This window comes from Cryptomeria japonica, chromosome 5, assembly GCF_030272615.1.
Source record: "Cryptomeria japonica chromosome 5, Sugi_1.0, whole genome shotgun sequence".
NCBI lineage: Eukaryota > Viridiplantae > Streptophyta > Pinopsida > Cupressales > Cupressaceae > Cryptomeria > Cryptomeria japonica.
The window spans coordinates 428,742,817-428,814,905 of record NC_081409.1 but is presented as its reverse complement, the minus strand read 5'-3'; positions in this window follow the sequence as shown (position 1 = coordinate 428,814,905).

Below are 72,089 nucleotides of genomic sequence, written 5' to 3'. Positions count from 1 at the left end.
TCAAGAAGAACAGTGCTTTAAAGTCCACATACAAAAAGACTGGCCAAAAGACCAACAACCAGAAAGAACAACTTAACAACAAAAAATAGAAAAGAAACAGAGAAGGCCCTACACAGTAATTTTCTTCAGCAAATCCTCCACCTTAATCACCAGCTCGTCATAGGTGGCCCCAACAACTTTCAGGTCTTCCAGATCCTTGTTCGGTTTCTTTCCTTCCTCTTGCCTCTTGTGCGGGTTCTGGGACCCTAAGCTTCCCCTGTTCCTTCAACTTCCAGGTTTATGTCCCGGATTTCCTTTTCATCATCCAGTTTTCTGATGAGGGTGTGGGTGTTGTTCGCTAAGATCTTTAGGATACTTAGGCTCTGTTCAGCAATGTTCTTCAGACACTCCTCAATTTTGCCAATTTTGGTAATGGTGTCTGAGAGGGTTTCATCGCTAGTGTTAGCAAGGCTTTTCCTTTCCAGCAAATCCTTCTCAATCTTCTCAAACTTGGGGTTAAAAGCATCTCTGATGTCTTCAGCTTTGGCAATGGTCTTTTTCGGGTCCTCAATATAGTCGGCCATAGTGTTCCCTTCCCGAGTATTAATGGTTTCCAGGATCAAGACTCTGTTGTAGAGTTTTTTGTCTTCATCCTCAGCTTTCTTGTAGCCATTAATGAGCCACTCCATAGTTTCCATGAAACCATGCAACCCCTCAAGAGGACGGCTAGATGGGGGGGCAGCTTTTCCAGGGGTAACCTATTCCTCTTTAGGGATGTGGAGGGTGGAAATTATGTTGGGAGCCCTAAGAGTCTCTTCCATGATCTCCTTTTCTAGACTCTGATCAGCTTCTAGGGCATTTGCTTTCTTGTCGGCTGCCGGATCCTTACTAGTCTCCTCTTTCTTCTTGTGCTTTTTCCTAGTCTGGGTATGGTCTTTTGTTTTCTTCTTCGGTAGCCCTTTAGGGTTCTCCTTTTCAGAGTCATCTGAGTCCTCCTCTTCTAAAGAGATGTTGATCAGGGGTCTACTTTTTGGCTTTTTGCCCTTAGAGGAAGAGGGTCTTGTTTTACTGTATTTCCTCTTCTTCCCACTTTCATACTCCAAGACATCAGTACTATCCTCTATGTCAGTTCAAGAATCACTGTCAGATTCCTCTTCCTCAGAAAAGGTAGAATCAAACATCTCTTCCTTAGAATCCACAAAGGGCTGTATCCGAGCAATTTGGTTGGCTTTTAAATGGTCATAAATTAGAACCATTAGGCCTTGGTGCATAGCAGAATCACCCAGAGGGTTTTCTTTATAGGCCTTGAGGGATGCATTCATCGAGAAAAGCAGGAAATAAGGGAAATTAACCTTATCATTGTGCCTAAAGTGGTTTAACAGAACACAGTGATAACCATAAACTTTTGTAAACCTACCATCTAGAGTGATGTAACGCATTAAAACAAAGAGAATTTCCCACCAGGGTTTGGCAAAAGCCCTAGGCGGGTAGTAGATTTTGCTCAACTTTACCAGTCATTTTTTCTCTTTCTTAGTTTCTAGGTACCTTTCAATAGCTTCCCTGCTGACCTTCCTATCTCTATAGAAGTTGCAGGCTTCCCTTGTGAGGCCCGTAGCTTGAGCAGTTAAGTCTTCATCGATTTCAACCATTTGATCGCCCATTTTTAACATGCCCTTCTTCTAGTTCTTGCAGAAAAGACTGGTAACCATACCATCTCGACCATGGAGTCTCTCCATGAAGTTCGAGAGACCACCCTTCTGCAGAATACCCCAAACCTCTTCCTTCTATTTCCACTATTTGTAGCTACTTGGTTCATATTGCCTCCTATTTCCACCCATGTTGTTGCTACCCACAGCCAAATTTTGAAGCTTGCAGAGCAGATAAACTAGAGAGATTTTTGGAACTATAATAGTTACCCAGAAAGTGTGAGAGTTAATGGCATTGATGTTAGAATGAGTGATATTCTCATTATTATAATAACTTGAAGTACTCACATTAGTACTTTCCATAATTATCCTGTCCATCAAGAATCTTTGAAGTGCTTCTATATCACTCATTACTAATGATTTGTCTGATGACTTTAGGGAGTCCGCGTTCACCCATCCACGTGGAAATTTCCTCACTTTTAATCGCCACATTAGTAGCCCAGTCAGCAGAGCCGTTGGCCTCCCTGTAGATGTGTGATATATGGCATTTTTTAAAGGTTCTAATAAGGTCAATAGCAGAGGTGATTATGTTGTGAATTGACCATGAAGGTTTTGAAGTCCCCTTAAGACACTTTATAATATTATCTGAATCCCCTTCAATCCATAGATAGGGGAAATTCCACTTTTTAGCTAGGAGGATGCCTTGAAGAGATGCCATAGCTTCAGCTTTGTGGTTGGTTTGGGTTCCAATAGGGATAGCAACCATTTCCTTGCAAATCCCATTGTCATCTCTAAGTATAGCTCCACAACCTGAAGGACTAGGGTTACCTTTGGCAACACCATCAAAATTAACTTTGAACCAACCTTGAGGAGGGGTTTGCCATTTAGCTTCAAGCCTTTTATTGTGGTTGTTAGGACCATCAGTAATCTTCATATTCCATACCCTCAAGATATTTGATTCTAATGAGTTGTTCGAGTAACAAGGACCCTCAATGATCCTTATATTTTCCTAAATCAACCATTGAATTTTTTGGAACACAATATCCTAATTAAGGGATACATCCCTAAAGATTCAGTTATTTCTTTCTTTCCATAGTCCCCAAAATATGTGAGGAAGAGAGAGTTGCCACAAACATCTCAAAAAAGAGTTAGTCCATTTAATATTATAGGAGGAGAATAGGTCACTGATGTTATTCAGAAACACCCAGGCCATACTAAAGCTCTTGAGAAAACTTTCCCAAATAGAGACTGAAAAGGAATAGTGGAGAGCAAGGTGGTCCACAGACTCTTCCTCTTGAAGGCACATCACACATCTATTAGGAATGGAATTGCCTCTATCTTTGAGGTTGTCAAGGGTCAGAATCTTATTTTTGAGTATGGTCCAAAAGAAAATATTGATTTGGGGGTTAGGCCCTTAATCCAAGCTTTTGACCAGTAAGGGTTGATAGAGAGGGGGGGGGGGAAAGGACATAATACATACAGGAAACAGATGAAGTACCTTTAGGATCATGTTTCCAAATCAGGGAGTCTTCTTTATTCAGCCGTACCGCAAACAGATGGGTCTTGAGCTTAGAAAGGCTAGGGTGGATGCTTTCAATGTTCTGCCATTCATTACCAACCCAGTACTCAGCAACTAAGGAGCCAAAAGTTCTAATACAAGAGGGAGCATGGGGGACCCATTCATTGATATTAGTCAAGGGTTTATCAAAAAGCCAAGGATCCTCCCAGAATTTAATTTTCCTTCCATTTCCTAGTTTCCAGATCACTCCTTTGGCTATACCTTCTTTACATTTAGAGGCATGATTCCATATGTGGGATCCATTAATAATAAGGTCCGAATGGATAAAAGAGGAGAGAGAAGATGACAAAAGAGAGTACTTACTTCACCAAATTTTACACTATTCAGAGTCTGAATGAAACATTCTCCAGACTTGTTTGGATAGGAGAGGTTCATTTAGGGTTCGAATCCTCCTGATGGCCAGACCACCTTTACTTTTTGGCCTATAGACCTGGTCCCAAGCCACCAAATAAATTCTTTGCTTATACTCAACCCCAGACCATAGGAATCTTCTTTGAATTTTCTCAATTGCATTAGCATACTTAACTAGAATTCTAAAAAGACTTAGAGCATAAATCAGAATACTTTGAAGAGTTGCCTTAAGGAGTTGGAGCTTGCCAGCTTGACTTAAGAGGGCTCCTTTCCAACCTACGATGTTTTTATGGAATTTGTCCACTAGTGAACTCTAGAAGGGATCAGGAGGTACAATGCCCATACAGAGACTGAGGTAGGTAGCAGGAAGATCAACAATCCTACACGCTAGGATTCTATTGATCCTTTGTTGTCTTCTCTTAGGAGTATTAATGAAAAAAACTTCACTTTTAGCCCAATTGATAAGCTGACCAGAAGTAGAGGCAAATTTACATAGGATGCTCTTCAAAACTTTAGCTTCAGAAATACTTGATTCCCCCATAATAATAGTATCATCAACAAACTGCTGGTGGGAATAGATAAGGTCAGCAAAGGATGGTTGGAGGCCCTTAAAGGAGCCTTGCAACACCATTTTTTCCATAGTCCTTCCAAAGCATTCTACCATAATAATGAAGAGGATGGGGGAGATAGGATCCCCTTGCCTTAACCTCTAGAAGCTTGGAAAAAGGATGAGGGAGAACCATTGACAAGAACAATGAAAGTAGCAGAGGTGGTAAGTTGAGAGAGGAGGTCAACAACTCTAGAGGAAAAACCAAAATAAGTGAGGACTTTCTGAAGTAAAGACCAGTTAACCCTGTCATAGGCTTTGGAGAGATCAAGCTTTAGGATGAAACCCTATTTCTTTGCTCTAATAAGAGAATGAATGTTCTCAAGGACCATAATAATGGAATCAAGAGTTTGTCTTCTAGGAACAAAACCATTTTGTTGGTGTTTAATTAAGGCACAAAGGATAGACAAAATTATAGAGGTAAGAACCTTGGAAATAATCTTGTAAAAAGAGTTGTAGAGGCTAATAGGTCTAAATTTGTCCAAAGAATCAGCACCTTGAATTCTAGGGATGAGAGCAATAAAAGTTCCATTGATTTATTTCAAGAGTTTTCTAGCCCCAAAAAATTCCTTAACCACATTGGATACATCTTTTCCAACAATCTCCCAAAATTCTTGGAAAAAGAACATTGGGAAGTCATCTGGGCCAAGTGCTTTGTTACCATCAAAGGAAAAAACAACATTTTTAATTTCCAAGTTAGAGAGAATGGAAGAGAGAGAGGCATTCTTTTGATCATCAATGAGATAAGGAATGTTCTGAAGAAAGGAGGATTGGTCTTCAACATCCAGACTTTGATCCCTCTTGAGGAGGTCTGAGAAATACCTTTTAGCTTCATTCCTTATTTCATCCTCCTTGACCAGCTCCCCGTTATCCACCACTAGCTTATTAACCCTATTAACTGCTTTATGCTTAATCGTTGACATATGGAATAATCTTGTATTCCTATCTCCTTCCTTAAGCCAAATGCATCTCGATCTCTGCTTCCAGAAAATTTCCTCTTTGGAAATGATATCATGGTATTTTTTGAGAGTCTCATTTTCATTAGCAATAGACTGTACTGAAACCATCCTTCTGGATTTGATCCTGTATTTCTTTAAGGTCTTCCTGAACTTTTCTCTTAGCCTCAAAAATATTCCCAAAGCTGGTTTTGTTCCAAAGTCTTATGTTGTCCTTCACACTTTTGAGCTTTTTGACAACTTTAAACATAGTCGTTCCCTCAACTTGAATGCTCCACCATTTCTTAATATTTCTTTTGATTTTGGGGTGGAGGGTCCACATTTTTTCAAATCTGAAGGGAAAGCTTCTCCTTCTATTGATTGAGTTGGCAATGAAGGTGATAGGGAAATGATTAGATCCAACCTAAATGTGGGCCATTACAGAATAGAATTAATGACTATACTAGTCATTAGAGATGAGAGTTCTATCAAGATGCACTTGGATGAGATCATTACTAGTTCTTCTATTAGTCCAAGTGTAAGTGCATCCCTGTATCTCCAAGTCATTGAGAGCTTGATAATTAATTAAATCCATGAGGGCCATCCTACTTTCTAGTGGAGGGGGACTTCCACCAAATTTTTCCTCCTCTCTCAAAGGAGTATTGAAGTCTCCCATAACCATCCAACTAATATTTTTGAAGCTATCCCTAGCCTATATAATTTTTTTCCAAAAAGTGTTTCTAGCCTTCAAAGTATTAGGAGCATAAATATTAGTGAGAACCCATGAAGTACCATCTTTTAAATGCTCAAATTTGATACAAGAGAAAATATTGTCCTGAATAATAACATGACCTTTAACAGTATTGAGGTTCCAGATGGTAGCAATACCTCCAAAAGCACCTTCGGAGTTGCCACCACTAACATTACCATTTTTAAAGAACTTCAATGATTCAACTTTTTCTCTACTCATTTTGGTTTCTTGAATTAGAAAAATATTAAGATTACTATCTCTTATCATATTCCTAATGATATCATGTTTATGGGGATTATTGAGTCCCCTAATATTCCAGGAGATAATCTTCATAGCTACTTACCGATTCCCAACTCCTTAAGAGTCTTTTGGGTTCCATCTGCAATGTTCTTGCTAGCCTCCTTATCTCTGACTTTATGGTTAGAGGGTCACCCTGGGGAAGAGGAGATGTACCCCACATCAACTTGAGCTATTTTGCTAGATTTCCTTAGTAGGGAAGTCACGGGAGTAGATCCTTTCTTATTCCTATATTTTGGTTGCTTCCATTCAGCTTCTATCATAGGAACCTCTTCCGGGTTGCTGAGGATTTTGGAGATTTCTTCTTCATTACCCCAGTTAGGAGTTTTGGATTTAGTTGAAACATTGTTCACTATTTTTGAACTCTATTCTAAGTCTAATAGGTTCATACCATAAATTGCACATTTTTGGTCTTCTTGAATTTCAAAACTTGGCGTGGCTAGTGAAGAGTCAATCCTTTCTTCTTGGGGGTTAGGGATCTCCCCTTCCTTAGGTTGGTAATCTTTTGCTTCTAGTTCCTTGCCTTCATAAGTGTCAGCAACCACTTCAGCTAACTCATTTGAGTATTTAGTCTGATCTTTCATTTCCTCTTATTGAGTAGTACCCAAGGGGCTTGCTTTGGTTGGTTCGTTTCTCACCGCTTCCTGGGTTGAGGGGCTAGAGATAGAATTTGAGGTCACTTCCTTCTTTTCCCCCAAAGGATTAAAGCGATTGGATTTGTCTTTCTTATTCTCTGGGTTTTGACTTGCCACACCATTTTCTCTGGCAGCTTTTGGTTTTCAATATGGGGTTTAGGCTGCTTAGGTTCTACCTTCAGCTTGTATGGGTAGGATTTTGCCCAGTGACCTACTTTTTTACAATGGAAGCAAGCAAAAGGGATAGATTCATATTCAATATGTTGTTTCCAAGTTCCCAACTTTGAAACTAGGTCTATTTGTTTCGGCATATCTGCATCAGGGGCTACTCCTACACAGAACCTACCATGAGCCAGTCTCCTTTTTGAAGCAGTGACTGGATCTATAGAGAGCAGCTCACCAAAGGAGCTTGTAATTCTAGAGAAGATACTTTCTACCCAATATTCAAGAGGCAAGCCTAGAAGCTTTATCCAGGCTAGAACTTGCGCCAAGAGAGAATCATTCATATTTAGGTTCAGATGCCATTTTTGAAGGACCAATGTTGTCTTTCCTACCATCTAGGGGCTCCCGCACAAAATCTTAACCTTATCTTCTTCACATGAAAAAGTAAAAGATAGAAGGCCTTTAGGTAAATCCAAGACTTCAACATTTCCCTTAAGGACCCATTTTCATTTGACAATAGCCCTAACAACTTCAATATTAGGACACGAACCCATAAATTTCCCTACCAAGGAGTTCGACATACTGTTAATATTATGGTCAAGAACCTGGTCAAGGATAGAGATAGTGAACTTACCACTAGAAGGGTCAAAAATATTCCTGACAGGAGGTAGGGAGGATTTACCAGTTGGTCTAGTTCCAAAAAGGGAAGACCAATTCTTTTTTTCCTTTCCGTTGTCAACAGAGTCATGATGTGGAATGGGCCCCCCATTGGACCCTTCCCCCAGAAGCCCAGGTGAACCTGTTGTCTCCTCTGGCAGAGTACCATCATATTGCAAGTCAACAACAACCTCCAGGATGTCCGGAGGCTTATCCTTATTGCCTATGGGACCAGTTACATTGATCTGGCTGCTCCCACCATTGGAACCAGAGTTCCCGCCTTGCAGAGAATTTGAAATTTGAGTTCACCCATTGCCGCCACCTTCTCCCGCTCCCATTTTCTACATGTTTGTTAAGGGAGAGATTGTTGGCCATTTGGTAGAATTGATTATTTGTTGCATTGATGTTTTGTCATTGACTCTAGCACTAGCTATTTGGATGCTTTACCGACACCCTTGGTCCCGATAGGTTGAGTGGTTTCTAGTTAACTTGGATCTGACATGATCCGATATGCTCCAGCATAGTCTGGTGATGGAATCAGCTTGTTCATGATACTTATACTCATATTTGGTCAGTTGGTTTTGGTATGGAGATCAGTTGATATCCTTCTTGCTTAGAAGATTAGTTTTCTGGTTCTGACAAGGGTTTCACCAACAAAGCTATTGGTGGAGATCTATGGTAAATTACATAAGTGGTGTTATTGTAGCTTATAGTGGAGTTTTAGGATGTTGTTGGTGATCATGTTCAAGACTTTGCAGATGGAGATCATTGTTGTGGCATATGGACCTATACTTGGTCCTGGTTGATCCAGGTTATGGACTGGCTTTAATGTAACATGTGGATAGGACCTATTAATGTATTTTTGGGATGTCTTATCTGTTTATATTATTTGTTTGGTCTAAGGCTGACATGGTTTGTAATTATGCAATTGGTTTATTATCTGGTGGTCGACCTAATTGTTTATGGTCGAGGGTTTGTATATATAGATGTAAGATCTCATTGTAGATCATCATGGTTATTGTCAGAGGTCATGGCCAAGGAATTTAATATATGAATAATGTAATATCATTCAGGTAGAGGAGTTGGTTGATCATTGGAGATTGAATTGGGTTTATGTAAGAGGATTTAGTCCTCTGGTATTGAGCTTAACCAAAACTGTACTCAAGGATAGGAGATTCTATCTTTTGCACTTCAACACCTCTCCAGATTGTATTCTAGATTTCTATGTAGTTAGTGAGGCTCCTTTTGTGATGAGCATTGCACTCTAGGTTGTCGGCCTTCCTACAAGTGCAGTCCCCTCAATTCTAATTCACATACTTACTACAGAAGTGTTACCTAACTATGGGTAGGCCTCTCACCATGGTTTTTCCCTTTACTGGGTTTTCCACGTACAATTCTTGGTGTCATGTGGATGGTATTTATTTTATGATTATTGTTTATTCTTAATTGGTTTATCTTCTATTCCAGTATTAATGTTGTGGGTTCCGGTATTAAAGTTTAAATTGCTTATGGTTTTTGTAATCTGTGACAACTGATTCACCCCCCCCCCCTCTCAGTTGTCTTCCAATTATTTGAACTATCTAACATCCTCTAACCAAGTGATCCATTAGTTTTGGGTTTGAAATCCTCTACCGAGGTTACTCCTAATAGGGTACTACCTTTAATCGGGTATAGCTCCTAATAGGGCTTTGGGATCTTTAATAGGATTCACTCCCAGCAGAGAACTTTGTAGACCTTAACTGGTCAGTTACCTATTTGTGTAGATAGTTAACTTGTGAGTCCCATCTCACTGTGGTTTTTCCCAATTGGGTTTTCCATTTATAAACACTTGTGCTATGGTGAATGTTTTACTTGTTGTGAATGCAATTATAACACTTTGGATTGCATACAAAGACTTAAGTAAACTGGTTAATTATTTTTACCGGTCTTGCTTTAAAGTGTTATTGTTTTTGCTATCACTGTTTGCCCCCCCTCTTAGTGCTTTATAAGTCTATCAATATTTGTTTTGTGCTTAATCAGAACTATACTTAGGTATTTGTTGATGATATCTCATAGTTCAAACCTCATTAGGATCTTCAATAATCATTTTGTAAGGCAGTGAGACTTCCAGGGTTGTAGCCCTTCTGTGGTTTTTCTCTTAACCGGGTTTCCACATTAAAATCTTGGTGTTATGGTGTTGTTAATCTTTTCTTTGTGTTTTTGCACTTTAATTTTTTTCATAAGCATTAAGTGGTTAAAGGATCTGGTTAATCAATTTAAAAATAGCTAAAAACATTGATTCACCCCCCTGTTAGTGTTTCTTGATTCCAACAATTGGTATCAAATACTAGTTCCTCAGAAGAAGCCTAACAAATTGAGGAGGATCTTGGAAAGTGAATCAATGGATTCTGGTAGTCTTAGACAACAGTTAGTTGTTGTTCTTGAAGATATTGATCATGCACATGATGTGAACTAGAAAGTGAGATAAAATCTTAAAGATGCTAAGGAATACATTAAACAATTGAAAGACCAGCTGAACAAGTCAAGGGAGAAGAGAAAGGAGCTTGTTGATAAGATGGAGAAAGAAAGTCAAAGAATTGATGAAGAATCCCTAAAGCAAAAAAAATGAAGAATGTGAGAGACTTACCAAAGCTAATACAGTATACAATATTGAGATGGAAGATATTGTGATGAAATTGACAAAAGAGATTGAAGAAAGGAAGAAAAAAGAAGAAAATCTTGCTTAGTCCCTAAAAGGCAAATATAAAGAATGTTGCAGACTTGAGAGTGAGAATGGAAAACTAAAGCTTGACCTGCAAGATGCCAAACAACATGAGGAAGATCTTGAAAGGGAGATCATTCTTATTAGACATGATCTTGATGTTGCAAATAAGTACAAGGATAAGTTTTGGGTTAGCTCAGCAAAACTTGATGAAATGCGTGTAAGTCAGAAGAACCCTAATGATACTCAAGGTATTGGATTTGAGAGAGGTGAAAGCTCCAAATTAGCAGAGGAGAAGAACAACTCAAGAAGGCCTCTGGTAAGGTAATATAATAATACTCATAAATTTAATTGAAAATATTTTGTTTGCAATAAATTTGGTCATATTGCTAGTCAATGCTGAAATAGGATGATCAATAATGGTCCATATTTTACTGGTCAATGTTTCAAATGCAATAAATATGGTCATAAGGCAAATGTATGCAGAATTGTGATGAATTAATATTAGAATAGGAGAAACATCAGATGTTATGCATGTGGTATGTTTGGACATGTTTCTAATCAATGTAGAACAAGAAGAAATTAGATGAATTTCAGGCCTATGCAAGGAAATGTTGTTTGATATGCTTGCAACAAATCTGGTCACATTGCTAAGTATTGTAGAAGCAAAAATGTGAATAGAACATATATGGAAGACAAGAACAAGAATGTGATGCCTAATGAGAAGGGTTAAGAAAAATTTGTGGAAATAAGAGATCAGATGAAAAAGACATGGGTTAAGAAGAATGATTCAGAGGTAGGAAGTGGGTCCACACCTAATTCTAGTGTTGGAACTACATTCGGTAACTGAACCTAGGCATCCAACCTTGGGAGAGTTATAATGCAAATATTTCAAACCTCATGTTTGAGATATGTGCCTATTTCTAGTAGGTTGTAGAAGTGTTTATGCTAATTGAATATGTTTGTGGTGGATCTCTAGAAGAATTGAGTCGATTTGAAGATCAAGAGAAGAATTCCTAACAGATACAAAGCATCTGGAAGAATTAGAGAAGAGTGCATTTATTGCAGTGAAAAGTTAGGTCTGTGGTGAATAAAAGGTGACTTTTCCTCTTCATTTCTTGTAGTACCCCTACCCTAGTCAGCTTTGTAAAACTGGTTTGACCTTGGTTGACTTTTTATGTGGCATTCTTGAATGGTTGATTTACCGTGATGTAATGTTGTAGTCAGATATTGTGATTACTATGCGTACATGTTAATGTACTTTCACATTGATTCTTATGTAAGTTTAATTGCTCTCTTGATTCTTGTTATTAATCTTGAGCTAACACTTTCATTAAATATATATATGTATGCTTGTGTGACTCATGGTTGCAGGAGATTCTAGGAACAGTACCACCTAGGTGCGAGGTTCGTGTTCATCGGGATTCACAGGGTTGAGTATACCTCTTTCGTCCTTAGAATTTGGGTTAGGTGGTCATAAAACCCTCATTTTAACCTAGTCATGCTCAAGTGAGCGTCACCTGTGGTCTCTCAGTTTCCCTTTTCATTTGGGTTTACGGGTCGTGTATTTGGTTGGCTTTCTTGGGTTGTGTGCTTTGCGTGTGGTAAAAATTGAGTGTTTTATCCTAAGTATTTAATTTGATTTAACGTGTTCATTTACGAATTAGTAATTGAGGAATTTAAAATAAATAGGTTTCTTTTATGTGATTAATCATTAATTAAAAAGATTGCTCTATTTATGTTTGTAGCAAGTTTAAGTATTTAATTCGATTTAAGGAGTTCATTTACGCATTAGTAATTGAGGAATTAAAATAAATAGGTTCTTTTATGTGATTAATCATTAATTAAAAAGATCGCTCTATTTATGTTGTAGCAAGTTTAATTTAATGGTTAATTTAAAATCGAGAATTTATTTAGTTTATGCATTTTGAAAAGGGAAGATTTAAAGTTATTCGAAATAGAAATAATTTAATCCCTTTTTGCTTTTTGAAATAGAAAGGTTAATTTTAATTATTTAAGAAAATCAATTTTAATTTATATATATATATTTGATATAGTGTGAAAGATTGATTTTGGGACTTTAATTTAACTAAAATATTTTACCCTCATCAATATTGCGAAATATAAATGTTAGCTTTGTTAATATTGAGAAAATTAAAATTAAATGAGAGAGAAGCATTCTAATTTTAATTAGAAAAGCAAGTTAGATTATTTGAATAGTTAAAAGGAATGATTTTTTTCATTCTTTATTAAAAAGTGTTTAAATTCGAAATTAGGGGATTAGGTCAAATTTAATTTCCATTTAACATAGGTTGGAAAATATTTTTGGGGTTGTTGATTTTTTTGGGGGAGAAATATTTTTGGATGGAGAAAATTGGGGATTTTGGAGGAGAAGGAAGGATTTCTACTGCTGCAGGTTGGGCTCTCCATCGGATCTTGCCAGGAATGCGAAGTGTGGTAGGATTCTTAATTGTTTCCTTTGCTGCAAAGAAATTTATTGTTTGGGTTTTGCAATGTATGTTTTTGTTGTTGAAAAATCTCCCAGATTGATTTCCTGATTGAATTTAGATTTGGGTTTTTAAAGTTATGTATAATAACTTGTGTTCTTACAAAGATGGTTAAATCATTGTGTGAAAAATGGTTCTTTTTGCGCAAATACGGGTTTTGGTTGAAGAAATTTATTTGTGGTTTTGGTCATTCATCAAATTTATGAGTATTTGATAACCTGTGATTTAAAAAAAAGTATATTATAGTCTCTATGTGAGACTGTGTTTTTTATTCATCTCTGGGGTTTATGTTTTTTTTTTAAATTTGTTCTATTTTATTAAAATGTAAAGTCAAAATTTTGAGTTTGATAGAGGCAGAAATTTTGGGTTTTGGAGGGGTGGGGGAGCCAAAGCTCAACCCTCGCCCCTCCCTTTCCCTCCTCTATGCAGATCCGTAGTGGATATCTCTGCACCCACCATAGTGGCCACAAAGCCCCTTCATCCACCATGTGGAAGCAGAGATACTGCGTCCACGTAAGTGGCCGCATAGACACCTGCTCCACAAGGTGGAGGCCAAAAGGTCTGCGTCCACCATGGTGGCCGCAAAGACCCCAGCTCCATTGTGTGGAGGCTGAGGGTCTGCATCCACCATGGTGGTCGTAGGCTTGGCGGCTAGGGCACGACCACCCCACTCCCATGAATGGGAGGTAGGCCCACAACTGCCCTTCGATGGGTTTCTTTTTTTTTTAGTTAAAAAAAAATATAAGACATGACATTAAAATTTTGTTTTTTTAGAATGTTTTTAAATAATTAAACTCTAATTGATGTATTTGATTAATTATATATTAATTATTAATTATTAATTAATGTATATTTTAAATATATGTTAATTTAGATCATTTATATATTAATTATATATTAATTGTCAGTTCCTTTTAGCGTATATTTTCAATGAATAACAATTATTGATTCAGTCGTTAATTTTATTAAGTTAGGTATATATATATATATATATGCTAATTAATATTTTCAGATGGTGTATTTTTTTTAAATATATGCAAGGGAATAATATTTCATTGGGAAATGTTTATCTATTTCGATATTTTCTTTTAATGTATATTTCCATTTCTAGAAAGTGTAAATTTGTGTTGCTAGAGATGAGACTAGGTTATGGGTCCAAACCAGTATGACAATGATGTATTTGAAGACTAAATATCATATTTTAACAGTTAATGTTTATTTAATTATAATCATGTGATCTTGGTCTAAAAACTCGTGATGCTATATTTATGTCATGTTTTGATGAAAACGAACTTAGTGAGTTGAAAACCAAGAACAAGTTGTAGCTAGATAAGGTAGACAGACTGCAATCAAACTTAGATCAATTAGAAGACTTGATTGACTTTTATATTTAAATCAATTTGGGAAAAGATTGTCTCTACCGGTTATTGCCTATGCAAGTTAAATTTTTGTATTCGCTTTTGTTTAAAGTAATGGCAAGGCCTTGATATGTTTGTTTGGACCTTGTCGTCTGGTTGATTTGGGGTACCTGTTTATGCCATCGGTCTCTAGTTTGGTTGTTGCCTTGTGATGGTGTTATAACTGGTCTTGTCCTTTACGCGGGTGTCGAGTGTTGATTTGTGGTTGAGCATAGTTGGTCAGGTCTCTAGTTAGAGTACGGTCAAGCAATGTACCTTTGTATTTTCTTTTAATATGATCAATTGGATCCTTTTCTATGTAGGGATAGTTTATGTATTTATTGACCGATGTGGTCGTTTGTATATTGGTTATGTTCACCTTGATGGTAGGATTGTAAATAATGTGAACCTTATGTATCCTTAACTTATTTAAATGATCAGAGGGGTCTTGTAGTTGAGCGGACCCGGAGATGTAGCCTTTTAGGGGTGAACTCCGATATCAATTTGGTGTTATGTGATTCTTTTGTTCTTATGTTTCATGTTTAGTGTTAGCATGAATGGATGGCATTTTGATAGAATGTATAAGTGGATTAGATGAAATTAATCATAAATGCATGTATGCAATTGTCTTAATTAAATGCAGGAATATGGATCATGAAAGGATGTAGATTTGAATAATAGAATGTACTCAATTTCAGGTATTGATAATACAATTAAGTATGCATGGAAAGAACTCACTAGGTTATGATGAAATTAAAGAATGTAATGAAATTAGATGCATGGTATATGGATAAGGAAAAGTTTGAATGAAATGATTGGATAATCATTGTTGGATGAACTTGTCATATTACCTAAATCGTAATTCAAATGGATGAACTCATTTAGTTATTTACATTTTAACCTTGATAAATGAACTCCATCATATTAGCTATATTTTAACTATAATGGATGAACTCATCCTATTATCTAATTTTAACTCTAATGGATAAACTTCATTAAGCTACCTATATTTTAACTCTAATGGATGAACCTCCACATGTTATCTATGTTTTAACTTTAACGGGTAAATTTCCTCATGTTAGCCTCATCTTCAACCTTAATGGATGAATGCGCCCTATTTTCTAAATAATTTTAATTTACTGAATAAATTATATCCATGTTTTAAGTAATAACATGTAATTAAGATACCCTACTTAATTGGATCAAATATCGCGAGTTGAGTTAGGTGTTAAGTTACATAATCATGTTGGGAAACTCCTTAGGTTGTTTAGTCTTCCACTATGTCATCAAAGCTTTAGATAACTCAATGTATCTTAATGTTGTGTCTTAAAAAATATATATATATTTGCACCCCATTATGGGTTTTAGCTTTATCCCTTCAGGGTTTCCTGGTGGGGCATTACATTTGGTATCAGAGCCCATGTTGCAACACTGGGATCTCTGGTTTCGCTTGTGCCCTTAGTTGGTGTGAGGTGTATTGACCTTATGTTGTATGCTTTTCCTCCTTGTTGTGTGAGTGTGATTGAGCAGACCTTAACTGGCGTGAAACACATGTGTTCACACCTTGTTTTCACCTTCTTGATGTGGGTTCTTTGGAATGATTATATGTGATTTGTCTGCTTATTGAGGTCTTGGTCTATGATTTCTCTTATTCTGAAAGAGAGTCGTATGTAGCTTCCTTTTGATTCATTGTACTCTTTTGACTAATCCATCTGAGTTGGTTAGTGTTGTCTTGAATCTAAAAGTATGAAATGTGCTTGTTTATGGTTATGATCTAGCTTAGTGTTGTTCGCTTGAAGGACTAGTGTGGTAGATATTGAATGATTATGACCCTTCCTCTCTCTCTCTCTCTAGAAATTAAAATGATTTTGATATGTGTAATTATCTCTTATTTGAGTTTTCTTATTGCAAGAGAAAGGTTGTGATTTCTTGAGCCCTTGTGTGAGCCTTATAACGCTTATGTGTTTTTTGATTATAAAAGGGCTTTGGTTTGAAAGTTAATATTGGTTATTGAGAAAAAATGTATGTTTACATTAAAGAATTCTCCATGTGTCTCGTAGGAGTAACATAATTAAATTCTATCTTAAGTAATGTGCATTAATATGTGAATTGTTGTTATGTGAAATTACCTTGTTTGTAAAAGAAGTATCAAAAGGGAACATGTTATAGTATCTTTGAGAGTGTATTAATGTATTCCACAAAAGATTCTTTTATTTGCTTCTTTAAACCAGTTTGATTGAGGAACTATTTTAGCAATGCTCCATTGAACTTGCTTTTGGACATATGTAGTTTCCTTGTTATGTTTAGAAAGTACGAATGAAAAGATTGTTTGATGTGTATGCATAAATGTGTATTATTTTGTTGATAGCTCCTCACTTATCTTCTTACCGTACCTTGAATTTTCAATGATAGGTTGCAGATTTTTGACATGTTTTGTTTGAACTAAGAATAGTGAGTGTTCTCAAGAGGTCTTGCATTATCAATAAGATTACCTGTTTTGATATCTGTTGTTTGGAAAACTAGAACATTCTGTGCAACCATAATAATTGGAAATGTCATGTTAGGTTGTTTGGCACCCTCCTAAAATGGTAGCGAAATGAAAACCATGCAATTAAAATGATAGACATAGTGATAAATTTTAGTATATAGTCTGATCTTGTTAATCTTGTGCCTTTGTAGGAAATAGTTTGATTATCAAACTCTCTTTCCCTTTTCTTTGCCTAAATCATAAGATTTTTAGAAATGCTACTAAGAATGCATTGATTTAAGAGGAATTTTTTTTATATAACGCATGGGAAATTGTATGTTTGCTTTTGGGATTCTTATGGAAAATTGAAAGTCTTAAGCTTCAGAAAGGAAATTGAATAGTTAGTAATGAGAATTCGAATGCTTAGTGGAATTAGAAAAAGATATAGGAATGATGTTATTTCCTTATGTAATGGTGAATTGTTAAGAATTTTAGTACTTGTACCTAGAATGAAATTTATTTAGTGATTCATGTGGAAAGCATAGGTAAAACCTTTCTTGAGTAGATGATAGAATATTGAAAAGTACCCCCGCCCCCCCTCCCATAAATGTGACTAAACCAGTAATGGTGCTATTGTTGGCATTACAGTAAGAAAGATTGTTGATATTCAATAAGGATATTGAGAAGGTTGTTGATGATTATTGATATAACTGAAGAAGGATGATAACTATCTTTATAACATTATTTTGTCATTGATGTCAAGAAATTGATTATCTGAATCAGTATGATGTTGCCATATCTTGAGAAGATTGATTAGAAGAGAATTAAGATGTCGGTAAAAGACACAGAAAGAATGTGATGAATAAAGAGGAGGAATAAGTTATTCAATGGGCAACTATTACCGAGTTAGACAATGATGAGATCATGATGTTTAGATTGTTTTGATATCCTACATATGTTGTTGATTGTAAGGTTAATACTATACTATGTCACCGAGCAAAGAACCTAGTTAGTAAACCCTAAGGTTATCGATATCGGTTAATGAAGGTGAAATGTCTACCGAGTAAAGTTTAGTATTTACAGAGTTGCAATCGAGTTATGACAGTGCGCATTGGATGGATAAAAGCATTATTTAACGAAGGACAATGATTAGTTGGAGATGTATAAATGATTGGTATGTCATGCATGAATTTTGTTAAAGATCTATGGCAAAGGAAAATTGGCAAGAAGATCTACAGTGCAGATTGAACCGCAATAACCTTATGAAAGTTCCAAGATAGGAATGCAAGTCCCAAGGCAAGGTAAAACATTTTTAGATCAGAAGGATACATTGAACCTAGTCTATTTTGAAGATCTGATGGCTAAGATTGATCATGGGAACTATGATCAAGGAGATTTAGCGGTTAGCAATTGTTTATAAATAAGGAATTGTTGATAAACAATGTATGCAGGAAAGTGTATGCACAGGGATGCTACATAGTGATTACCGAGCACAGAAGCTTGAAGACCTATTTGAATAACAGAGTAGAGAGCCCAGTAGAGGGACAACATAAGTCCTATGACTAGATTGTTTTAAGCAAATAAGAATCTTCTTTAGCATTTTAGATGTGAAGTTACAGATAGATTTTTATTACTGTTATTTTGTAAGTAATAGAACTTCTCTTAACCGAGTGGACTTAATAGTCTTATTTGTAAACCCTCTAGCAAGGTAACATTCTAAGTGAGTGTTTGAAATCCTTTGACAAGGTCACTTCTAACAAAGTGAAGATCCTAACAGATCTGAGGGAAATCCGTTAACAGGGTTACATCTAGCAATGTGTTTGTAATCTTTAACAGGATTTGCTTTTAACCGAGCATACTCTAGAAGAGTATATTTCTTAGTGGGTCCAAAATCCCACAGTGGTTTTTCCCTATTTGGGTTTCCATGTTAAATCTGGTGTTATGAGTGTTATTATGATTATGTGTTTATAAGTTTGCATGTTTAGCAGTTTTGGGTTAAGTTGCTGAAGAATAAGTTACCGAGGTTGAATCTATTGATTTTATGGAAGTTTAAGTTTGTATGATTCACCCCCCCCCTCTCATCTTGTTAGCTATTGGCATCTGTACTTTACATTTTGTATTAGAACTAACAATTGGTATCAGATCTTTGGACTCCAGAAGAAAAAAGTTTAAAGGTACTTGAGGCAAAGATCCGAAGATGTATAAAAGGGATGCACTAAAGCTGAACAAGTCAAGTTTCTCCACATGACAGAAAAGGATGAAGCTGCATTTATCAGGAATTGGAGAATATGCAACATACTAAATGGATAATGATTACATAGCACCGAGCACCAACCCTATGACCTTGGAAGAGATTAAGGCAAAGCAAGAACATATTCAAGCTATGATTGAAATAACATCAACATTGACTGACTTAGAGTTTAATGATCTAGAAGGTTGTAATGATGCAAAAGCAATGTGGACTAAGCTCATATCAATGTATGGAGGTGATGAACATGTAGATAGTCTAAGAGGACAACTTGAATCCATGAGGATGAATGAAGGTGAGAACATAACCCAATACAGTACTATTGGCATTTTTGATATTTATGTTGTGATTGTCATTGATGGACACACACTTGCATTGAGATCTCCTTTATATGTATGAGTTAGAGCACAACTGGTATCTATTCCAACTAGTATGTTGTATTATAGTCTTTAGACTATTGGTGTTTTGCAGAATGTGTTTCTTGGTCTGAAGCGGCATGTTGACCCCAAGCAGTTTGTGGATCCCAAGCGGTACGAGGGATTAAAGCGGCATAACACATTTTTACTAGTCTTCATTTTTCTCAAACTAGCAATTGGAATTTTATATGAACCTGTAATACTCTGTGATGAGTTACCAACTGGAATTTTGTGATGAGTTACCATCCATCGATTGTTTGACGGTGCCAACACCTAAACGGTGCTTTTTTGTGTCGTGGTACCAAGTATGTCCAGGTTCATTGAACCTAGAAAATTGTTATGTAATCCTATTGGACCGACATGAAATCAAATTCTTTTATAAGGACATCATGTCTAGGTTTTAGGTTGTTGATGTGGTTTTAGAAAAAGTTTATGTTGTTGCTAGGGTTTAAGGTGGTTGAGGATTTGGAGAGAATATGAATGTGTAGAAGATTGAAGTAATGCTGGAGTGCATTAGGAACGAGCTATCAAGGATCTAACCGAGCAGTCAGTGCTACTAGCTAGATCAAACACTTGTTGATTAGGCCCAAAAGCCTTTTGTAAATGCTCTAACAAGGTGGTTCACATCTGTGGATCTAAAATCCTCTAGCAAAGTAGTCTTTAATATGAATTATCTCCTAACAGAGATTGAGATTCCTAACAAGATCTGTTCTGGTAAAGAACAATGTAAGATCTTAACCGGTCTAACCTTAACTGGTCTAGGTCCTATTCTGGAGATAGTTACTTGTGAGTTCCATCTCACCGTGGTTTTTCCCATTTGGGTTTCCATGTCAAAATCTCATGTTATGGTGTTTTTGCTTCTGTGGGTGAATGCATTATTAGCTATTTGGTTTGCATGTGCTAAACTATTATATTGGTTTACTATTAGCCTTGCAAAGTGTTTAAGTGCAGAGATTTTTGGCATACTAATTCACCCCCCCTCTTAGTATTCATCAATTGGTATCATAGCCAACCTTTCTATAAGTTCAACCACTTGGAAAGAGATATGGGGGAATACTCTATAAGGGAACTTACACATCGGCTCACATAATCTGAGCAAGCCTATGATGATCTTATGGTCAAATATAAGGCATCTCAAGCAAAAAGGAGAGAACATGCTAAAAAGCTAATGGAGCTATCTGAAAATAGTTCTTCAGATGAAGCAGACATGGAAGCCCTAATTACAGAAGTAAATAATTTGAATGAATCAAACTCCAACCTGAGAAAGGAGTTGGAAGGACTGACTATTCGGATGTGTCAAGAGCTTGAGAACTAGAGGAAAGATGAAGATCTGGTGAAAGAAAGAGATCATGAGATCTCCAAGCTGAAACAATAGATCAGTACCCTAACTGCTTAACTCCATGCAAGCAAAGTGGAAAAGGAAGACATGCAAGGAGAACTAAACATTGCCATCTCTAAGAATGAAAACTTATTGGAAACAAATGCTACTATTTCCAAAGAACTCTCTGAGTCAAAGGAAATACTTGCTAAGTTCAACAAGAGTATTGTCAAGCTAGAGCAAAAGCTTGAATTTTCCAAACTGGTCAAGAATACCAATGGACTTGGTTATTCTGGTCATGAGGAAGGTGAGACCTATGGTACAAATTCTAGAACTAATAGTTCTGATACTTAAAGTTAAGTACAGATTCCAAGCTAATAAGATGACAGGGGGGCTCAATCATACAACCTTCATCTTCCATAAAAACAACAGATTCAACCTCGGTAACATATACTTCAGTAATATAACCAAAACTGCTAAATAGGCAAACTCAAAAGCATATAAACATCATAAAACTCATAACACCATATTTAACATGGAAACCCAAATAGGAAAAAACCACTGTGGGATTTCTGACCCACTAAGAAATATACTCTTTTAGAGTATGCTTGGTTAAAAGCAAATCCTATTAAAGATTACAAACACATTGCTAGATGTAACCCGGTTAAGGGATTTCCCTCAGATCTGTTAGGATCTTCACCTTGTTAGAAGTCACCTTGTTAAAGGATTTCAAACACTCAATCAAAATGTCACCTTGCTAGAAGGTTTTACAAATAAGACTGTTAAGTCCACTTGGTTAAGAGATTTTCTGTTACTTCACAAAATAATAGTAATAAAAATCTATCTACAACTTCACATCAAAAATGCTAAAGTAGATTCTTATTTGCTCATTACAATCTAGACATAGAACTTTGTCTTGTCTTTTTGCTGGGCTCTATACTCTGTTATTCAAATAAGTCTTCAAGCTTCAGTACTCGGTAATCACTATTTACCATCCCTATGCATACACTTGCCCGCATACATTGTTTATCAATAGTTCCTTATTTATAAACAATTTGCCAGCCGCTTAATCTCCTTGATCACATTTCCCATGATCAATCATAGCCATCAGATCTTCAATCTTGACTAGGTTCAATGTATCCTTCGATCTGAAAATGTTTTACCCCATCTTGGAACTTGCATACATTTCTTGGAACTTGTGCTAGGGTATTACGATTCAATCTGAGCTATAGATCTTCCTGCCAATTTTCCTTTGCTATAGATTCTTTAACAAACTTCATGCAAGACATACCAATCATTTAATCATAACCAACTCATCAGCTTCCTTCATTAAATAATGCTTATATCCATTTAATGCATTCTGTTACTACTCGGTTGCAACTCAGTAAATACTAAACTTCACTCAGTAGACATTCTAGCTTCATTAACCGATAGCGATAACCTTAGGGTTTACCAACTAGGTTCCTTAGGGTTTACCGACTAGGTTCTTTGCTTGGTAACATAGTATAGTATTAACCTTACAATCAATAACATATGTAGGATATCAAAACAATATAAACATCATGATCTCATCATTGTCTAACTCGATAATAGTTACCCATTGAATAACTTATTCCTCCCCTTATTCATCATATTCTTTCTGTGTCTTTTACCAACATCTTTATACTCATCAAATCATACTTCTTAAGATATGGCAACATCATACTGAATTAGAAAATCAATTTCTTGACATCAATGACAAAATAATAATATTAAGACAGTAAACCTCCTTGATCAGTTATATCCATAATCATCAACAACCTTCTCAATATCCTAATTGAAATGCCAACAATCTCTCTTGTCTGTTATAATGCCAACAATCTCCCCCTTTGGCATTGATGGCAAAACCAATTGATTTGACCTAATCGATGTAGATTGTTGTGAGATTCAGAAATGCTGAAATGCTCTCCCCCTATCATTAGACTTCTCCCCCATACATTAGTCTTCTCATCTTTTCTTCAGTCTTCTCCCCCTTTGACAACAATGCCAAAAAGTAAAGAACTAAAACATAATTTCTTCCTGTATGAAGTGATTTCCTGCTGTTATGTGTCAACTTAGTCTTGGTCACAGCATTTTGTCTTCAATTCCTATTCCCTATATTTGTTTCATGTACACCTTTAGAAAACATCCTAAAGTGTGTAAATCAACATCAACTTCTAAAAGATATTTTGTAGAGTCATCGAATTGATGCTTTCACCGAACTCGATCAGTGAATGGAAGATAGGGGTAGGACCCCTAACTTACTTCTGAGATACTCAAAAGTGTCCCTTGGCAGTGGCTTGGTGAAGATATCTGCTATTTGTTCCTTTGTGCTAACATACTCCAATACCACTTTCTTCTCCTGAGCTTCTTCTCTAAGATAATGATATTTGATAGAGATGTGCTTAGTCTTAGAGTGCATAACAGGGTTCTTTGAAATGTTAATGGCACTAGCATTGTCACAGAATATAGTTACTGGCTCAGTAACTTTCTCATTTATACCTTCCAACAATTGTTTGATCCATGCTATGTTGGTACAATTCAATGTTGCAGCAACATATTCAGCTTCTGCTATTGACTGTGAAACACATCCTTATTTCTTGCTAAGCCAACTCACTAGTCTTTCTCCTAAAAAGAAAGCTCCTCCACTTGTGCTTTTTTTGTCATCAATGTTGCCTACCCAATCAGCATCAGTATAAACTTTTAAATCAAAGTCATTTCCTTTCCGATATACTAAGCCATAATCCTCAATGCCTTTCAAGTATCTAAAAATTCTCTTTATTGTTGTCATGTGTGTTTCCTTAGGATCTGTAGAAAATCTTGCAACTATACCTATTGCATGTGCTATATCTGGTCTACTATGAATGACATATTGTAGCTTTCCAATCATGGATTGGTAAAGTGTCTCATCAACAGATACAGATTCATCATTCTTTGATAATTTACAGTTGGTAGTCATAGGAGTACTTACTGGTTTTGAATCCTCCATTCCAAATTTCTTCAAGATTTCCTTTATGTACTTGGATTGAGTAATGAAAATCTCATTTTTCATTTGCAGTATCTGTAAACCTATAAAATACTTTATCTCACCGATTAATGACATCTCAAATTCTTTGCTCATTTCATATCCAAAGTTCTTGCATAGAGAGTCATTTCCACAAAAGATAATATCATCAACAAATATGGCTGAGATCAGTATTTCATTTTCATCATTCTTCATGTACATATTGTTGTTTTTACTTGTTCTTATAAAACCAATCTTGATTAAATAAGAGTGCAATCTTTCATACCATGCTCTAGGTGCTTGTTTCAGACCATATAAAGCTTTGTTCAATTTGCATACCTGATCTTTATTCTTGTCTTCAACAAATCCTTCAAGTTGTTCAATAAAAACTTCTTCTTCTAATATACCATTCAGAAATGCAGATTTGACATCCATTTGATATACCTTGAAATTCTTGTAAGCAGCATATGCCAACAATGTTCTTACTCCTTCAAGTCTAGCCACAGGTGAAAAAGTCTCACCATAATCAATTCCTTCTTCTTGGGAATAACCTTTGCAAACTAGTCTTGCTTTATTTTGAATGACCTCACCTTTTTCATTCAGCTTGTTTTTGAAAATCCACTTTGTACTGATTACATTTTTGTCCTTCGGTCTTGGGACCAGTGTCCATGTGTCATTCTTCTTGATTTGATCAATCTCTTCTATCATAGCATTTATCCAATCTTCACTGTTAAATGCCTCTTTCACTATTCTCAGTTCAAATTCAAATATCAGACATGTGTTCTGTCTTAGTTTGTTCCTTGTCATCACTGGATCATCTTTATCTCCTATAATCTAACTTGATGCATGATGTCTTCTAACATACTTGGCTAATACAGGCTCGGTAGGCTCTGTATGATCTTTTTCATTACTCGGTAACTGGATATTCTCTTCATTTTCTTCAACAGTTCTCTCAGTAAGACTTGTCGGTTGAACATAGACAAATCCTTCATAATCTTCTGGTTCTTTGCAATTTCCTTCATCATTTCTTTCTACAAATTCATTAATTTTCCCATTTGCACTTTCTACTATTTTGTTAGATGATTTAATCAGACATTTAAATGCTTTGCTTCTAGAAGAATAACCAAGAAATGTTCCTTCTTCACTTTTTTGATCAAACTTGCCATTTCTATCATCTTTATGTACATAGCATCTACTTCCAAATATTTTAAAATAACTTACATTAGGTTTCTTGTCATACCAGATCTCATATGGTGTCTTCAAAGCTCCTTTTTTCAGTTGTACTCAGTTTAGGGTGTAAACTATTGTGCTTATTGCTTCTCTCCAAAATGTTTGTGGCACTTTCTTTTCAATCATCAGGGTTCTAGCACAGTCCACAATAGATCTGTTTCTTCTCTCAACTATTCCATTTTGTTGTGGAGTTCTCAGTGCAGAGACTTGTCTTTTTATACCATGATCATTGCAGTATAATTTGAACTCATCAGATGTGAACTCTCCTCCTCTATCTGATCTAAGACATTTCAGTTGTCTTCCTGTTTCATTTTCAACTCTTTCCTTGTACCATTTAAACATTTGAAAAGCTTCTGATTTTTCTTTTTAAAACAAAACTGACATCATCCTTGAATATTCATCCACAAATAATATGAAATATTTATCACCATAATAACTTTGAACTTTCATAGGACCACAAAGATCAATGTGCACAATATCTAAAATTCCCTTAGAAGTGTAGGACTTACTTGTAAAGCTTGATCTTGTCATCTTACCCATCTGGCATCCTTGGCACATAGCATTCTCAGGTTTTTCAAGACTCAGTAGACCTCTTACTTGGTGCTTCTTGCTTATCTTGATCAAATTATCAAAATTTACATGACAAAACCTTTTATGCCATAACTAGGTATCATCTATCTTTGCATACAGACACTTATTCTGAATTGAGTCAAGGTGAAATGTGTTACCTTTTGTTTATGTCCTAGTAGTAGCTAACTTTCCATGCTTGTCATGAACTTTGACAATTCCTTTCTGAAATTCTATTTGGTAACCTGTGTTGTTTAGCTATGCTACACTCAACAAATTGTATTTCAAACCTTCAACCCAATAAACATCATTACATTTAGCATTGTCAAGAAGTGTTATAGATTATTTACCTTTTATCGGACATGGTACATCATTACAAAATCTTACATAGCCTCCATCATAATCTTCTGACATAACAAACTTGTGTTTATCACCTATCATATGATGTGAGCATCCACTATCTATGATCCAAGAATCATTAGTATTTATGTGAGATATTAGGGATTTTTCTTCATACCTTTCTTCATCTAATCCATCTTTGATAGCCACATAAACTACTTCCTATGTATCAGTTTCATCTGATTTATCATCATTGGATTCCTCATCAGCTATTAAGCATGACTTTCTATCTCTTCTTCTGAAGTCTCGGTGTCCTCTATAATGATTATCTTTCTGTCTATCATCTCGGTAATCTCTCTTTTCAGTAGAATCTTTGTCAGGACAATTAGAAGCCATATTTCCTATCTTATCACAATTGAAACATTTCAAAGGTAGTTTTCCTTTATGCTTATCTTTGCCTCTCGGTAGTCTTCTTACTAATAGTGTTTCAAACTCTTCTTGCTTTCTGATTTCCTCATACAGTTTGTGTACTTCTTCCATGTTTTTGTGAAATCTTTCTCTTGCTCCACTATGAGCCCCTTTAGTGTACTTACTCATTCTATCATTGTAATCATCAGATTCACCAATATGAAAAGAACTAAATGCAGATTCAACTTTATTTATCGATGACCCACTGTTATCAAAGTTACTTAAGTCAAATGCATGTAGCTTACCAATAGTAGCATCTAATGAAACTGGCATATTGGGTATAGACCTCAATTCATTGATTGCAAAGACTCAGATTGCATAAGCTGGTAGAAGGGTTCTTAACAACTTACTTGTTATATCCTTTTCTTCAATAGTTCCACCTACTCCTTTGATTTTATTGACAATCTCCTTTAGTCTTGTACTGTACCCGGTTATGTTCTCACCTTCATTCATCCTCATAGATTCAAGTTGTCCTCTTAGACTATCCACTTTTTCTCTTTGAAAATGTTCATCACTGCCATACATAGATATGAGCTTGTCCCACATTGCCTTTGCATCATTGTAGCCTTCTAGATCATTAAACTCTGAGTTGGTCAATGCAGATGTTATTTCAATCATTGCTTGGATATGTTCTTGCTTTGCTTTGATCTCTTCCACTGTCAATGGATAGGTGCTCGGTGTAATGAAATCATTCTCCAGATAGTATACAACATATTCTCCAACTCCTCATAGGTGCAGCTTCATCCTTTTCTACCATGTAGAGAAACTTGACTTGTTCAGCTTTGGTGCATCCCTCTTATACATCTTTGGATCTTTTCTCAAGTACCTTTAAACTTTTCTTCCAGAGTCCAAAGTTCTGATACCAATTGATAGTTCTAATACTTAAAGTTAAGTACAGATGCCAAGCTAATAAGATGAGAGGGGGGGGGTGAATCATACAACCTTAATCTTCCATAAAAACAACAGATTCAACCTTGGTAACATATACTTCAGTAGTATAACCAAAACTGTTAAACATGCAAACTCAAAAGCATATAAACATCATAAAACTCATAACACCAGATTTAACGTGGAAACCCAAATAGGGAAAAACCACTGTGGGGTTTCAGACCCACTAAGAAATATACTCTTCTAGAGTATGCTCGGTTAAAAGCAAATCCTGTTAAAGATTACAAACACATTGCTAGATGTGACCCGATTAAGGGATTTCCCTCAGATCTATTAGGATCTTCACCTTGTTAGAAGTGACCTTGTTAAAGGATTTCAAACGCTCAATCAGAATGTCACCTTGCTAGAGGGTTTTACAAATAAGACTATTAAGTCCACTCGGTTAAGAGATTTTCTGTTACTTCACCAAATAATAGTAATAAAAATCTATCTGTAACTTCACATCAAAAATGCTAAAGAAGATTCTTATTTGCTTATTACAATCTAGACATAGAAATTTGTCTTGTCCATCTGTTGGGCTCAATACTCTGTTATTCAAACAGGTCTTCAAGCTTCAATGCTTGGTAATCACTATGTAGCATCCCTATGCATACACTTTCCCACATACATTGTTTATCAACAATTCCTTATTTATAAACAATTTGTGAACCACTTAATCTCCTTGATCACATTTCCCATGATCAATTATAGCCATCAGATCTTCAATCTTGACTAGGTTCAATGTATCCTTCAATCTGAAAACATTTTACCCCTCCTTGGAACTTGCATACATTTCTTGGAACTTGTGCTAGGGTATTGCAGTTCAATCCGAGTTGTAGTTCTTCCTGCCGATTTTCCTTTGCCATAGATTCTTTAACAAACTTCATGCATGGCATACCAATCATTTAATCATAAGCAGCTCATCAGCTTCCTTCATTAAATAATTCTTATATTCATTTAATGCATTCTATTACTACTCGGTTGCAACTCGGTAAATACTAAACTTCACTCGGTAGACATTCTGCCTTCATTAACTGATAGCGATAACCTTAGGGTTTACCGACTAGGTTCTTTGCTCAGTAGCATAGTATAGTATTAACCTTACAATCAATAACATATGTAGGATATCAAAACAATCTAAACATCATGATCTCATCATTGTCTAACTCGGTAATAGTTGCCCATTGAATAACTTATTCCTCCCCTTATTCATCACATTCTTTCTGTGTCTTTTACCGACATCTTTATATTCATCAAATCATACTTCTTATGATATGGCAACATCATACTGAATTAGAAAATCAATTTCTTGACATCAATGACAAAATAATAATATTAAGACAGTAAACATCCTTGATCAATTATATCCATAATCATCAACAACCTTCTCAATATCCTAATTGAAATGCCAACAATCTCTCTTATCTGTTATAATGCCAATAGGAACATCAAAGAAACAACCGGAATCAAAGGATAAAGGTAAGCAAAAGTTTAAATCTATTTGCTTCAACTATCTTAAAGAAGGACATACTGCAAATGTGTGTAGAAGTAAGGCTTACAACAATTTTCCTTATTTTCTAAATGATATGGCTAGATCCTATAGATTCAATGGTAACTGTTATGCATGCAACAAGTATGGACATAGAGCATCTGAATGCATGTCAGTTATGAACAACATTGATAGATATCCTTAGAGGACCCAAGGAGCTGGTCCTGAACCTTTTGTGAACTAGAATCACAATTGGTTTAATGCCTTCAATCATCAGCAAAGAAGCAGTGGCTATCAAGCGGCCACCAGATGGAGAGAAAACTGTATGGTCTATCATGGTCATGGTCACACTACTGCAACATGCAGAAGGAGGAATGGAAACATAAACAATGGACCTTAGAGAGCACCTAGATTGGTCTGCTATCATTGCAACAAACCGGGTCACATTGCTAGATTTTATAGATCAAGAAAGAACATATCTGATGATATATCGGTCACTCCAGAAGGAAACATTGATGTTGACACTATTCAAGCGAACATGAACAAAACCTGGAAGAAGAAATCAACGGTGTTACAAGAGGAACCGGTTTCTGTACCTAGTGTGGAAATCACAAAACTGACAAACTAAGCTTCAAAAAAGCTTAGGGGGAGAAAATGGCAAAATGTTTGAACCCCCGGTAAAAGACCTTAACCGGTATGTGATAACTGTCATTTGGCAGAAGACCAGAAATGGTAAAAAGGCAAATTAGGGTTTACGCCCTAATGGAGGAGCATTAATGATGATAGGTGAGGAATATGCTTAAAAGCATTTTTCAAATCATTTCTCACTATCAGTTTTCGAGCGAAGAAATTTTTTTCAAAGAGCAGAGCGACGAAAAGGCGATTTGAGTTGAGATTTTGAGAAATTGAGAAACCATGAAGAAGATTCAAATCCAAACTGCAAATGATCAAGTGGAGAACACAAAGTGGTGATTCAGCAACCGATGGAGTGTGAAGTGAAGGAGAATCTACAAGCCCTAAATTCACGTGTTTCAAAAGGTATTTCTTGAGTTCTTAAAATTTCTATCATGGCTTCTGCATCTCATACCAATTCTAGTGCATCTATCGAGTCTGCAAGTTTTAATCAAGGAAAGTCTAAGTATAATGCCCCATCACAAGTTCCAGCTGGTGTGATAGTAGAAGAGGGAATTTGTGACTACATAGATTGAAAGATTGAAGACCTAGGGTCTCTAGCTATCCACTCCCACTTAGGTTTATTTTGTGGAAAGGATATGAAGATCAAATTGGAGTATAATATTTTGGAGAAGAAGAAGCTCCACAATGTTGTTTACTTCCTAGAGGATTTCATAGAGGATCATTCTGAGTAGAGTCCATGGTGACAAGATGTACCTGGAAAGAACACATGATATCATGCCGCAAGCAATTCATGCAGTCACCAGTTTCTACAACATAGGGGAAGTGCCATCCCTAAGGACGGTAAGCAAAATTGAAATGTCCAAGCTCACTAGTTCAATGAGCGACTCACGAGGCATGACAGTCAATTCTATCAAGGATGATTTGGTTAAGTATGCTTGCATGGTGATAGGCTACCAAACATTCTCTGCCAGTAGAATTAACTCTGTATTTGTTGTAGCGGTAAATGCCACTTACTAGATGATAAAGGAGGATGCATCATTTGACCTGTGCACCTGTATGCAGAGACAACTCCTGTTGAATCTAAAGTCGATCAAACAGGATAATGCACTAAGGTTCAAGTTTGGACAACTACTGGTTGGGTTGTTCTTCTATTTCCAAGGCTACTTTCCAGGAGTAGGAGATGTCCAGTGGTCTGCTGACCAACTGGTGACCAAGCAAATCAAGGAAAGCATTCAAGCAATTAGAACTAGTTACCCTGATGTTTTGAACAAGTATTTTGATGAGTTCAGATGGAAAATGAGCCAAAGAATGAGGATATCGGGTGACATCATCAAGAAATATGAAGATGATATATGTTTCACCATCCAAGTGGATAAATGCATAATGGAGGCTGTTGAGCCCAGACAAGAAGAAGTGGAGCCAATGGGATATGAGGTGATGTACGATATGCTGGAAGGGTATGCCTCTACTCTTATTGCCTCACCTCTTGACCCTAAGGCAAAGAGGACCGAAACCTATCTAGAAAGGGTTACACTGGTTGAGGAACCCTCTGCAAAGAAAGGAAAAGAACTTGTAGTGAAGAAGGCAAAGGCAGTGCCTGCAGCATCTACACCGGTTACTAATGCAACTCAAAAAGTGACCAAGCGGTTACCAGCCAAGAAGAAACCAGAAGCAACATCGGCTAAAGTCTTCGAGAGGAAAAGGAAGACAAAAAGAAATACACCAGACTCAAAGAAAATTGTGTCTGAGGAGCAGCCCAAGATGGCGAGATAGACAAGAAAGAAGACAAAGAATGAACTGGCATCATCTACACCGATAAATATTGATATCTCCTCCTATAAACCTTTGACACATTGTCAAAGAACAATAAAGAATATTAGGAGAAAATTGCTACATGATTTAATTGAGTATTTTGATGGCTTTAATGATGATGAAAAGGAAGTGGTCAAAAAGGAAACAATTCAGTATTTATGTGTTAATGACTGGTCACTTTTAGAAATTAGATTTGAAACACTATATTCTTTGTATAAGTCTTTAGACAATAAATGGTGCATTTCCATAGAGCAGGAACAGGAAATGAGAGAAAAAGTTTTTGTTGAACATTTTTCTGATGTATCAAATTCGGAACTATTCGATGTCATGAACAAATACAAAGGTCTTTTCTTCATGAGAAGAAGAAGACTCCTATTGTTGGAAGGGAAGGGTAAGGAAGTGCTCAAGGATACTCACACTTGTGCTCTAGAAGCTCTGAAGATGCATCGAGTGGCTGAAGCCAACTGGCAAGCTGAGAAAGAATCGGTTATAACAAAACTAGATGAAGCATTTGATGATGAAGGAAACCCGGTTGATGAACCAGTTGACACTATTGATGTCGATGCCCTGGATGTAGAAGATGTTACTCAAGAAACACCATTTGAGGCAACAGGACAGGATCAATAGGCTGAACAGGTTGATAAGCAAACCGAGGATAGATAGGAAGCAGCAAAGGAACAGGCTGAGTAGAGGAAAAAGGATGAAGAAGAGAAGAAGAAGAAGGATGAAGAAGAGAAGAAGAAAAAGGATGAAGAAGAGAAGAAGAAGAAGGATGAAGAGGAGAAGAAGAATAAGGAAGAGGAGGATAAGGAAGCAAAGAAGAGGAGAGAAGCGAAGAAGAAGAAAGCAGAAGAGGATAAGGAAGGAGAAGCGGAAAAAAGCACCCAGATTGAGACTCTGAAGACAACCGGGAGTCAAGCCAAACCAGCTGATCTCACCAGTCCAATCGATCTCTAGTCTGCAAGTGAAATAGAGCTAATGCAAAGCATCAAGGTTGCTCAAGAGTGCCTTGAAATTATTTGAAGGAAGAAGGAGTAGGATGCAATTCAAGCGGTTGTGGACACTCTTACCGGTTTGATACCCGGTACAAATCCTCCCAACACCGATTCATCACTAGCTAAACTTAAGCTCCTATGCATAGTAGTGGATGATTAGGTGCAGAGCCTAGAAGAGGCAGCAGAGGCAAATGTCAAGAAGGAGCATCAAAAAGCTCTTAATATAGCTTTGGTGAAGAAGTCGAATGAGCTCTGGTTTGAACTGAAGAAAGAACAAAAGGATATAAGGGATGCTCTAGATGAGGGGAATCTGCTACTCAGCAAGATCTGCCAACCCCATCTATTCTATGCTGATGTGCTAGCTCAAAAGAAAAAGCTTCAAATAGACTTGTAGACCTACATGAGCACATTCAAGCCACCTTATGATTCCTTTACAACTTATGGGCAAACCGTTCACCGATTTCACATCCAGTCAGTAAAAATGGAGCAAGAGATCAACACTCGGTCTAGAGATTTGTAGGAGCTACAACTGGTTCTACTCCCATAATTGCAAATTCTTTAGAAGTGCTATCTGAACTTGGATGCCTTAATAGTTACACAGGAGATGAGCATAATTGATGCCATGGAAGAATAGGTCTCCCAGATGCAAACATAAAAAGAAGTAGCCACCTCCCTACTTTAGTCCTAGTCTTTGTCGATGAAACAATTCTTGCAGGACTTTAAATCTATTTTTGACAAGTATTATTCCTTATTGTCATAAACTTTTATTATTTTAATATCAAATGAAAACAGGGTTGTTCAGCTATACTTTGTCATTGTTGGCAAAGGGGTAGAAGAATTCTATTTGGGAGAAGTATCTGGTAATCAAAATTTTGATATATGCTCTGAATATCTCAATGTTTATGCTCTATATGCAAAAGTGTTATACATCGTATTGTTAAAGGGATAGTGTATATGCTTAGGGGGAGCAATTTTGATAATGGCATGACTTTGTTGTAAAACACTTAGATATCAAAATTTTATTTTCCTAGGTGTTGCCATCAATGCCAAAGGGGGAGATTGTTGGTATTTTTGATGTTTATGTTTTGATTGTCATTGATGGACACACACTTGCATTGAGATCTCCTTTATATGCATGAGTTAGAGCACAACCAGTATTTCTCCCAATTGGTATGTTCTATTATAGTCTTTAGACTATTGGTGTTTTGCAGAATGTGTTTCCCGATCTGAAGCAGCATGTTGACCCCAAGCGGTTCGTGGATCCCAAGCGGTACAAGGGATTAAAGTGGCATAACACATTTTTACCAGTCTTCATTTTTGTCAAACCGGCAACTGACATTTTATATGAACCTGTAATACTCTATGATGAGTTACCAATAGGAATTTTGTGATCAGTTACCATCCACCGATTGTCTGATGGTGCCAACACCTAAATGATACTTTTTTGTGTCATGGTACCAAGTTTGTCCAGGTTCATTGAACCTAGAAAATTGTTATGTAATCCTATTGGAATGACATGAAATCAAATTCCTTTATAAGGACATCATGTCTAGGGTTTTAGGTTGTTGATGTGGTTGTAGCAAAAGTTTATGTTGTTGCTAGGGTTTAAGGTGGTTGAGGAGTTGGAGAGAATATGAATGTGTAGAAGACTGAAGTAATGCTGGAGTGCATTAGGAATGAGCTATCAAGGATCTAATCGAGCAGTCTGTGCTACTAGCTAGATCAAACACTTGTTGATTACTCACATCTTTGACAAGTCTATAGCCCTTAACTGGGTAGGCCCAAAACCTTTTGTAAATCCTCTAACAAGGTGGTTCACATCTGTGGATCTAAAATCCTCTATCAAGATAGTCTTTAATCAGACTTATCTCCTAATAGAGATTGAGATTCCTAACAGGATCTATTCTGGTAAAGAACATTGTAAGACCTTAATTGATCTGACCATACCCAATCTGGTTCCTATTCTGCAGATAGTTACTTGTGAGTTCCATCTCACCATGGTTTTTCCCATTTGGGTTTCCATGTCAAAATCTTGTGTTATGGTTTTTTTGCTTATGTGGGTGAATGCATTTTTAGCTATTTGGTTTGCATGTGTGTTAACCAGTTTGTCTACTAAACTGTTATACTGGTTTACTATTAGTCTTGCAAAGTGTTTAAGTGCAAAGATTTTTGGCATACTAATTCACCCCCCCTCTTAGTATTCATCAAGTGCAAGACTAAAGGAGATTGTCAATCAAATTAAAGGAGTAGGTGGAACTATTGAAGAAAAGGATATAACAAGTAAGTTGTTGAGAACCCTTCTACCAGCTTATGCTATTCGAGTCTCTGCAATCAATGAATTGAGGTATGTACCTAACATGCTAGTTTCTTTGGATGCTACTATTGGTAAGCTACATGCATTTGAGTTAATTAACTTTGATAACAGTGGGTCTTCGGTAAATAAAGTAGAATCTGCATTCAGTTCTTTTCATATTGGTGAATCTGATGATTACAATGATAGAATGAGTAAGTACTCTGAAGGGGATAACAGTGGAGCAAGTGAAAGATTTCGCATGAACATGGAAAAAGTGCACAAACTGTATGAGGAAATCAAGAAGCAAGAAGAATTTGAAGCATTATTAGCCAGAAAGTTACCGAGAGGAAAAGGTAAGTATAAAGGAAAGCTACCTTTAAAATGTTTCAATTGTGATAAAATAGGACATATGGCTTCTAATTGCCCTGACAAAGAATCTAGTGAAAAGAGAGAATACTGAGATAATAGGCAGAAAGATAACCAATACAAAGGACACCGAGACTTCAAAAGGAGAGATAGAAAGACATGTCTAGTAGCAAATAAGGAATCCAACAATGACAAATCTGATGAAACTGATACTGAGGAAGTTGTCTATGTGCCTAATAAAGATGGATCTAATGAAGAAGGGTATGAAGAAAAATCCCTAATATGTCACATAAATAATAATGATTCTTGGATCATAGACAGTGGATGCTCACATCATATGACAGGTGATAAACACAAGTTTGTTAAATTAGAAGACTATGATGGAGGCTATGTTAGATTTGGTAATGATGCACCATGTTCGGTAAAAGGTAAAGGATCTATAACACTTCTTGAAAATGCTAAATGTGATGATGTATACTTGGTTGAAGGTTTGAAATACAATTTGTTGAGTGCAGCACAACTAAATAATATAGGATACCGAATAGAATTTCAGAAAGGAATTATCAAAGTTCATGACAAGCATGGAAAGTTAGCTACTACCAGGACACAAACAAAAGGTAATACATTTCATCTTGACTCAACTCCGAACAAGTGTCTTTATGCAAAGATAGATGATACCTGGTTATGGCATAAAAGGTTTTGTCATGTAAATTTTGATAATCTGATCAAAATAAGTAAGAAGCACCAAGTAAGAGGTCTATCAAGTCTTGAAAAACCTGAGAATGCTATGTGTTGAGGATGCCAGATGGGTAAGATGAAAAGATCAAGCTTTACAAGTAAGTACTACACTTCTAAAGGAATTTTAGATCTAGTACACATTGATCTTTGTGGTCCTATGAAAGTTCAAAGTTATTATGGTGATAAATATTTCATATTATTTGTGGATGATTACTCAAGGATGATGTCAGTCATGTTTTTAAAAGAAAAATCAGAAGCTTTTCAAATGTTTAAATGGTACAAGGAAAGAGTTGAAAATGAAACAGGAAGACAATTGAAATGTCTTAGATCTGATAGAGGAGGAGAAGTCACTTCTGATGAATTTAACTTATTCTGCAATGATCATGGGATAAAGAGGCAAGTATCTGCACCAAGAACACCTCAGCAAAATGGGATAGTCGAGAGAAGAAATAGATCAATTGTGGATTGTGCAAGAACCCTAATGATAGAAAAGAGGGTACCTCAAATATTTTGGAGAGAAGAAATCAGCACTACAGTTTACACTCGGAACCGAGTTCAACTGAAGAAAGGAACTATGAAGACACCATATGAGATCTAGTATGACAAGAAACTGAATGTAAGTTACTTTAAAATCTTTGGAAGTAGATGCCATGTTCACAAAGATGACAGAAATGAAAAGTTTGATCAGAAAAGTGAAGGAACATTTCTTGGTTATTCTTCTAGAAGTAAAGCATTTAAATGTCTGATCAAATCATCTAACAAAATAGTGGAAAGTGCAAATGTGAAAATTAATGAATTTGCAGAAAGAAATGATGAAAGAAATTCCAAAGAACCAGAAGATTATGAAGAATTTGTTTATGTTCAACCGAGAAGTCCTACTGAGAAAGCTACTGAAGAAAATGAAGATAATGTCCAGTTATTGAGTGATGAAGAAGATCATACAGAACCTACCAAGCCTATATTAGCCAAATATGTCAGAAGACATCATACATCAAGTCAGATTATAGGAGATAAAGATGATCCAGTGATGACAAGAAACAAACTGAGACAATTTACATGTTTGATTTCTAAATTTGAACCAAGAATAGTGAAAGAGGCATTTAACAGTGAAGATTGGGTAAATGCTATGATAGAAAAGATTGATCAAATCAAGAAGAATGACAAATGGACACTGATCCCAAGACCAAAGGACAAAATTGTAATCGGTACTAAGTGGATTTTTAGAAACAAGTTAAATGAAAAAGGTGAGGTCATCCGCAACAAAGCAAAACTAGTTTTGCAAAGGTTATGCTCAAGAAGAAGGAATAGATTATGGTGAGACTTTTGCACCTGTGGCTAGAATTGAGGGAGTAAGAACATTGTTGGCATATGCTGCTTTCACAAATTTCAAGGTATATCAAATGGATGTTAAATCTACATTTTTGAATGGTATACTAGAAGAAGAAGTTTTCATTGAACAACTTGAAGGATTTTTTGAAGACATGAGTAAAGATCAGGTATGCAAACTGAACAAAGCCTTATATGGTCTGAAACAAGCACCTAGAGCATGGTATGAGAGACTGCACTCTTATTTAATCAAGATTGGTTTTATAAGGACAAGTGAAAACAACAATATGTACATGAAAAAAGATGAGGACAATGGAATACTGATCTCAGCCATATTTGTTGATGACATTAGATTTTGTGGTGATGACTCCTTATGCAAGAACTTTGGAAATGAAATGAGCAAAGAATTTGAGATGTCACTAATCGATGAGATAAAGTATTTTATAGGTTTACAGATACTGCAAATGAAAGATGAGATTTTCATTACTCAATCCAAGTACATAAAGGAAATCTTGAAGAAATTTGGAATGGAGGATTCTAAACCAGTAAGTACTCCTATGACTACTAACTATAAATTATCAAAGAATGATGAATTTGCATCTGTTGATGAGACACTTTACTGATCTATGATTGGAAAATTGCAGTATGTTGTGCATAGTAGACTAGATATAGCACATGTAGTAGGTATTGTAGCAAGATTCTTTGCGGATCCCAAGGAAACCCATATGACAGCCATCAAGAGAATTTTCAGATACCTGAGAGGCACTGAAGATTATGGCTTAGTATATGAAAAGAGGAATAATTTTGATTTAAAAGTTTATACTAATGTTGATTGGGTAGGCAACATAGATGACAGGAAAAACACAAGTGGTGGAGCTTTATTTTTGGGAGAAAGACTAGTAAGTTGGCTTAGCAAGAAACAAGGATGTATTTCTCAATCTACAGCAAAAGTTGAATATGTTGCTGCAACATTGAATTGTACCAATATAGCATGGATCAAACAACTGTTGGAAGGTATAAATGAGAAAGTTACCGAGCTAGTAACTATATTCTATGATAATACTAGTGCCATTAACATTTCAAAAAATCCAGTAATGCACTCTAAGACAAAGCATATATCTATAAAGTGTCACTATCTCAAAGAAGAAGTTCAAGAGAAGAAAGTTATGCTGAAATATATTAGTTCAAAGGAGCAATTAGTAGACATCTTCACAAAGCCACTGCCAAGGGACACTTTTGAGTATCTCAGAAGTAAGTTATGGGTCCTACCCCTATCTTCTACTCACTAATCGAGTTCAGTGAAAGCATCAATTCGATGAATCTACAGAATATTATGTGTGGATTGATGCTGATTTATGCAATTTAGAAGGTTTTCTAAAGGTTTGCAAGAAAAAGTGAATAGAGACAAGTTGATCTGACTGAGACTGAGATGTTACACAGCAAGGCAAATCACTTCACAGAGGAAGAAATCATGATTTAGTTCTTTTACTTTTTGGAATTGTTGTCAAAGGGGGAGAAGACTAAATGGTTGGAAGGCTAAATGGTTGACTTATTGGTAAAGCCCTGAATGATGGAAATAATAGAAGACTAATGACAGGGGGGGATTACTGTAACACAGAAAAGACTAAATGAAAATCAACAGCTCAAAAGCCTAATGAAAAATGGAGAAGACTTCAGAAGACAATAGATCAAGGATAACAGGAGAAGTCTAACATCAATCTGAATCTGAATCAATTTGAATATCTTGTTGGTATTACTAGTTAATTGTTGGTTTTGCCATCAATGCCAAAGGGGGACATTGTTGGCATTACAGTAAGAAAGATTGTTGATATTCAATAAGGATATTGAGAAGGTTGTTGATGATTATTGATATAACTGAAGAAGGATGACAACTATCTTGATAACATTATTTTGTCATTGATGTCAAGAAATCGATTATTTGATTCAATATGATGTTGCCATATCTTGAGAAGATTGATTAGAAGAGAATTAAGATATCGGTAAAAGACACAGAAAGAATGTGATGAATAAAGAGGAGGAATAAGTTATTCAATGGGCAACTATTACCGAGTTAGACAATGATGAGATCATGATGTTTAGATTGTTTTGATATCCTACATATGTTGTTGATTGTAAGGTTAATACTATACTATGTCACTGAGAAAAGAACCTACTCGATAAACCCTAAGGTTATCGATATTGGTTAATGAAGGCGAAATGTCTACCAAGTAAAGTTTAGTATTTAACGAGTTACAACTGAGTTATGATATTGTGCATTGGATGGATAAAAGCATTATTTGAAATGTCTACCGAGTAAAGTTTAGTATTTAACGAGTTACAACTGAGTTATGATAGTGTGCATTGGATGGATAAAAGCATTATTTAATGAAGGACAATGATTAGTTGGAGATGTATAAATGATTGGTATGTCATGCATGAAGTTTGTTAAGGATCTATGGCAAAGGAAAATCGACAGGAAGATCTATAACACAGATTGAACCACAATAACCTTGTGAAAGTTCCAAGATAGGAATGCAAGTCCCAAGGCAAGGTAAAACATTTTTAGATCAGAAGGATACATTGAACCTAGTCTAGTTTGAAGATATGATGGCTAAGATTGATCATGGGAACTATGATCAAGGAGATTTAGCGGTTAGCAATTGTTTATAAATAAGGAATTGTTGATAAACAATGTATGTGGGCAAGTGTATGCATAGGGATGCTACATAGTGATTACCGAGCATAGAAGCTTGAAGACCTGTTTGAATAACAGAGTAGAGAGCCCAACAGAGGGACAAGATAAGTCCTATTATGAGATTGTTTTGAGCAAATAAGAATCTGCTTTAGCATTTTAGATGTGAAGTTGCAGATAGATTTTTATTACTGTTATTTTGTAAGTAACAGAAAATCTCTTAACTGAGTGGACTTAACAGTCTTATTTGTAAACCCTCTAGTAAGGTAACATTCTAAGTGAGTGTTTGAAATCCTTTGACAAGGTCACTTCTAACAAAGTGAAGATCCTAACAGATTTGAGGGAAATCCATTAACCGGGTCACATCTAGCAATGTGTTTGTAATCTTTAACAGGATTTGCTTTTAACCGAGCATACTCTAGAAGAGTATATTTCTTAGTGGGTTTGAAATCCCACAGTGGTTTTTCCCTATTTTGGTTTCCACATTAAATCTGGTGTTATGAGTGTTATTATGATTATGTGTTTATAAGTTTGCATGTTTAGCAGTTTTTGGTTAAGTTGCTGAAGAATAAGTTACCATGGTTGAATCTATTGATTTTATGCAAGTTTGAGTTTGTATGATTCACCCCCCCTCTCATCTTGTTAGCTATTGGCATATGTACTTTATATTTAGTATCAGAACTAACATCTATTCCTTGTGTATTGTAAGAAACCCATGCTTGCTATGTGTACCCATGGGATGGTGAAGTAATCAACCATGGAGGATATGTTTACTTATGAGTATGCGAAACCATACTGCTTATGTGATGTTGCTTATTTGTTTCCTTACTCAGTGCCAACCCACAGGTTGTTGATAAGTCAATATGTGAAGGGGTAGTATTAGAAGTCACCATTCCTTAAATAGTATGGAACAACATACGAGTAATGTTGACGCGAAGCAACTTTAGCTTCTCTATTTTGAGGAAAAATATAGTTATATAATGAAACTGTATTATAGGTGTACTCAATACTTTCCCTTATTATGAACCATTTAATAAGGTTCATGTGTGCCAGCCTATTCCTATCCTTTATTTGAGCATATTGATGTCAGTTCTTGACCAGAATGATGGGTTTTATTAGAGGATCTTTTGCCTTGTCTTCATGAAAGGTATGTTATTTTTCACATGAGCTGCCAATTGACTAGCATTGGTAGACTTGTGGGTAGACCTTAGCCATGTATACCTATGGCTTATGGTGAGTATCTTGAGAGGTACGTTGCTATGCGGGGTGTGACCTATGTGTGCCCTTTTTCATGAGGTGCACTGCCATGCAGGATATGTCCATTGCATGCCCTTTCCACTTGGAGTATTTCCATGTCGTGCTGAGACACGATGCATGATGTAGTAGACATTGCCATGCAGCCTACCGATAGGTTTAGGGTAGAGCCATGTTGCATGATGACGTGATGCAGGGTGATGTCAAGGTGCACACTGCCATGCCATGTAGATGTGTGACTAGGCCACACCACATGATGAGCTACTGCGATAGCTAGACAATTGTTCCTTCCTTCCTCATTGGTGGCTAGATGCTAGTCACATAGTGATGTTATGTGCACTTATGATATTTTTTTATTTTTATTTATTTATTTCGTTGTGGGCTAGCAATTCATTTTATTTTGACCTTGAAGGTTTAGCCATGATCTTGTGATCATTTTCTTACTTGATTTGATGTTGCAATTCTGGAATTATTTTCTTGCCTTACTGTTGGAATTGATGATTATTATCTTTATTCTTCTGTACTTTGGTGGCTAAACTAGTTTATCCTTGTTGTTTTTGTATGTTGGTCTTGTGTTGAAATGTGAATTCCTCTCCAAGAATGTAGGAGACGGTCTTGGTCGAGTGTATACGAGGAAGTAGACATAGGGAACCTTGAGGATGGGGGTATGTGAGGCTGTGAGATAGCTAGGATCCACTACCTAGCTATGAGTGGTGACTATCTCTTGGAGGCTAAACACCCTACGCAACAAGGGATGTTCACAAGGGTCTTGCATGGAAGGTAGCACCGCTATGGTGTGCCCTATCACCATCAAGACCTTGAGTAAGATGTTGGATATTTATGATCATGTTATTTGTTTTGAGATCAGGCATAGAGATGTTGATCGTGCATTTTATCCTTGACCGATCATTAGACATGCTCACATGTGGCCTTTTGTGTTGTGCATTCCAGTTATGTGGATGGTTATTATGTGTAATCATGGAGTTAATGGTGTTAACTTGTCACTATGTTATGGGACATAGTCATTGGAAAGGTTCTTTTATGCCTGGAAAGTGTAAACAATTGAGTTATTTACGTTGATCTTATTTATTGAAAGTTAACTTGGTTGTAAAAATTGATATTTGAAGCTAGTTCTATGCAATAAAGTTTTGTAAAAAGATGAGTTGGTAAAAGAAATTGATCATGATGGCATATTTTCTTGTCCTACTTGGTAGAATGAGTATGGTAATTGTTGTTTACCTCTTTTAATGCTTTAATTTGGTGTAATGAAAGGAAGAAAATTCTTGTTTTTCTTCTATGATTGTGGATAATCCTTAGAATATTTTAAGAGGTGTATGGTTTTAGATGTAGCTTGCTAATGGATAATGACATTCGTAGAGGATTTAGCAATAATATTTCAATTGTTTGTGAAAAGATTCATATGTGCAAATTGATAATTGTTAATTGAGTTTTAGGGCTAATACGTGTTGCATGATTTCTGCTTAGCCTTATGACTTCTAGGAGTAAGTTGGAGCCTGGGGGGGAGAATGTAGTACCCCTACCCTAGTCAGCTTTGTAAAACCAGTTTGACCTTGGTTGACTTTTTATATGGCATTCTTGAATGGTTGATTTACCATGATGTAATGTTGTAGTCAGATATTGTGATTACTATGCATGTTGGTATTTTGGTATGGTTTTGTCATTGATGTCAACACTTACTAAACTCTTATCAACTCTAGGACTTTGGAGAATCAGCAACATTCACCGACAAGCAAGTGACTCATGCATAGTCACCAGTGTCTGGTACACCAGCAAGATATAATGATCACCAACACTTGGAATGATATGGAAAACACATGGTTATGTCAAAGACATCATTTGGACATCTTGTCCTGGAGTTTTGTTCATTGGTATATTCATAGTTGCATATTTGTTGTTACTAGCAAATAGGTCTAGGGTTACACCGACAGGTTTATCTTTTCTAGATCAACATGGCACGCTATGGAGATGATTAATTATTGTTGTAAATGCATTAAGACAACATGTTCAATTGGTTATTGCATCAGATATTATATTATTTGTAAAATATTTTTATTGTAATATCTTGTAGAGCCAACCTACTAAAATTGGTCTTAGGTTATGGTATAAATGTAAGATCTTATTTGTAAGATCAAATGTGGAATGCAAAAAAAGGATTGTGTGAAGGTATATGCAAAAATAAGTAGAGCTATATACGCAGACATCATTTGAAGATTGAAGGAAGGTTTTTTTTAAGACAATCAAAACTACATCGGTACTGAATCCAGCATATGAAGATACTATTTTGTGTAGTACATTCTTATTGGATTTAACCATCCAATTGTAGTCAGTGTGACTTCCATTTTGTGATTGAGCAGTGAGCTCTAGGCGGTTGGCCTTTTTGCATGTGCAGACCCCATTTATGTACACTTACTATCTGTAATAGTATCATCTGATTGTGGGTAAGATTTCCCACCATGGTTGTTCCCCTTACAGGGTTTCCATGAACAAATATTGGTGTTATGTGTTGTGGATAACTTTGTGTTTATGTTTCATGCACTAATCCTTACCGGTATAAAAATTAACTATTAAAACTATCTACTGGCATATTGAATTGGTTTACTAGTATTAAGCATTAAGTTGGTTAAGTTGTTTTTGGTTTAAATTTATTTGACAACTGATTCACCCCCCCTCTTAGTTGTCTCCAGGACCTAACAGTGCATACCTGTTAATGTGCTTTCACATCTATTCTTATGTAAGTTTAATTGTTCTCTTGATTCTTGTTATTAATCTAGAGCTAACACTTTCATTAAATATATATATGTATGCTTGTGTGACTCATGGTTGCAGGAGATTGCAGAAATAGTACCGCCTAGGTGCAAGGTTCGTCTTCATCAGGATTCACAGGGTTGAGTATACCTCTTTCATCCTTAGAATTTGAGTTAGGTGGTTGTAAAACCCTCATCTTACCCTAGTCATGCTCAAGTGAGCGTCACCTTTGGTCTGTCAGTTTCCCTTTTCATTTGGGTTTGCGGGTCGTGTATTTGGTTGGCTTTCTTGGGTTGCATGCCTTGCATGTGGTAAAAATTGAGTGTTTTATCCTAAGTATTTAATTTGATTTAATGTGTTCATTTACGCATTAGTAATTGAGGAATTTAAAATAAATAGGTTTCTTTTATGTGATTATTTATTAATTACAAAGATCGCTCTATTTATGTTTGTAGCAAGTTTAAGTATTTAATTCGATTTAAGGTGTTCATTTACGCATTAGTAATTGAGGAATTAAAATAAATAGGTTCTTTTATGTGATTAATCATTAATTAAAAAGATCGCTTTATTTATGTTGTAGCAAGTTTAATCTAATGGTTAATTTAAAATCGAGAATTTATTTAGTTTATGCATTTTGAAAAGGGAAGATTTAAAGTTATTCGAAATAGAAATAATTTAATCCCTTTTTGCTTTTTGAAATAGAAAGATTAATTTTAATTATTTAAGAAAATCAATTTTTATTAGAAAGGCAAGTTTAATTTATATATATTTGATATAGTGTGAAACATTGATTTTGGGAATTTAATTTAATTGAAGTATTTTACCCTCATCAATATTGCGAAATATAAATGTTAGCTTTGTTAATATTGAGAAAATTAAAATTAAATGAGAGAGAAGCATTTTAATTTTAATTAGAAAAGCAAGTTAGATTATTTGAATAGTTGAAAAGAATGATTTTTTTCATTTTTTATTAAAAAGTGTTTAAATTCAAAATTAGGGGATTATGTCAAATTTTATTTCCATTTAACCTAGGTTGGAAAATATTTTTGTGGTTGTTGATTTTTTTGGGGAAAGATATATTTGGATGGAGAAAATTGGGGATTTTGGAGGAGAAGGAAGGATTTCTACAGTTGCAGGTTGGGCTCTCCATCGGGTCTTGCCATGAATGCGAAGTGTGGTAGGATTCTTAATTGTTTCCTTTGCTGCAAAGAAATTTACTATTTGGGTTTTGCAATGTATGTTTTTGTTGTTGAAAAATCTCCCAAATTGATTTCCTGATTGAATTTGGATTTGGGTTTTTTAAGTTATGCATAATAACTTGTGTTCTTGCAAAGATGGTTAAATCATTGTGTGAAAAATGGTCCTTTTTGCCCAAATACGGGTTTTGGTTGAAGAAATTTATTTGTGGTTTTGGTCATTCATCAAATTTTTGAATATTTGATAACCTGTGATTTAAAAAAAAGTATATTATAGTCTCTGTGTGAGACTATGTTTTTTATTCATCTCTGGGGTTTATGTTTTTTTTGAAAATTTGTTCTATTTTATTAAAATTTAAAATCAAAATTTTGAGTTTGATAGAGGCGGAAATTTTGGGTTTTGGAGGGGGGCGAAGCTCAACCCTCGCCCCTCCCTTTGCCTCCTCTTCACAAATCCGTAGTGGATATCTCTGCGCCCACCATGATGGTTGCAAAGCCCCCTGCGTCTACCGTGTGGAGGCAGAGATACTGCGTCCATGTAAGTGGCTGCATAGATCCCTACCCCATAAGGTGGAGGCCGAAGGGTCTGCGTCCACCATGGTGGCCACAGGCTCGCGGGCTAGGGCATGACCTCCCCACTCCCATGGATGGGAGGTGGGCTCGTGGCTGCCATTCGATGGGTTTCTTTTTTTTTCAAGTTAAAAAAATATTATAAGATATTAGATTTAAATTTTGTTTTTTTTAGAATGTTTTAAAATAATTAAACTTTAATTCATGTATTTGATTAATTATATATTAATTATCAGTTCCTTTTAGCGTATATTTTCAATGAATAACAATTAATTATTCAGTCGTTAATTTTATTAAGTTAGGTATATATATATATATTTTCAGATGGTGTATTTTTTTTAAATATATGCAAGGGAATTATATTTCATTGGGAAATGTTTATCTATTTTGATATTTTCTTTTAATGTGTATTTCCATTTCTGGAAAGTGTAAATTTGTGTTGCTAGAGATGAGACTAGGTTATGGGTCCAAACCAGTATGACAATGATGTATTTGAAGATTAAATATCATATTTTTACGGTTAATGTTTATTTAATTATAATAATGTGATCTTGGTCTAAAAACTCATGATGTTGTATTTATGTCATGTTTTGATGCAAATGAACTTAGTGAGTTGAAAACCAAGAACAACCTGTAGCTAGATAAGGTAGACAAACTGCAGTCAAACTTAGATCAATTAGAAGACTTGATCGACTTTTATGTATAAATCAATTTGGTAAAGGATTGTCTCTACCAGTTATTGCCTATGCAAGTTAAATTTGTGTATTTGCTTTTGTTTAAAGTAATGGCAAGGCCTTGATATTTTTGTTTGGACCCTGTCATCTAGTTGATTTGGGGTACCTGTTTATGCCATCGGTCTCTAGTTTGGTTGTTGCCTTGTGATGGTGTTATAACTAGTCTTGTCCTTTATGCGAGTGTCGAGTGTTGATTTGTGGTTGACCATAGTTGGTCGAGTCTCTAGTTAGAGTATCGTTAGGCAATGGACCTTTATATTTGCTTTTAATATGATCAATTGGATCCTTTTCTATGTAGGGATCCTTTATGTATTTATTGACCAATGTGGTCGTTTGTATATTGGTTATGTTCTCCTTGATGGCAGGATTGTAAATAATGTGAACCTTATGTATCCTTAACTTATTTAAATGACCAGAGGGGTCTTGCAGTTGAGCAGACCCAAAGATGTATCCCTTTAGGGGTGAACTCCGATATCAATTTGGGGTTGTGTGATGCTTTTGTTCTTATGTTTCATGTTTAGTGTTAGCATGAATGGATGGCATTTTGATAGAATTTATAAGTGGATTAGATGAAATTAATCGTAAATGCATGTATGTAGTTATCTTAATTAAATGCAAGAATGTGGATCATGAAAGGATGTAGATTTGAATAATAGATTGTACTCAATTTTAGTTATTGATAATACAATTAAGTATGCATGGAAAGAACTCACTAGGTTATGATGAAATTAAAGCATGTAATGAAATTAGATGCATGATATATGGTTAAGGAAAAGTTTGAATGAAATGATTGGATAACCATTGTTGGATGAACTCGTCATATTACCTAAATCGTAATTCAATTGGATGAACTCATTTAGTTATTTACATTTTAACCTTGATAAATGAACTCCATCATATTAGCTATATTTTAACTATAATGGATGAACTCATCATGTTATCTAATTTTAACTCTAATGGATAAACTTCATTAAGTTACCTATATTTTAACTCTAATGGATGAACCTCCACATGTTATCTATGTTTTAACTTTAATGGGTAAATTTCCTCATGTTAGCCTCATCTTCAACCTTAATGGATGAATGCGTCCTATTTTCTAAATAATTTTAATTTACTGAATAAATTTTATCCATGTTTTAAGTAATAACATGTAATTAAGATACCCTGCTTAATTTTATCAAATGTCGCGAGTTGAGTCAGGTGTTAAGCTACGTAATCATGTTGGGAAACTCCTTAGGTTGTTTAGTCTTTTGCTGTGTCATTGAAGCTTTAGATAACTCAATGTATCTTAATGTTGTGTCTTAAAATATATATATATTTTCACTCCATTTTGTGTTTTAGCTTTATTCCTTCGGGATTTCCTAGCGGGGCATTACATTTCTTACTTTACGATTGAAGATAATAAGCTTAGAGAGCTTTGTGAAGAAGGAAATTAGCTAAGATTAAGTTCTACTAATTTTTGAAGAAATTTGGTGAGAAGACCTCATCTGGTATCAAAGGTATTTATCAGTGAAAACCCTCTTTCAGTTGAAGTTTCAAATTTAATAATGTAAGAATGGCTGCTTTTGGTACCTCCACCCCTCTAGTTGTAAGTTCATAATATGATGAAATAATAAGGATCTAATCAACTAATGAGAGGGGGGGTGAATTAGTAGATAGAAAAAAAACTAAAATTTCACTAAACTTAATCCCAACTCATAAAAAACTTGCTAAACTAAACCAGTTTAGAATACTGTACCAAAAATAGCAACTGCACTATCAAACTTTACCGATTGACCAAAACATCAATGATACAATATGATAGATCTGTAACTCACATACCATTTAACCAAAACATTAAACCACTTTAGTAACATTAGTAATAGCTCATTTTAGATCACTTTCAATCATCTAATCATATCTAGGTGGCTTTACTAGTTAATCATATCAACCATATTAAAACATATCCCCAAAATCATTCACCACTTGACAAAATGATTTTTCACGTGGAAACCCAAATGGGAAAAACCACGGTGGGGATGAATACCCAAAAGTATTCTAAACTCTTCTAAAGTTTTTCATATTAGGAGCCAAGCCTTGTTATAAGCTTATACAATAATGTCTTGTTAAGCACAAATTCGATTAGGGACCACCTGGTTAAGGGATTGACTACAATACCTTGTTAAAGGAAATACCCTGTTAGGAGTAACCTCGATAGAGGATTTCAAATCCAAGATAATGGATCACTTGGTTAGATGATTTCGACAACACCAAACCTGTTAAAGCTTACCTGGTTAGGGGATTTCATTGTTGTAATGGTTAGAGAACAACATGGTCTTTCATGATCTAGTAATAGCACTGCTCTACTTAATCATATCCTTTTATGCTCCTATCTGCCTTCACTACTTTTTGCAGACACTCCTTTTGGTTTGGCAATAATCTCACTACCACACTTAACCAAAATTTCCAACACAAATACAAAACAACTCATCGACCTTATAAAAAAATACAATAGGTTAGTAACACATCACAAAACCTACAACTCTCATAGAGATTACAAACATATTGGTTCAAACATAACCATTGGATTACATAGCAATCAACTACACATTGTTGTAGACAACTTGAACCACTCCTAGATCACCGTACATTGAATCCTATAACTCATCACGCAGATATCACTTCATGCTATGCATTTTCTCATTCCCAAGATAAACTGATATCTTCACATGCCAAAACCACTTTGAAACTCATCATGTGCATCATGCTTACATGGCATCTTCATCTCTGATCACCATTCGATCATAGATCAACATAACCAATTCACCAAGATCCATCGGTTAGGGTTTGGCATATCAACTGGCTAGGGTTATCAGTTGATCACTTTTCTTGAAATACCAATACCAGTTTCCTTCATTTCTTTACTACTGGTTGCACTATTGCATCACTCTTGGTTGCAATACAACTCCATTACCGGTTACTATTGACATCAATGACAACACTATACTTCATCAATGTAATATTCATGCAATGCCAACATTAAATATCATTGAGTTTGCTCATCCCAACTTTAAAAATCATTAATTCATTTCAATGGAAGATGACCCTAAGAGTTCATTTTTGTTTGTGCCCTACGAAGTCCTACATAATGAAGACATAAGGTTTTACACACATTGTTCGATTGAAGAACTAGGAAACTTTGAGATATTGAAGCTACATAATATATCTGATCAAAGCTCCATGTTGAATCTTGAATTACAAGGATTGGAAAGCAAGGGTTTTGCTCAATTTGTGAAGTTTCCAATAGTGTATGAACAAGAGTGGATCCAGTACATCCTAAGTTGCATTCATGATGAATTCATGTGGTTGGATAAGCCACATAAGATCATTAAAGGTGTGATTAAAGCAGTAACAGGGTTGTGTGCATCCGGTCAATTGCCATCTCTGAAAATAGTAAAGAATGACATTGTAAACAATGCAATCAGATCAAAATTCGATAAAAGGGTGATGACTATTGATGATATTTTGGAGGATGACTTTTGGTTTGCATCCATGTTCATAGGATATAATATCTACTACTCTAGTCAACTGAACTCTGTCTCTGGTACTCCAATATACGATGCATATTGGATGTTGAGGGAGAATAAGAAGTATGATCTTTGTGAGTTGATTTGGAATGAGTTCATCAAGAATCTGAAGAAGATCAAAGAGAACAAGAAGCATCTATTCAAGTATGGGACCCTACTTCTATGCATATTTTTCTATTTCAAGAATGAGATTCCAAGAGTTGGTCCCGCACAGTGGGCATATGATAGGTCAATAGGAGTGTAGATCCAGGAGTATCTATATAGATTTTGTGATTCCAAAACCTGCAATTTGTTAGGAACTGGAAGGAAAACTGAGAGGGGGGGGGGAATTAGTTTTCAATGAATTTCAACCCAATTATAACTTAGTCCAACTTAATACTTAATACATGTAAACCAAACTTAATGTCGATTAACAGATTAGCAGTTAATATCAATACCAATGAAACTTAATGTGTGAAACAGAAAGAGAAACAACATCCACAACACATAACACATATATTTTTGACCCTGTAAGGGGAAAAACCATGGTGGGAAACCTTACCCACAATAAGATGATACTACTACAGATAGTATGTGTATACAAATGGGGTTTGCACATGCAGAAAGGCCAACCGCCTAGAGCACATTGCTCAAATGGGAGTCACAATTACTACAATGGGATGGTTAAATCCTAGAATAATGTATTGCTTCAAAGTGCATCTGCAATGCTTGATTCAGTTCTGGTTTAAGCTCAAATAAACACCTTCAAACCTTCCCTGAACCTTCAAATGATGTCTTCTTGATTTTCTCTATGATCTACTCATATGATCTTCAATATTCGCACATACCAAGTTACAATACCATACCACAATTCCACACTTCATCTCACAAATGAGATCTTACATTTATACAAAACCTTAGACTAAATGTGTAGGTCAGATCACTAAAAATATTACAATTAAATCAATTGCAAATAAGTCTTGATGCGATACAACATGTCGGCTCAATACATTTACAATAATATCCAATCAATAAATCATCTCTATAACATGTCGTGTTGATCTAGAATAGATAACATATACCAGTCCATAACCTAGACCAATCTGCTGGTAACAACAAATATGTCAACCCAATTAAACCAATAACCAAAACACCAAAACCAAGTATCCAAACCATTTCTTTGACATAATCAAGTGATCTCTAGATGATAAAAAATCATCTATGTCGGTGAACCATATAACCTATCGGTGAGCATATGCCAGTGACTATACATAAGTCACTGACCTTGCCGATGAACATAATGTGTCAGTTCAATAGTAAACCAATATAACCATAGTGCCAAATCAACAATTTAGATCTCCAAAAGGATAAGTTTTGACATCAATTAAAAAATCAATGCAACACATCCATAATACCAATCTCCCCCTTTGGCATTGATGGCAACACTAGATGGAAAAACATCTAAGTGCCAAAACAGAATGTCAAAAACCAAAAACCAACAATCTCTAGAATAGAACAATACCAAAAATCAAAACCAAAATACAAAGAGTATATATCTCTCCCCCAATGAATAATGTTTTTCCATAGATATCTCTCCCCCTTTGACATCAAATGCCAAAGCAATTAAGAATAAATACCAGAACATACAACCAACTACTCCCCCTGAGAAGTAGCTCTCCTCCATCAAAGCCGGAAAAAGATTTCTCTGTTAGTTCCTGTTGGTTTGATGCCAATCTCCAATCATCTAAGTCTCTACCAATGAGGGTATTACCCCAAGCTTCTCTCTGATATATTCAAAGGTTTCCTTAGGCAAAGTTCTTTGTAAAGATATCTACAATCTTCTCTTTAGTATTCACATAAACCAATCTTACTTCTTTTGCTTCAACATTCTCTTTCAGAAAATTATACTTGATAGAAACATGCTTAGTCTTAGAGTGAAATACCAAATTCTTTGATATATCAATTACTGCTGAATTATCACAATAAATGATTATTGGCTCTTTGCATTTTACCTTTATGTCCTTCAACATTTGCTTAATCCATAATACCTGAGTATAATTAGTTGCTACTGCAACATATTCTGATTTTGTTGTTGATAATGATGTACAACTCTACTTTTTGCTTATCCATGAAATCAATCTGCTACCAAGAAAGAATGCACCACCAGTGGTACTCTTTCTGTCATCTACATCTCCTACCCAATTTGCATCGGTGTATGCACATAAATCAAAATTTTCATCTTTAGGTTACCATAAACCAAGATTTGTTGTGCCTTGTAGATATCGGAAAATCCTTTTTACTACTGATTCATGATTTTCTTTAGGATTACTCTAAAACCTTGAAACAATACATATTGCATTCATTATATCAGGTCTTGTTTGTGTCAAATACAATACACCTCCAATCATATATTTGTATCTTGTCGGATTAATAGGAGTTGAATCATCCTTCAATGTCAATTTATCAGTTGTAGTCATAGGAGTACTTACTGGTTTAGAGTTTTCCATACCAAATTTCTTCAGTAGTTCCTTCAAGTATTTTTTATGACATATGAATATACCTTTATCAGTTTGTGAAATTTACAATCCTAAAAAGAATTTTATCTCCCCAATCATAGACATTTCAAATTCTTCCTGAATCTTGTAAAAAAAGTCCTTACAAAATCCATCTTCTCCAAAAATGATATCATCAACAAAAACTTCAATAGCCAAGATATCATCATTAGTCACTTTGTAATATAAGTTGTTGTTAGAATTACCTTTAGTGTAACCAAGCTTCAAAATATATTTGTCGAATCTAGCATACCAAGCTCTGGGAGCTTGCTTCAATCCATACAAAAATTTTCTTAATCTGCAAACCATATCTTTATCATTTGTCAATGAAAATACATCAGGATGTTTAATGTAAACTTCCTCTTCAAGATCACCATTCAGAAATGCACATTTTACATCCATCTGATATACTTTATAGTTCTTATGAGCTGCAAATACAAGAAATAATCTAACTGCCTCAATTCTAGCTATCGGTGCAAAGGTTTCATTACAATCAATTCCCTCCTTCTATGAATATCCTTTACAAACTAATATTTCTTTGTTCCTGATTACCTTACCATCTTCATTAAGTTTATTTTTAAATAACCATTTTGTCTTTAGGCTGAGGAACTAATGTCCATGTATTGTTCTTTTTAATTTGTTCTATTTCATCTTCGATTGCTTTTATCCAATGTTCAGCTTGACATGCTTCAATAATAGATGTTGGTTCAATTTGAGAAATTAAGCATACCTCTTCATTTGCCAGTCTTCCTCTTGTCATAACACCTTGATACTTATTCCCAATCATCCAATTTTCTAAGTGATTCAGTCTTACATACCTGGGTTTATTCGCATGTTGTTGTTCTTCAGTCACTGTGGAATTCTCTGATGATGTCGGTAATGATTGGATCCACATTTTGTACTGGTGCAATCTGTATTAGTTCATTTATAATAATCTCAACTGTCAGTTTAGAATCTATAGACCTTGAATTTCCTCTAAAGTGTTCATCTATCTTCACATTAGCACTTTCAATGATCTTCTGCAATCTTTTATTAAAACATCTATATGCCTTTCTCTTAGATGAATAACCAAGAAATATTCCTTCACCACTTCTAGGATAAAATTTACCAACATACTCATCTCTCCTAATATAGTATTTGCTTCTAAATATTCTAAAGTATTTAAGAGTAGGAGTATTACCAAACCATAGTTCATAAGGGGTCTTACCAGTTTCACCTTTGATGTGAACTCTATTGAAAGTGTAAACCATTGTATTTACTTCTTCTCTCCAGTATACATTATGTAGATTTTCTTCCAATATCATGCTTCTAGCTGCTTCCAGAATAGTTATGTTCTTCCTTTCCATAATTCCATTCTGCTGAGGTGTCCGGGGTGCTAATAGTTGTCTTTTCATTCCATTCACTTCACAAAAATTATTGAATTCCTTAGATGTAAACTCTCCTCCTTGATCAGATCTCAAACATTTGATTTTCTTACCGGTTTCACTCTCTACCATTGCCTTGTATAACTTGAATTTTCCAAAATCTTCTGATTTCTCCCTCAGAAAAGTAACCCAACACATTCTAGAATAATCATCAATAATTAGCATAAAACATCTATCTCCCTGTAGACTTCTTGTTCTTTCTGGACCACACAAGTGAGTATGAATTAAATCAAGAACGTTATTGGATTTCTTAGAAATACTCTTAAAAGTTGTTCTTACTTGCTTTCCCATTTGACATTCCTTATATATTGGATTATGAGGTTTCACAATGTAGTATCCCTGCCCTAATCAATCTCTAATCTTGGTTTAATCTTAGTTAGATTATCTTAATATTATGTTATAGTCAGATGTTGAATTAACGCATAGCTATTGATGTGGTTTCACACTAGTTGTATGCAAGTTGTTTTGTGTACCTATTTCGTGGTATTAATATTGAGCTAACGCTTTCATTAAGTTTATATATGTATGCATGTATGACTCTTGGTTGCAGGAAATTTCAGGTACAATGCCGCATGAGTGCAAGGTTTGTCTTCACCTGGATTTGCAGGTTTGAGTGTACCTCTTTAATCCTTAGAGTTGGATTAGGTGGTCGTAAGACCCTAGTTGACCTTAGTCATGCTCAAGTGAGCATCGCCAGTCGTCGTCGGTTATCCCTTTTTGTTTGGGTTTGCGAGTCGTCTGTTTGGTTGACCTTCTTGGTTGGCGTGCTTGGGGTGCATGGTTAAATTGATTAATTAGTCCGTAGTAATTATTTTGATTAATTATGTATTTGTGCATTAGAGATTAATGGACTAAAGTAATCGGGATTTCGTTATGCGATTTTCGTTGATATTGGATTGCTCGTTTTAAATTGGGAGTAAGTTCGATTAAATGACTGATTTTGAATATTAAATGCATTTTATATATGCTGTTGAAAAGAAAGTTTGGTATTTTATCGCAATAGGTTGATTGTATTCTGTTGGCGTTTGAAATTAGAAAGATTAAATTTTAGTTAAATGAGAAAATCATTTTTGGAATTAGAAAGCAAGTTAATTTATTGCTATAGTTAGAAAGGATTAAATCTGGGGAATTATTTTTAAATAAAAATTTTTAATTCCAAAAATAGAATTTTTGGTCAACTCTTCCATATAACCCAAAATTTGGGGAAAATTGGAGAATGGACATTTTTGGAGAATTTTTGGTTGGAAAGAAAATTGGGAATGAAATTGGGGGTTTTGGGAAGGAATGATGTTGGATCTGGCGGGTGGGCTCTCCTTCAGCTATTCCAGGATTGCGTATGAAGGTAGGATTCTGAATTGTTTTCTTGTTGCCAAAAGAATTTACTGTTCTAGTTGAAAGAAATGAATTTGTTATTGAAAAATCATTTTGATTGTCCATTATGAGTTTGACTGGAGATTTTATTGAGATGTGTTATTCCTCATTGCTGTTTGGGTGTTGGAAAACCCCATTGTGTTTGGAGAGAATGAAAATTATCAAAGAAAACATGGTACCAAAACCTAGTTGTTTTAAATCGAACTCATATTCAATCGAAATTTACTCGGTTCATTTGGGCGTTTTTGTTTTGGAAGGTCGGACTGTGTATTGAATCAAAAAAAAAAAATTTTTTTTTTCATCCCTGTGCGTGTTTTTTTTTATATGGAACCAAACTGTGTTTTGAAAAAAATAAGGAGAAATATATATTTTTTTAATGCGGCCTGGGCATTTGTTTTTGTTTCAGCCTGGGCGAGTTTTATAAATCGAAACCCTGGTTTGGGGTGGAGGGCGGGGAGCGGAGCTCCACCCACTCCTCCTCCCCTCTCCCCCCCCCCCCCGCTCCTTTCCCTACCTTTGTTTGCAGACCGTAGTGACTGCGGCTCACGGCGGTGGCCGTAGGGGCCGCGGTGGCTGCAGGGCACCGCGGCACCTGTGGGCACCACCGTGAGCACCGCCCGTGAGATTCCTCGGCTAGGGTTAGGGCACGGCCTGCCCTCGCCTACGCTTTAAATGTGTTTTAAAAAAAAAAAAGAACATAGTTTATAAAATGGTTTTGTTTAATGTATTTTTTTAGTATTAAAAAAAAAATGCATGTGATTTTAATATCATTTTAATGTAAGTGATTTTTAATGCTAAGTTTTAATTGTTCTTAATTATGATTAAGAAGGCAATATCATGATAAATGTAAATTTGGTATTGATTAATTTTATAACGGAGTTTATAGGTTAATCACTATTCAATCTCATTTCATGAATTATGCTCTCTTCCTGATTAAGTTCTGAAACTGTGAATCTTCGCCATTGAATATCATTGATTTCATTCTGATTGATCTTGGATTACTAAATCTAGATCTTACCTTCTAGCTGATTAGGGCATTTGGCTAATTAAGGTAGTATTGTTTAAAAACATAATAGAGAATAATATGTCATTGGAAAATCGTTGAAATACGATGTAGTTACTAATTGATGTTGTTAAATATTATCGTAGAACACATCATTTGAGTAATTGAGAAGTAGTGAAATATTTATCGTTGGGTATTTGAATTTAAACGATGTGTTTTTGGAGATGATTAGCTTCATTAGATTCTCTTTTTATAATTATATTTCCGTGATCCGTATTATGCATTTGGGTTTGAAAAATGCAAAACTGTAGAGGTCGGTTTTGGACCAGTATGTTAATGACGTTTTGATTGGAGATTAAATACCTTGTTTAATTGATTAATGGTTGTCTAAGTTTTATTAATATGAATTTGGTTTAAAAAACTCATTATGACTTTATATGTCTGTTCAATGCTTTGAACATTAGAGAGTTAGAAAACCAAGAACAACTTATCCCTTGATGAGATAGATAACTGTAATCTGATTTAGATCTTGTAGAAAACTTGATCGACTTTTAATGTTTAGATCAATTCGAAGAGATTGTATCTGTTGGATTATTGCCTATGTGAGTTTAATTGCTGTATTCGCTTTTGCTTATGAAATGGCAAGTTTTTCTTTGTTTGGTAGGACCCTGTTGTATGGAATGATTTGGGGTACCTATTTCAGTCCTTTGTTTTGAGTTGACTGTTGTTTTGTGGTGTCGTCGTAGTTGGTCATATCCTCTTTGTATGAGTCGAATGATGATTCATGGTTGACCTTAGTTTGTCAGGTCTCTAGTTAGAGTACCATCAGTAAGTGTTCATCTTTGAGTCATGTTTGACCAAATGGTTGTCCTCTTCTTCTTGAACTCCGTTCGTCTGACCATGTGTATTCCCTGGTTTTGAGTTCGTTTGAGTTTAGTCTAGTGTCATATGGGAAAGTGGCTTTCGATTGGGGGCCGTGCCCAAAGTGGCTGCTAGGTAACCCGTTGGAAGTGAGTCTAATAAGTGATAACCTAAGTAGATTAGAATGTAATCTCTAAATAAGATAATGTGCCTCACACATGGGACGAGTGCTATCATAGATTCGACATGCTGTGAGAAGGCCTGAAATGGCAAACCATCATCCTTGTCATCACGAGAGGATGTGTGGGTCGACATGAGGCTTGGATGGGCCCGAAGCTCGGATTAGGTTGCTAGGGTGACCCAGTGTATGGGGTCGGGACCTATGAAGACTTGCCATGGTAACCATACCAGGTTGTGTGATGACACTTGTCCCTACGTTCACTAGTGTGTTGTCGTTTTGTCTTGTTAGGAGTACCTTTGTGGGTCATCCTTTTGTCTCTGCCCTTGTGAGTATCGGTTTCATGTTAGACCTTGGGTGGTGATGGCTCAGTCTTGTGGATGCTCTTCTGGACCTTTGTATTAGCTTTGATTATGTTCAGCTGGATCCTGTTCTTTTCAGGGATCGTTTATGTATTAATTGACTGATGTGGTCGTTTGTATATTGTTTATGTATCTCCTTGATGGCCGGATTGTAATCGGTGTAACCTCTTGTATTCATAACTTTATTAATTATCAGAGGGGTCTTGCAGTTGAGCAGACCCAGAGATGTAGCCCTTTAGGGATGAACTCCGAGATCATTATGGTGTTATGTGATGTATTCTCTTATGTTTCCTTTATTGAGCTTTATCATGTATGATTAGCTTATGTTTAAAATGGTTAAGTGGATGAATGGAATTAACCTTAAATGTTTATATGCAGTTCTTTCTTGAATGTCATGTTGATCGAATGCGTAAGTGGTTTAGATGAGATTTACCGTTGATGCTTGTATGTAATCGTCTTTAAAAATGCAATATGATGGAATATGAAAGAATGTAACTTAGAGTAATGGAATATATTCAGTTGTTATTAAAGAAATTAAGTATGCTTGAAAAGATCTCATATGTTTATGATGAAATTCTAGTGTATTAAAATGTTAGATGTATGGCTTAATCCCTTCGGGGTTTCCTGGCGGGGCATTACATTTGGTATCAGAGCCCATTTTGCAAACATTGGGATCTCTGGTGTCGCGTGTGCCCTCTATTGGTGTGAGGTGTATCGACCTTATGTGTATGCTTGTCCTCCTTTTGCATGTGAGTGATTGAGCAGACCTTAGCTTGTGAGTAACGTGTGTGTTCACACTTTGTTTTCGCCTTCTTGATGTTGGTGTTTGAGTGTTTATATATGCATTGTGTGCTTATTGATGTCTTGGTCTACGATTACTCTTATTATGAAAGAGAGTCGTATGTACCTTCCCTTATTGAGTGTTGTACTCTTTAGACTAATCCATTTGGGTTGGTCTGTGCTTGTCTTGAATCTGAAAGTGCGAATTGTGTTTGCTAAAAGATTATGATTTAGCTTAATGTTGTCCACTTGAAGGACTAGTAGGGCAATTATTGAATGCTTATTTTGTGGAAAACTAAAGGATCATCACCATTCCTCTCTCTCTTTCTAGAAATTAAAATGATTTAGGATATGTGTAATTATCTTTGATTTGAGTTTCTTGTTGGAAAGAGAAAAGGGTGTGACTTCTTGAACCCTTGAGTGAGCCTCATGATGTTTATGTTTTTAGATTATTAAAGGGGCTATGGGTTTCAAAGTTCATATTGGTTATTGGGAGAAAACTGTATGTGTATGTTTAAAGAATTCTCCCTATGTATCTTGTAGGAGTAGCATGATTAAATTCTACCTTAGTAAGGTGCATTTCTATGTGGATAGTTGAATTATGTGAAACTGCTTGGTTGGTAGAAGAATTATTAAAAAGAGCGTGTTATTGTAGCTTCGAGAGAGTATTAATGTGTCCCTGAAAGATTGTTTTATGTGTTTTCTGAAAGATTGTCTTATGTGTTTCATTAAACCAGTTTGATTGAAGATTTATTTTAGCAAATGCTCCACTGAACTCGCTTTTGGGTATGTGGAATTACCTTAATGTGTTTAGAAAGTGCGGATGGAAAAGCTTGTTTGATGTGCATGCATTAATATGTTTTATTTGGGTAATAGCTCCTTGCTTATCCTTGATCGTAATGTGATCTTTTCTAATAGGTTGCAAATTATGACATGTGTCTATATTGAATTATTATAAGTGAGTGTTCTTAAGAGGTCTTGCATTATCGAAAAGATTTCCTCTCTTGATCTCTGTTTTGTTTGGAAAACTGGAACCTCCTGTTGCAACCATAATTATTGGAAGTGTTTTTGTTAAGCTGTTTGTCATCCGTTTAAACGATAGTGAAATGAAAACTGTATAATTAAATGATAGGCTTATAGTGAGAAAATGTATAATGTAGTGTGATCTTGTTTGATCTTGTGTGTTTTGTAGGAAACAATTTGATTATCAAACTCTCTTTCCCTCCTCCTTGCCTAATCATAAGATTTTTAGTAATGCTATTAAAGAATGCATTGATTTAAATAGAATGTTTATAAAACATGTGAAAATTGTATGTTGGCCGTTTGGCTTCATAGTGATAGATGAAAGTCTTAAGCTTTAGAAATGAATTTGAATAGCTAGTAATTTAGTTACGGATGCTTAGTGAAATTTAGGAAAGAGATAGGAATGATGTTATTTCCTTATATAATTGTGAATTGTTAATAATTTCAGTACTTGAATCTAGAATAAACTTGATTCAGTTATTTATGTAGAGAGCATAATTGAAATCTTCCTTGAATAGATGTTAGCGTACTGAAAAGTACTCCCCGTAAATGTGACTAAACTAGTACTGGTGTATTTGTGTGTATTGTAAGAAACCAGTGCTTATTATGTGTGCCCATGGATTGGTGAAGTAATCAACCATGGAGGATGTGTAGCTTATGAGTATGGGAAACCATACTATTTATGTAATGTTGCTTATTTGTCTCCCTACTGAGTACCAACCTCAGGTTGTGGGTAACTCAGTATGTTAAGGGGTAGTATTCGAAGTAACCGTTCCTTGAATAGTATGGATTGGCGTACGAGTAATATCGACGCGAAGCGACCTTAGCTTCTCTACTTCGAGGAATGATATAGTTGTACTACTAAACTGTATCAAAGGTGTACTCAATACTTTCCCTTTTGATGAATCTATTTATAGGTTTATGTGTGTCAGCCTATTCCCTCCTTTATTTGAGCATTTCGATGGTGATTCTTGTGTATAGTGATGGTATGATTTGGAGGATCCTTTTCCTTGTCTTCATGAAAGGTAGGTTTATTCACATGTGCTGCCGGTTAGTTGTGTTGGTGGGCATGTGGGTGGACCATAGTCATGTATACCTCTGACTTACGGCGAGTATCCTCCTAGATACGTCGCTATGCAGGATGTGACCTGCGCGTGCTTTTTCTGCGAGGTACACTACCATGCGGGATATGCCCATTGTGTGTTTTCTCCACTTGGGGTATTGCCATGCCACGTGACGATGTGATGTGGGGTGATGTCGAGGTGCACACCGCCATGCCATGTGGGTAGTGTGACTATGTTGCACCACATGATGAGCTACTGCAATAGCTAGTCAGTTGTTCCTTCCTTCCTCGTTGGTGGCTAGATGTTAGTCACATAGTGATGTTATGTGCAGTTGTGATATTCTTATTATTTCTTTGGGGATCAGCAATTTATTTTTACTTTGACTTTGAAGGTTTAGCCACGATCTTGTGATGTTTTGCACTTTTGATTTGGTGTTGAAATTCCGGATTGTTTTCTTGCCTTACTGTTGGAATTGAGGATTTATTATCTTTTTTCATATGTACTTTGGTGGCTAAACTAGTTTATCCTTATTATTTTCGGATGTTGGTCTTGTGTCGAGATGTGAAATTCCTCTCCAAGGACGTATGATACGGAATTGGTAGAGTGTGTGCGAGGAAGTTGATGTAGGGAACCGTGAGGATGGGGGGTATGTGAGGCTATGATGCAGCTAGTACCCACTACCTACCTATGTGTGGTGACTATCTCTTGGAGGCTAACCACCTTGTTCAACAAGGGATATTCACAAGGGTCTTGTATGGAAGGTAGCACTGCTATGGTGTGCCGAGCACCATCGAGCCCTTGAGTGAGATATTGGATATTTATGATCTTATTGTTGTTCTGAGATCAGGCATAGAGATGCTGATCGTGCATGTTACCTTTGACCGAGCATTAGACATGCTCACATGTGGCCTTTTCTGTTATGCATTCCAGTTATGTGGATGGTTATTATTTGTATCATGGAGTAAATTGTGTTAACTTGTCACTATGTTATGGGACATAGTCTTTGGAAAGGTGTTCTTATGCCTGGCAAGTGTAAACAATGGAGTTATTTATGTTGCTCTTAATTTATGAAAGTTAATTTGGTTGTAAGAAATTGACATCTTAAGCTAGTTCTATTCAATAAAATTTTATGATAAAGATAGATTGGTAAAGAAAATTGATCATGATGGCATGTTTTCTTGTCATGTTTGATAGATGATTATGGTAATTGTTGTTTACATCTTTGTAATGCCTTAATTTGGTGTAATGAAAGGAAGAAAATTCTTGTTTTTCTGCTATGATGGTGGATAGTTCCTAGAATATTTAAGGAATGTATGGATTTAGATGTATCTTGCCAATGGATAATGGTGTTTGTAAAGGATTTTGCAATAGCATTTCATTTATTTATGAAAAGATTTCTATGTGCAATTTGATCTTTGTTGAATGAGTTTCAGGGCTGATGCGTATGACATATTCTTCATCTAGCCTTACGACTTCCAGGAGTAAGTCAGAACCTAGGGGGGGAGAATGTAGTACCCCTGCCCTAATCAATCTCTAATCTTGGTTTAATCTTAGTTAGATTATCTTAATATTATGTTATAGTCAGATGTTGAATTAACGCATAGCTATTGATGTGGTTTCACACTAGTTGTATGCAAGTTGTTTTGTGTACCTATTTTGTGGTATTAATATTGAGCTAACGCTTTCATTAAGTTTATATATGTATGCATGTATGACTCTTGGTTGCAGGAAATTTCAGGTACAACGCCGCATGAGTGCGAGGTTTGTCTTCACCTGGATTTGCAGGTTTGAGTGTACCTCTTTAATCCTTAGAGTTGGATTAGGTGGTCGTAAGACCCTAGTTGACCTTAGTCGTGCTCAAGTGAGCATCGCCAGTCATCGTCGGTTATCCCTTTTTGTTTGGGTTTGCGAGTCATCTGTTTGGTTGACCTTCTCGGTTGGCGTGCTTGGGGTGCATGGTTAAATTGATTAATTAGTCCGTAGTAATTATTTTGATTAATTATGTATTTGTGCATTAGAGATTAATGGACTAAAGTAATCGGGATTTCGTTATGCGATTTTCGTTGATATTGGATTGCTCATTTTAAATTGGGAGTAAGTTCGATTAAATGACTGATTTTGAATATTAAATGCATTTTATATATGTTGTTGAAAAGAAAGTTTGGTATTTTATCGCAATAGGTTGATTGTATTCTGTTGGCGTTTGAAATTAGAAAGATTAAATTTCAGTTAAATGAGAAAATCATTTTTGGAATTAGAAAGCAAGTTAATTTATTGCTATAGTTAGAAAGGATTAAATCTGGGGAATTATTTTTAAATAAAAATTTTTAATTCCAAAAATAGAATTTTTGGTCAACTCTTCCATATAACCCAAAATTTGGGGAAAATTGGAGAATGGACATTTTTGGAGAATTTTTGGTTGGAAAGAAAATTGGGAATGAAATTGGGGGTTTTGGGAAGGAATGATGCTGGATCTGGCAGGTGGGCTCTCCTTCAGCTATTCCAGGATTGCGTATGAAGGTAGGATTCTGAATTGTTTTCTTGTTGCCAAAAGAATTTACTGTTCTGGTTGAAAGAAATGAATTTGTTATTGAAAAATCATTTTGATTGTCCATTATGAGTTTGACTGGAGATTTTATTGAGATGTGTTATTCCTCATTGCTGTTTGGGTGTTGGAAAACCCCATTGTGTTTGGAGAGAATGAAAATTATCAAAGAAAACATGGTACCAAAACCTAGTTCTTTTAAATCGAACTCATATTCAACCGAAATTTACTCGGTTCATTTGGGCGTTTTTGTTTTGGAAGGTCGGACTGTGTATTGAATCAAAAAAAATATATATATTTTTTTATCCCTGTGCATGTTTTTTTTTATATGGAACCAAACTGTGTTTCGAAAAAAATAAGCAAAAATATATATTTTTTTAATGCGGCCTGGGCGTTTGTTTTTGTTTCGGCCTGGGCAAGTTTTATAAATCAAAACCCTGGTTTGGGGTGGAGGGCAGGGAGCGGAGCTCCACCTGCTCCTCCTCCCCTCTCCCCCCCGCCCCCCCCCCGCTCCTTTCCCTACCTTTGTTTGCAGACCGTAGTGACTCCGGCTCACGGCGGTGGCCGCAGGGCGCCGCAGCACCTGCGGGCACCACCGTGAGCGCAGCCTGTGAGCTTCCTCGGCTACGGTTAGGGCACAGCCCACCCTCACCTATGCTTTAAATGCATTTTTTTTTTTTAAAAGAACATAGTTTATTAAATGGTTTTGTTTAATGTATTTTTTTAGTATTCAAAAAAAAATGCATGTGATTTTAATATCATTTTAATGTAAGTGATTTTTAATGCTAAGTTTTAATTGTTCTTAATTATGATTAAGAAGGCAATATCATGATAAATGTAAATTTGGTATAGATTAATTTTATAACGGAGTTTATAGGTTAATCACTATTCAATCTCATTTCATGAATTATGCTCTCTTCCTGATTAAGTTCTGAAATTGTGAATCTTCGCCATTGAATATCATTGATTTCATTCTGATTGATCTTGGATTACTAAATCTAGATCTTACCTTCTAGCTGATTAGGGCATTTGGCTAATTAAGGTAGTATTGTTTAAAAACATAATAGAGAATAATATGTCATTGGAAAATCGTTGAAATACGATGTAGTTACTAATTGGTGTTGTTAAATATTATCGTAGAACACATCATTTGAGTAATTGAGAAGTAGTGAAATATTTATCGTTGGGTATTTGAATTTAAACGATGTGTTTTTGGAGATGATTAGCTTCATTAGATTCTCTTTTTATAATTATATTTCTGTGATCCGTATTATGCATCTGGGTTTGAAAAATGCGAAACTGTAGAGGTCGGTTTTGGACCAGTATGTTAATGACGTTTTGATTGGAGATTAAATACCTTTTTTAATTGATTAATGGTTGTCTGAGTTTTATTAATATGAATTTGGTTTAAAAAACTCATTATGACTTTATATGTCTGTTCGATGCTTTGAACCTTAGAGAGTTAGAAAACCAAGAACAACTTATCCCTTGATGAGATAGATAACTGTAATCTAATTTAGATCTTGTAGAAAACTTGATCGACTTTTAATGTTTAGATCAATTGAGAGAGATTGTATCTATTGGATTATTGCCTATGCGAGTTTAATTGCTGTATTCGCTTTTGCTTATGCGATGGCAAGTTTTGCTTTGTTTGGTAGGACCCTGTCATATGGAATGATTTGGGGTACCTGTTTCAGTCCTCTGTTTTGAGTTGAGTGTTGTTTTGTGGTCTCGTCGTAGTTGGTCATATCCTCTTTGTGTGAGTCGAATGATGATTCATGGTTGACCTTAGTTTGTCAGGTCTCTAGTTAGAGTACCGTCAGTAAGTGTTCATCTTTGAGTCGTGTTTGACCAAATGGTTGTCCTCTTCTTCTTGAACTCCGTTCGTCTGACCATGTGTATTCCCTGGTTTTGAGTTCGTTTGAGTTTAGTCTAGTGTCGTATGGGAAAGTGGCTTTCGATTGGGGGCCGCGCCCAAAGTGGCTGCTAGGTAACCCATCGGAAGTGAGTCTAATAAGTGATAACCTAAGTAGATTAGAATGTAATCTTTAAATAAGATAATGTGCCTCACACATGGGATGAGTGCTATCATAGATTCGACATGCTGTGAGAAGGCCTGAAATGGTAAACCATCATCCTTGTCATCACGAGAGGATGTGTGGGTCCACATGAGGCTTGGATGGGCCGGAAGCTCAGATTAGGTTGCTAGGGTGACCCAGTGTATGGGGCCGGGACCTATGAAGACTTGCCATGGTAACCATACCAGGTTGTGTGATGACACTTGTCCCTACGTTCGCTAGTGTGTTGTCATTTTGTCCTGTTAGGAGTACCTTTGTGGGTCATCCTTTTGTCTCTACCCTTGTGAGTATTGGTTTCATGTTAGACCTTGGGTGGTGATGGCTCAGTCTTGTGGATGCTCTTATGGACCTTTGTATTAGCTTTGATTATGTTCAGCTGGATCCTGTTCTTTTCAGGGATCGTTTATGTATTAATTGACCGATGTGGTCATTTGTATATTGTTTATGTATCGCCTTGATGGCCAGATTGTAATCGGTGTAACCTCTTGTATTCATAAATTTATTAATTATCAGAGGGGTCTTGCAGTTGAGCAGACCCGGAGATGTAGCCCTTTAGGGGTGAACTCCGAGATCATTATGGTGTTATGTGATGTATTCTCTTATGTTTCCTTTATTGAGCTTTATCATGTATGATTAGCTTATGTTTAAAATGGTTAAGTGGATGAATGGAATTAACCTTAAATGTTTATATGCAGTTCTTTCTTGAATGTCATGTTGATCGAATGCGTAAGTGGTTTAGATGAGATTTACCGTTGATGCTTGTATGTAATCGTCTTTTAAAATGCAATATGATGGAATATGAAAGAATGTAACTTAGAGTAATGGAATATATTCAGTTGTTATTAAAGAAATTAAGTATGCTTGAAAAGATCTCATATGTTTATGATGAAATTCTAGTGTATTAAAATGTTAGATGTATGGCTTAATCCCTTCAGGGTTTCCTGGTGAGGCATTACACACAATCTTAGGTAAATCCCTTACTGCCTTAGTTGAACTGATCTTTACAATGCAATCAAAATTTACATGACAGAGTCTCTTATGCCATGACCAAATTTCATCAATATGTGCAATCAAACATGTCTTATCATTTTTATCCAAATGAAAGATATTAGCTTTAGTCTGAATACTGATTGCAATCTCCAATCCAGTTTTGTTTTTGATTTTGCATTTTCCATTCTTGAATTGTAACTGAAATCCCTTTTCAACTAATTGAGCAACACTCAAAATATTAGGCTTCAAACCTTCAATATAATAAACATTGTCAATATTGTGCTTACCATCCAAAGATATAGTGCCTTTTCCTTTGATTAAATAAGCTTTATCATCTCCAAATCTTACTAGACCCCCATTATATTCCTAAAAAGATAAGAATTTACTTTTATCACCAGTGATATGATGTGAACATCCACTATCAATGATCCATTCATCTTTTTCCTCAATTTTAGCTACTAGGGCCTGCTCTACCAGTGGGATAGTAGGTGCCATTTGATCTTCTTGTATTGCAAAAAATCCCCATCCATTGTCTGTCAATTCTTCATCAGAATCATCTGTAACTCCTTCATCACCATAGTAACATGATTTATCTTTATTCTTCTTAAATCTGTATCTCTGATGTTCAAGGTTAGGCTTATATGTTCTTTTAGCTTCCTCTCTCAATCATGTGTGTCTATTAGGACATCTAGATACTATATGACCAACTTTATTGCAATTAAAATATTTAAACAGTGCTTTACTTTCATACTTACTTCCAACTGGACCTTTAGGCATCTTCCTTGCAAATAGTGCTTCAAGCTCTTCCAACTCTTCATTTTCCCTCCTGATACCTTCAAGTTATTTTGCATAAAGTTCTTTCCAATCAGATTTGTTAGATGATGATGATGATGATGTTGCAGATGATGATGCTTTGAAAGCTAAATATGTCTTAACTATAGCAACAGGACCAAATTTCTCAAGCTCAAATGCTGAAAGTTTTCCAACCAAGGTATCTCTAGATATTGATGTATTAGGCATTGTTCTCAACTCATTAATAGTAGGTACTTTCATTTTCTAAGCCAGTGGAAAAGCTCTTATAACTTTAGAAATAGTTTCATCTTCACTTAAGGATCATCCACAACATTGTATTCCTAAAATAATTACATTAACTCTTTCCATAAAAGTAGAAATTCTTTCATCTTCTTCCATTTTCAAATTTTCATACCTAACTCGGTAACATTCCATTTTTGCAATTTTGATAGTGGTATATCCTTCATTCAATGTTTCCAATTTATCCCAAATATCTTTAGCAGTAGATCAGTCTGAGAATCCCATAATTTTCTGATCTGATAATGCTCTCAAAAGTTCTTCTCTTACTTTGTAATCATTCTCTTGATCTTTACCCAAAGTCGGTGGATTAGGTTGATTCAGAGTAGGACCAACATAGCCATTCTTTGTAACTTCCCATATATCTCTTCCAATGCAATTCAGATGTGTCTCCATTCTCATCTTCCATATACCATAGTTAGTTCCATCAAGTTTAGGACTGTCCTTCTTGAAAATGTTCGTTGCCATAGGATTTCCTCAACCTGCTAGACTTCTGCAAAAAGGAGGACTTAGCTCTTATACCAATTGTTAGGAACTAGAAGGACAACTGAGAGGGGGAGAATCAGTTTTCAATTAATTTCAACCCAATTATAACTTAATCCAACTTAATACTTAATACCGGTAAACCAAACTTAATGTCGGTTAACAGATTAGCAATTAATATAAATACCGGTGAAACTTAATGCATGAAACAGAAAGACAAACAACATCCACAACACATAACACAAATATTTTTGATGTGGAAACCCTATTAGGGAAAAAACCACAGTGGGAAACCTTACCCAGAATCAAATGATACTACTGCAGATAGTATGTGTATACAAATGGGGTCTGCAAATGCAAAAAGGCCAATCCCTTTGAGCACACTTCTCAAATGAGAGTCACAATGACTACAGTAGGATGGTTAAATCCTAGAATAATGTACTTCTTCAAAGTGCATCTGCAATGCTGGATTCAATACCGGTTTAAGCTTGGATAAACACCTTCAATACTTGAACCTTCAAATGATGTCTGCTTGATTTTCTCTATGATTTGCTCATATGATCTTCAATATTCTCACATACCAAGTTACAATACCATACCATAATTCCACACTTCATCTCACAAATGAGATCTTACATTTATACAAAACCTAAGACCAAATGTGTAGGTCGACTCACTAAGAATATTACAATTAAATCAATTACAAATAAGTCTTGATGCGATACAACATGTCGGCTCAATACATTTACAACAATATCCAATCAATAAATCATCTCCATAATGTGGCGTGCTGATCTAGAATAGATAATGTATATCGGTCCATAATCTAGACCAATCTATCGGTAACAGCAAATATGTCAACCCGATTAGACCAATAACCAAAACACAAAAACCAAGTATCCAAACCATGTCTTTGACATAATCAAGTGATCTCCAGATGATAACAAGTCATCATTTATGCCAGTGAACCATATAACCTATCAGTGAGCATATACTAATAACTGTGCATAAGTCACTAACCTTGCCGATGAACACAATGTGTCAGTTCAATAGTAAATTAATATAACCATAGTGCCAAATCAACAATGTAGATCTCTAGAAGGATAAGTGTTGAGATCAATGACAAAATCAATGCAACACATCCATAATACCAACATAGTTCAAATATATGGGGCTATTTCAAGAATTTTTAGCAAGAGATGTATGAAAGGGAGAGAATCCCTAAGGCCATTGTGGAGAAGTATGCTGACACCATCTATTTCATGGTTTACATCAACCAGTGCTTGATGGAAATAGTGGATCCCTGAACCTCATGGATTCTACCAATGGGCTATGAGGTTGATAAACAAATTTTGAACTATATGATCAACATTTGTTGAGTCAACCAGTGGACCCCAATGAAGAAAGGTTAAGAAACAACAAGGAGAAGAGCCTTAAACTATATGAGTAGTTTAAGAAACCCATCATTCAAGAAGAAGGTCCAGAAAGAGGTTTAAGAACTTGCCAAGAGCATGGGGATAACAAAGGAAGCTATCCAGAAAGCTACAGAAAAGAACATTCTATCTAAGGAGAAAACTATGAATAAAGAAGCCAATCCAAAAGCACCTAAGCCAAAGGAAAGGAAAACCAAAAATGTTGCTCCTTCCTCTAGTACTACTAAGTTAGAAAGTATGCCCAAACCCTCAATTAAGCCATCTAGTGGTGTATAGAAGAGGAAATCAGTCATATTTATGGCAGTTGATGATGAGGAAACTAAATCAGATGAGTTAGTTAAAGAGGTGAAGGCTAAATCTCCAAAATCCAAAAAGATCACAAGGGAGAAGCCTTCTGATAGAACAAGATCTAATAAGAGACCAAAATTTGAAATTGATGAGGCATTGAAACAAGGTGATTACACTATTACCTACCTTTACTTAATCAAAACAAGGTGATTACACTATTGTACCTCCTATCTCATTAGATCAAATTTTGAAAACAACTTTTAAGGATGGTAATTTGAAACCACTATGTGAGTGGTATGAAAATTTTGATAAAAATGGAAAGAGGACATTAGAGGAAGCAACAATAGAAAACATGAATGTATATAGTAAATCTTTGATTGAGTTCATGTCTTTGATTCCTAAGAGTTTGTATTAAATTTTGGATATGAGAAGAGAAAAAACCAAAGATTTTGAAGAGAAGCTAAGAGAGTATGTATTGGTTAGTTTATGTTCAGTGATATCAAAGGTAGATATTGATAGAATCCTTCAATCAGCCAAGGATAAGTTTTGAAGAAAGACCAGAGTAAAGAAAATCATGTTAGGAAAGATTGATGAGGCAGTAAAGGAAATAAAGAAAATTTGACAAAAAATTTGCTAGAAAATCAATATGAAGTTAATCCAAAAAAGGAACAAGATGACACTCATCTAGAAACTGAGCAGACCAAGGTGGATATACCTTCCATTTTGGAAGTGCAATCAGTTGAGGAGGCAGTGGATGATACTTCAGTTTTGGAATTTCAATCAACAAAACATGTAGGATTAAATATTAGGGAAGAAGGTAGAGTGGAGAATGATGCGAGTGTGGGTGAAGTTGTCAAAATAGATAAGGTTGAGATCCCTCCAACACTTGAGAAGGAAGTAGTTACAAAAGAAAATGTGGAGAAGATAGAGGTCAAGGTTGAATCTGAAACTGAATCAAGAGACACTGTAGAGACTATAAAGTAGGTCATTAATGACCCAAAATTTATGCATGGACCAATCAACCTTGCTTCCCTTTCTCCCATAGAAAAGATTCAATTGACATCTTTTTCTGAAGCCAAAGCCAATGAAGATCTTTTAAAATCTCTCACTGAAGACAACTTGTTGATGAACATGACAATTGGTACTTTGGAGAAGTTAATGCCCTCATTCCAAAAAGATACATATGATACTCCATCCAGGCAAATAAAAAGTCTAAATGATTCTATTGTTTCCCATTTTGAATCTTTTGAAAAGTATGCAAAGGAAAAGGTCAGAAATGAATTTGATTCTAGAAGGTTCTACACCTTGAAGAAAATGATCACAAAAGGTAGAGCCACATTAAGTAATTATGTGAAAAGCATGCAGGATGCAATAAGTGTAGGTGGAAAGTTGTATAAAACACGCCTATCCCTAAAAAAGTTCACTATAGATATTGAGAAGAAGTATGAGGAGTACAAGGATCAGTTATAAATATTATCTTATTTTATTGTTCCTTTGATAAATTCATTGAGCCATCATGAAAATCACGTAATTTCATTACTTGAGAAGATTCAGAGTCTGAGCTATGATCGGGAAAGCTTAATTGGAAGAGTTGGAGAACATAGGAGTCATACTGTCCCTAAGTTGGATATACTGCTAAATACTCTTCGAGATGCTCAAAATGCTCTCAAGGCAGATGATCCAGATGATATCAAGACAACAAAAGCACAGTCTTATCTTTTCAGTGGGTTTATAGCAATTTTTGAGAATTTGCAAAAGGGTTGGAATAGTCACTTGGACTCTCTGAAGAATCTTTACACATATATTTTCAAGTTTTTGTGAGTGTATGTGTACATACATATATATAGCATTGGGTTCCCATATTCTACCTTTTCCATTGATGTCAAAGAGGGAGTGTATAGGAGTAAAATATGTTGATCTTAGGGGGACCTCTATGATTCTTTGATTCTTTGGGATCCTGTGATTGTTGTAGTATATTGTATTTTGGTTTTGGTCCGACATTTAGTCATTTATCACTAAGTGTTGACATCAATGCCAAAGGGGGAGATTGTTGGCAAGAGACACTGCATGTATGTTGAGATGTTGTCATTGATGGAAACTTTGTTAGTATTATGATGCATTTTGTATGACCAGTGAAATGGTTGTCATTGTTGGAAACATCATCTTCTAAGTCTCCACAATCTATCAATAAAGGAGTAAAGGGTAATTGGTAAAGAACAAGAGTCCTTATTCCTATCAGTAGTGAGTAGATCAATATATAGGGGTTAACCGGCTAAGCAGTGAGTAGATTGGTATACAGGAGGTAACTGGCTAAGGAGTGAGTAGACCAGTATACAGGAGGTAACCGGTTAGGCATAATTGGACTGGTACATAGGCAACAATCGATAATACAAGATTCTCAATCGACAGACTTAGAAACATTCAGATAACATCTAGTTGAACCAATAGTTTTCTCTTTTCAACTAGCAAGCTTATTAGCATGAACGATTGTCTTGACTGATATTCCTGCAATAATTTTTGGAGAGTAATTTGAGGCATGGTAACAAAATTTTGAATCTGATTTTTGGAGGGAAAGTTGGCACCATAATTAAAGGCTAATATATTCACATCACTCATTCTGATTGTGTTGTTGTCAATATAAAAAAGATATGTGTGAATGCAAATAGGGGGAGTAGAATAGAGTGCAACAGATAGACATATGAATCTGTAGACACCTAAAAATGGTCAACGCTTGCGGAGTCATACTTTAACATTTGCACATTGCCTAATTTTAATTTTTTGCATCGCATTAACATTTCTTCCATGTTACGCACTTGGTCTTTATCATTTGTGAACATCAAGTCATTCTTCTACATTCTTCATTTGTCTTGCTTTCGAATTTGGTCTTGTCAACAACACTATCCAATCATGATTTTGATCGATTTTATCCTATCGCATCAATGTGCGT